At 39.7% G+C, this 72089-nt stretch overlaps 2 pseudogenes; both read right to left on the bottom strand.

Annotated features, from left to right (window-relative positions):
• Nucleotides 1–25686: 25686 nt before the first annotated feature.
• On the bottom strand, nt 25687–26742 carry LOC143680809 (protein YIPF3 pseudogene; annotated as a pseudogene).
• Nucleotides 26743–47695: 20953 nt separating this feature from the next.
• On the bottom strand, nt 47696–49248 carry LOC143684706 (HUWE1-associated protein modifying stress responses 1 pseudogene; annotated as a pseudogene).
• Nucleotides 49249–72089: the final 22841 nt, after the last annotated feature.

The following is a 72089-nucleotide window of genomic DNA, read 5'->3' as shown; positions in this document are numbered from 1 at the left end:
AGGCATCGAAATTATATGACTCATAGAGATTTGTGGCATTGGCTAGTAAATCATGGGGTACTTAGAAATACAATAGATGGGCAGTCTACTAAATTCTTGTTTGAGCTGTATAAACAAAAGAGTTCTAGGTCAAGTGAACAGAAGTCTAACCTAAATTACAAAAACACAGAGTCACGGCCCCTTCATCAATTTCCAGAATTGAAACAGTTTACAGACCCAGAGCCCCTTTAATGAAGGGGAGGCCAGGTCCCTTTGGGGGAGAAACCTGTTACACTGTCGCAAATTTATACTGTTAATCTTTCTCCAAGCTTTCCCCAAGGAGACCGACAGCCTTTTACCAGGGTAACCATGCATTGGGGAAAAGGAAATGATCAGATAATTCGGGGATTATTAGACACTGGTTCAGAAGTGACATCAATTCCAAGGGACCCAACACATCACTCTGGACCATCTGTCAGAGTGGGGGCTTATGGAGGCCAGATGATCAATGGAGTTTTAGCTCAGGTCCATCTCACAGTGGGTCCAGTGGGCCCCAGAACCCATCCTGTAGTTATTTCCCCAGTTCCGGAATGTATAATTCGCATAGACATACTGAGCAACTGGCAGAATTCCCACATTGGCTCTCTAACTCATGCAGTGAGGGCTATTATGGTGGGAAAGGCCAAGTGGAAGCCACTAGAACTGCCCCTACCAAGCAAAATAGTAAATCAGAAGCAATACTGTATTCCTAGAGGGATTGCAGAGATTACTGCCACTCTTAACGACTTGAAAGATTCAGGGGTGGTGATTCCCACCACATCCCCATTCAACTCTCCTATTTGTCCTGTGCAGAAAACAGATGGGTCTTGGAGAATGACAGTGGATTATTGTAAGCTCAACCAGGTGTTAACTCCAATTGCAGTTGCTGTTCCAGATGTAGTATCATTGCTTGAGCAAATCAATACATCCCCTGGTACCTGGTATGCAGCTATTGATCTGGCAAATGCTTTTTTCTCAATAGCTATTAGTAAGGACCACCAGAAACAGTGTGCTTTCAGCTAGCAAGGTCAGCAATATACTTTCAGTGTCCTACCTCAGGGGTATATCAACTCTCCAGCCCTGTGTCATAATCTTGTTCGCAGAGACCTTGATCATTTCTGCCTCCCACAAGACACCACACTGGTCCATTATATTGATGATATCATGTTGACTGGACATAGTGAGCAAGAAATAGCAACTACTCTAGATTTACTGGTAAGTCATTTGCATGCCAGAGGATGGGAGATAAATCCAACAAAAATACAGGGGCCTTCCACCTCAGTAAAATTTCTAGGTGTCCAGTGGTGTGGGGCATGTTGACATATCCCTTCTAAGGTGAAGGATAAGTTGCTGCATCTGGCCACTCCCACAACCAAAAAAGAGGTACAATGCCTAGTTGGTTTTTTTGGATTTTGGCGACAACATATTTCTCATTTGGGTGTGCTACTCTGGCCCATTTATCGAGTGACCAGAAAAACTGCTAATTTTGAGTGGGGACCTGAACAAGAGGAGGCTCTGCGACAGGTCCAGGCTGCTGTACAAGCTGCTCTGCCACTTGGGCCATATGATCCAGCAGATCCAATGGTGCTCGAAGTGTCAGTGGCAAATAGAGATGCGGTCTGGAGCCTTTGGCAGGCCCCTATAAGAGAATCAGAATGCAGACCATTAGGATTTTGGAGCAAAGCCTTACCATCTGCTGCAGATAACTACTCTCCTTTTGAGAAACAGCTTTTGGCCTGCTACTGGGCCTTAGTAGAGACTGAACGCTTAACCATAGGCCACCAAGTTACCATGAGACCTGAATTGCCTATCATGAGTTGGGTGTTGTCTGACCCACCAAGACATAAAGTTGGGTGTGCACAGCAGCACTCTTGTAAAATGGAAATATTATATACAAGATAGAGCCAGAGCAGGTCCTGAAGGCACAAGTAAGTTACATGAAGTGGCACAAATTCCCATGATTTCCACTCCTGCCACATTACCTTCTCTTTCCCAGACCAGAGCTATGGCCTCTTTGGGAGTTCCTTACAGTGAATTGACTGAGGAAGGGAAAACTCAGGCCTGGTTACAGATGGTTCAGCACGATATGTTGGTACAACCCAAAAGTGGACAGCTGCAGCATTACAGCCCTTTTCTGGGGTGTCCTTGAAGGACAGTGGTGAGGAGAAATCCTCCCAGTGGGCAGAACTTCGAGCACCTGGTTGTTCATTTTGCTTTGAAAGAAAACTGGTCAGAGGTGCGTTTGTATACTGACTCCTGGGCTCTTGCTAATGGTTTGGCTGAATGGTCAGGGACTTGGAAAGACCATAATTGGAAAATTGGTGACAAAGGGGTCTGGGGAAGAAGTGTGTGGATAGACCTTTCTTAGTGGGCTAAAAACATGAAGATATTTGTGTCCCATGTCAATGCACACCAGAGGTTGACTTCAGCAGAGGAAGATTTTAATAATCAAGTGGATAAGATGACCCGTTCTATGGATCCCAGTCAGCCTCTTTCCTCAGCAACTCCTTTCATTGCCCAATGGGCTCATGAACAAAGTGGTCATGGTGGTAGGGATGGAGGTTATGCATGGGCTCAGCAACATGGACTTCCACTCACCAAGGCTGACCTGGCTACAGCCACTGCTGAGTGTCCAACCTGCCAGCAGTAGAGACCCACCCTCATCCACTGATATAGCACCATTCCCCAAGGTGACCAGCCAGCTACATGGTGGGAGGTTGATTGCATTGGACCACTCCCTTCATGGAAGAGATAGAGAATTGTTCTAACTGGAATAGACACATACTCTGGATATGGGTTTGCTTTCCCTGCATGCAATGCTTCTGCCAAAACTACCATCCGCAGGCTTACAGAATGCCTTATCCATTGTCATGGTATTCCACATAGCATTGCTTCGGATCAAGGAACACACTTCACAATAAATGAAGTGCAGGAATGGGCACATGCTCATGGAATTCTCTGGTCTTATCATGTTCCCCATCATCCAGAAACAGCTGGATTGATAGAACAGTGGAATGGCCTTTTGAAAACTCAATTATCGTGCCAACTAGGTGGCAAAAACTTGAAAGGCTGGGGTAATGTTCTCCAGGAAGCTGTGTATGCTCAGAATCAGCATTCACTGTATTGTGCTGTTTCTCCCATAGCCAGGATCCATAGGTCCAGGAACCAAGGGGCGGAAATGGGAGTGGTACTACTCACTATTACCCCTAATGATCCACGAGGAAAATTTTTGTTTCCTGTCCCTGCTACCCTGAGCTCGATTTGTCTACAGGTTTTAGTTCCAAAATGGGGTGTGCTTCCTCCATGAGAAACAACAATGATACCACTGAACTGAAAATTAAGATTGCCACCTAGTTACTTTGGGCTACTTATGCCTCTGCATCAACAGGCCAAGAAGGGGATTGCATTATTATCTGGGGTGATTGACCCTGACTATCGGGGCAAATAGGACTGCAACTACATAATGGAGGTAAAGAATAGTTTTCTTGGAGTATAGGAGATTCCCTAGGGCGTCTTTTAGTACTACTATGCCCTGTGATTAAAATCAATGGAAAACTGCAACAACCCAATCCAGGCAGGAGTACCAATGGCTCTGAAACTTCAGGAATGAAGGTTTGGGCCACCCCACCAGGCAAAGAACCACGGCCAGCTGAAGTGCTTGCTGAGGGTAAAGGGAACATGAAATGGGTAGTGGAAGAAGGTAGTGATAAATATGAACTTCGACCACGTGATCACTTACAGAAATGAGGACTGTAACGCTGTTTTGCTCATGTTATACTATTTAAGTTGTATGATATCAAGTTTAAGAATGAATGTTGCCCGAGGATTTGCACCCTATTCTGGAGAGATTTAATGTGTTTCCAGTTATATGCAGGACAGTTGAGTATTGTCAGGTAAAAGAAAAAAAATGTGTGCTTATTTGTTTTCATTTGGAAATTAAGTATGGTTTAAGGTGATATATATATATAAGTGCCAAGTTGACAAGGGGTGGACTTTCATGGTTAGGGACATGTGTCAACTTGGCCAAGTTGTGGTACCTGTTTATCTGATTGGGCAAGTGCTGGCCTGTCTGTTGCAATGAGGACATTTCATAGGTTTAGGTCATGATCACCTCAGCTGCATCCACAGCTGATTCCACTTGTAATCAGCCAAAGAGGAGTGTCTTCTACAATTAGAGATGCTAAATCTAATCACAGGAAGCCTTTTAAGGAGGACTCAGAGGAGACAGGTTCCATTCCTGCTTGGGCTGGTGAGCCTCTCCTGTGGAGTTCATCCAGACCCTCCATCGGAGTTGTCAGCTTCACAGCCTGCCCTGTGGATTTTGGACTCTGTGTTCTTGCAGTCACGTGAGATGCTTTTATAAATTTTATATTTGCAAGTGTTCCCTGTTGATTCTGTTTCTCTAGAGAACCCTAATACAGTGCTCTTCTGTCTATTTGAATTCAGTTGCTCTGTCTTCTACTTTGCTGTCCTTTTTTCTGCTTCTTCAGATCTGCTGTTGTGCCACATGAGTATCAGCACCTGTGGTAGAGCTCAGTTACTCACTGCAGTTTTTCTGAGCATGTAAATAATGGAGCTTGCAAGTGTTCCAGGTGCCTGCATGGAAAGGGTCAGTCCTGGGTGGGCCGCGGTGGCTCAGCGGGCAAGAGTGCTTGCCTGCCATGCCGGAGGACCCCGGTTCGATTCCCGGCCCCAGCCCATGTAAAAAACAAAAACAAACAAACAAAAAATAATAAAAAAAAAAAAAAAAAAAAAAAGGGTCAGTCCTGTAAAACACAGAGGGTCACCTACGCTAGTCAACATTTGGATGAGAATGGTGCCACATCCCACTTTTCCTGGCAGGAGGGCCTGCATGTCTCTCCCAGACAGCAGCATTCCACTGTGTGAGAACCAGGGAGACCCAAAGCTGTCATCCCTGTGGGTTGAGGTTTTTGCTGCCAGCCATGGTGGAACTCGGACATTCACAACTTCTATTGGTGGAAACAGTGAAGCTGTGAGTCCCCTGTGCTCCAATGTGGAGACGTTCAAGGCTGTATGACCCAGAGGGTCACCTCACTGGCCAGCATTTGGATCAGGACTTTGCTGCATCCCCTTCTTTTCCTGAGAGAAGGGACTCCCTGTCTCACCCACGCAGCAGCAGTCAGATGAGCAAGAGCCAGGTGGATCCAAAGCTGCTGGACTTTGGGGTGTGAGGTGGGTGCTGGGAGCTATGGTGGAGTTCAGTCATTCATTGCAGTTTCTCTCTTTGTGGAATTGGTGGAGCTAAGAGTTCCCAGGTTTCCACATGGAGAGTTTCAAGGCTGTGGGACCCAGAGTGTCACCTTGCTGGCTAACAATTGAATCAGATATATGCTGTCTCCCTCTTTTCCTATGCTAAGGACCTCCAAGTCTCTCCCAGACTGCAGCAGTCACCCAGGAAAGAAACAGATGGACACTAAGCTTCTGGCCTTGAGGTGGGAGCCAGGCACTCACCATGGTAATCAGTCACTTCCTGCAGTCACTTTCTAAAACTAACGGAGCTGTGGGAACTGAGAATTCTGAGTTTCTGCATGGAAAGGCTCAAGGCTGAACCCAGAGAGTTAACTTTGCCAGCCCACAGTTGGATCAGGACTGTGCTGTGTCTCACCAGCTAGATGAGAACAAGCCAACCCACAGCTGCTGGCCTCGAGGATGGAGTATTAGTGCCAGCAGCTGCAATCACTTTCACTCGCCACAATTTTTCAGTCATAGTTTCTCTTTTTTCTACAACCAGCTCTTCCTTCTATGTTGCAATGTTCCTTCCCTGGTCTCCTGAGCCTAGAACCATGGCTTTGGGGAAAAAATTGTAAAATGTTACTTTGAGTAAAAGAAGTCTGAATATAGGGAGGATTTATAAAAGTGTAAGTAACTGAGTCTGCCACATCTATTGTTTGGAGAACTGATCAGAACCTCAAAATTGAAAGACACTGAGGTAAACTGGATTCTGAGTCAGGTTCCAAGGGAAGGCAGCACTTTGCACTGCTCCCAAAGTCCTGCCATGTCCAACTTCTTCTTCTAAAGGTGAATATAACCTCTGTTTTTTTATTATCTTAACAGTGAGTAAACTTAATAAGGGCTATATTCCAGGAATCACACTTTGATTATACAGATGATAAACCTGGTTATTATTTCATTCTGTGGGACACTCATTGTTCATCTTGATTGTAGTTACCAGACAATTACAAAATTTTAACCCTCATCAAGAATGGAGAATGGGAATGATAGGATAGATAGCACATAGTACTCTCTAGAATAGGTTAATGTGTAATTAATTATCTTAAGAAAACTGGGAGCCAATTTTATATTTGTTTTTGATAGGGGAAATTACACAAAAATTATAGTACCTTACACAATGCAGAACATAATTTTTTTGACATTTTATTTATACTTGAATTCAACATTTTAGAGAACTTTGGGTTCTTTTTAAATTTGCCTATCATTTTATTTTTCTCTGAATATAGAGTCATTTTTTATGAGAAAGTATGAGAATAATGAAGTTTTATTAAATTTTATAACTACTAACATTTACAAAATGTATGTGTTTTGTAGTCCAAAGAAAATTGTATCTCTTTGAATAAAATATCATGCAATTATTGTGCTTGTGCATTTATACACATTTTTTATTGAGGTGAAATTCACATACCATAAAATTAACCATTTGAAGGAGTACAATCAATGGCATTTCATACACACAAAGTGCAGTGCATCAGATTTATCTAGTTCCAAAGCATTTTCATCACCTTAAAGGGAAAGCTCATACCCATAAAAGGAGCCACACCTATTCCCCACTCATCAACCCATATTAACCACTAATCTTCTTTCTGTCTCTATGGATCTACCTATTCTGGATTCTGCATGTAAATTCACATTCTTCTAAAAATGTGACCTGATCTCGTCTTCTTTCATTTATCATGTGTTTTGGCTTCCTAAAGCTGCCAGAAAGTAATATAACAAAAATGGGTTAGGTTTTATAAAGGAAATTTGTTGTTACAGGTTTACAATCCTCAGGCCATAAAAATGTCCAACTAAGTCATCCAGAGAAAGATACCTCGACTCAAGAAAGGCCAATGTGGAAAAGCATGTGGTGACATCAGCTATCTTTCTCTCCTGGCTTCTAATTCCAAATGGCCTCCCTGAGGGCATTTTCTTTCTGCATCTCCAAACATCTTGTGTCAACTCTGAAGCTTTTTCCAAAAGGGTTCCCTCTTAAAAGACTCCAGTAAGCCACCCACGTTTGAATAAGTGGGTACATATCTCCATGGAAACCACCTAATCAAAAGGTCTTACCCACAATTGGGTGGGTTACATCTCTATGGAAACAACTTAACCAAAAAAAATCCCACCCAACAGTATTGAATCAGCATTAAAGAACATGGCTTTTCTGGGGTGCAAAACAGTTTCAAACCAGCACATCATGCTTTTGAGAATTGTCCATGTTATAACTTGTGCCATTACTTCATTACTTTTTATGGCTAAAGAATATTCTAATTAATAGATCTAAGAAGTTTTGGTCATCCATTCATTAGGTGATAGATTTTGTGTTGTGTCAACCTGTTGGTTATTTTGAATAGTGCTGCTATGAACACATTTGTATACAATTACTTAAATATCTGTTTTCAGTTTGGGGGGCATATATCAAGGAGTGGTATTGCTGGATCGTTTGCTAATTCTGTATAACTAATTGAGGAACTGCCCAAATATTTTCCACAGTGGTCACACTAGTGAACATTTCCACCTACAATATATAGGGATTCCAATTTCTACAAATCTTCACCAACAGTTATTTTACATTTTCAAAAAAATTATAACCATCCTAGTGGATGTGAAGTGGTGTCCCAATGTAGGGATTTACTTATCCTTTATGACTAAAGATATTGAGTGTCTTTTCCTGTGCTTGTTAGTCATTTGCGTATATTCCTTGAAGAATGGTCTATTCAGAACCTTTGCATATTTAACATTATATTAATTGTCTTTTTTCTTTTAAGAGATTTATATATTGTCTGGATATTAGGCCCTTCTCAGATATATGATTTGCAAGTATTTTCTACCATTCAGTAGTTTGCTTTTTCAATTTCTTGCAAGTGTCCTTTGATGACAAAAAGTTTTCAATTTGTATGAAGTTCAATTTATATATTTTTTGTTATAATGTCATACTTTCAAATTTCCATTATCAGTAATAATGTCCACAATTTCACTCCTAACTTAAGTTATTTATGTTTTCCTCTCTTTTCTCCATTGTTAGTCAGTCTAGAATCTTGGCAATTTTATTTTTCAAACAATTTCAGAAAAAATAGGTTTTGTTGATATTCTCTATTGTTTTCTCTCTTCCCTGTTCTATTTATTTCCCTCTAATCTTTAGTATTTTCTACCTTCTTGTAATTATGAGATTAATTTACTCTAGTTTTTGTAGTTCCTCAAGATGCAAAGCTAGTTTTTAGGTCATTGATTTAAGGTTTTCTTCTTTATTAAAGTAGATGATTATACCTATAAATTTTTCCCTGAACACTCCATTCATTTCATCACATAAGCTTTGATATATTATACTGTGTTATGTTTTGTGTTCATAGTATCTTCTAATTTTCCTTGTGGTTTACTTTTTTGAGACCCTAGTTGCTTGAAAATGTCTTGTTTATTTCCAAATATTTGTGAAATTTCCTTCTGTTACTAATTTTTACTTTCATTCCATTATGGTCAGAAAAGATACTTTGTGTGATTTTAATCTTTAAAAAATGTTTTGTGACCAGACATATGGCCTACCCTGGAGAATACTCTTTGTGCACTTGAGAAAAATGTCTATTCTGCTGCTTTCCCATGGAGTACCATTTATATGTTTGCTAGGTTTAAGTGGTTTATAGTGTTCAATTCCTTTGCTTTAGGTTGCATGATTCAACATAGGAGATTCCTACTTCTAAAAATACATTAGTGTCTTACATTTTAATTGTAGGAACATACCGTGCCAGTTTGAATCTATTACATACCCCAGAAAAGCCATGTTTTAATACCAATTCAATCTTGTGGAGGCAGCCATTACTTTTAATCCTAATTCAATACTGTAGGGCAGAAAAATTTGATTAGATTATTCTCCACAAAGATGTGACATGGCCAATTTTGGGTGTGACTTCACCCATTCCAGGTGGGTCTTGATTAGTTTACTGGAAGCCTTTAAAGGAGAAAACATTTTGGAGAGAGTCAGAAATGAAAGAAGCTTCAGAGCTAACAAAGAGAGAGCCAACAGGACCTTCAGAGCCTAAAGCTGACACAGATGCTGCCACTTGGAGAACAGAGACACAGATGCTGGGGGATGCTTGGAGCCCAACAGACATTGCCATGAGATGTTAGGCAAGGCAGAACCTGGAGAGAGCCAAGGGAAGCCAGGAGATGAAAGCCAGCCCTAGAGAAGCAAAGTGAGGAAACCCCACAGGAAAAGGGGCTGAAAGCAATGGAGCCTAGGAGTGACTTTCCAGCTGACAGAGCTGTTCCAGACCAATTGGCCTTCCTTGAATAAAGGCATTTTCCCTTGATACCTTAGTTTGGACATTTTTATAGGCTTAGAACTGTAAATGTGAAACTTATTAAACTCCCCTTTTTAAAAGCTACTTCAGTTCTGGTATATCATTTCCCAGCAGCTTGCAAAGTAACACAATACATACAACATAAACCTTCCCATGTTAATCACTTCCAAGAATAACATTGAATGGGATTACTCACATTCACTATTTTGTGTGCCCTCACCATCTTCAATTAGTATAACTTTCCCCTCTCCAAAATCAGAAACCTCTACCCATTTTATGTTAAGTCTACATCCCCCCACATTTGGAAACCTATTCTAGTCTTTCTGTTTATATTCTCTGTAAAATTTAACATCCTAAATCTAGAACAATTTCACGTACTGTGTTACCAACTTGACATAATAGTATATATTAATTGTGTGACTGTGCCCCTCCATCCCCCCATATTTATGTAGTTCTCTTGGAAACTTACAGCTTCTATATTTTAAAGATGCCCAATAATATTCTATACCTGACCAAATTGTCTTATATTCCCAGATAAAATTACATATTTTTATATTATAAGGCCAAAAGCACAAATTTATCATTACATTTTTTGTTGATATAGGTATTTTTTTTTAATTTGTAGAAAATGAAAAGTTGATCTACAACCAAAAATACAATATTACTGGCATTTATATTTATCTATGTTGTTTCCCTTAATGGAGATATTTATTTATTCATATGGCTTCTATCTATTGTCTGTTGTACTTTGCTTTCAATCTGCAGAAATCTCTTTAGCATCTCATGTAGGGCTGATCTAATGGTGAAAAACTCCCTTACCTTATTTTTATCTATGAATATAAGACAGTTTGGCCAGATATAGAATATTATTTGGCATTTTTTAAATATAGAAGCTGTAAGGTTACAGAAAAATCATTCAGGAAGTATTGAGTTCCCATATACCCACTCCCTCCACTCTAGCCCATTCAGATTTCCATATTAACATTTTGATTCATGTACTTCATTTATTACAATTGATGAAATGATGTTATTATAATTATACTATTAACTGTAGTTTATAGCTTACATTAGGGCTTACTGTTTTTGTTGTACAATTCGATGGGTTTTTTTAATTTTTAATTTTTCTATTGTAGCATTGTATTTATCTTTGAATATAATGGTTTGTTTATAATATGTCATAACGTAGGTCTATTTGTTTTTATCTTCTTGGAGTTTGTAAAGCATCATATATATATGTCTTCAATTAAAATTGTGATGATTTCAGCCATTATTTATTTGAATATTCACTGAGCTGATTTCTCTCTTCTCCTTGTGGGACTTCCATGATGTATATACTGTTATACATATTTCCCCATACATTCCTCAGGCTTTGTTTGCTTTCCTTCATTCTTTTTCTCTTCTGCCCTTCAAACTGGATGATTTCAATTTACCTTTCCTTCAAGTTTACTGCCAACTCCAATCTGTTTTAGAATACCTTTATGGAATTTACTTGTTACTGGGTTCCTCAGGTCTGTTTGGTTCCATTTCATAATTTTCATCTCTTCATTGATATTTTCTTTGTGGTCATCTGTAATTTTCTGGATTTCCTTTATTTCTCATCCATGTTACCCTTTAGCTCTTTGAATATATTTAGGCCATTATTAAATGGCCTATTTGTCTATTAAGTTCCATGTCTGGTCTTTCTCATTGATGATTCCCAATGCTTTAATCTTCCACCTTGCCTGGGTTGTTGCTCCCTTTTTCTTGGTTTACTCTGAAATCTGCTGCTGAAACCTGGATATTTTGATATGTTAATCTGTTATACCTGGGATCTGAGTCTGAGACATTTATCCTTTAAGTTTATATCCAGCTAGGGTTATCACAGAACTTTTGTTAAATGTGATGAGCTAACAAAAAAGAAGGAAAGAAGAAAATACTCTTCCCAGTGTTTCCAGATTGACCTGTGTGAGTATTCTCCTTTAGAGATTAACTGTTTGAGTTTAGATAACTCAAAGACAAAATTTAGAGGGCCTCCTGGTCTTTTATACACATGCATCTTGTCTTGGGACTGTCTCTGTTTTCAAGGAATTTCCCTGTTTACATGAGTACAAATGTCCCATCTTCCCTCAGAAACCAATTCTTCACAGTTCTAGGCACTGCACTATTTTTCTACAACTGAAAATTCCTTCCCTCTGCAGCTCAGACTTGAATGCTTGAATACTATCCTATAGCATTGTGTAGGAGAGATCTGTGAGCTGCTTTCCACATGGGGGGCAAGTTCTTGGATGGCTTACCCATGATGAACATCCTGGCTCAGGCCCCAACCACCACCAGAAAGATTTGGACACACATGCATGTTCCAAGTAGTTACTAAACTGTTATACCACTCCATGTGTTACTAGGGCCAAGGCTCACCCTGAGAGCATGGGTGGGGCCAACCAGGCTGCATGAGATCCTATCATTTTTTAGATGCCCTATCCTTGTTTAGTACTCACCCTGCTACTTTAATCCTCTAACTGTTTACTGGAGCTTTGAGAAAGATGTTTCTGCCAATAACTTGCTGGTTATCCTAAGCTTCTGTAACCAACTCACCCTTGAAGTTTCTCACTCTGACACCTTGTTTGGAGTATGGCCAGGGCAAGTTTACTTTATGACCAGGAAGCCAAGTCCACTCAATGATTTTAGAGTATTCTCTTGCTATTCAGAGTCAGGCTTGTGGTTGCCCAAATGTTCCTGGACTTTGTGGACACTTTGGTCAGATGTGACAGTGTGATATATGGAAACTCTTTGTTTCTGAACAACAAAACTATGTGTTTTCAAAGATCTGTAAAAAATTTGCATATATATGATACCTTATATCTATTCAACTGTCATTTGTCTTCCTTTAAATTCAGAAACTCAGGGATGCAAAGAGATACCTTAAGTAGATTCTCTTAAATCCCAGCACCAATAATGGAATAGGAAAACATTTTTTTAACAATGGGCTAGGCACCAGTCCAGGTGCTAGAGACATAAATGGGCAGTTAAATAAGAAGTAATATTCTTACCTCTTACCTTATAACATTATACAGAAATGCAAAGACAAGCCATAGAATAAAAGAAAATTGCTTCATTATGAAGACGGTATTAAACTGAAATCTATCTGCCAATTAATACTGAAAAGGCCAAACATCTCATATAAGATTGGATAGTGTATTAAAACCTATCATTTACTGATGTTCAACATCAAATATATCCCTAGAAATTCAGAATGAATTAAAGATTTATCATGAAGTTGACATGGCACAGCAGCCTATGCTTTCAGGTCAGTACCCTAGAACTACAGTGTCACTGCCAGCATAGGGCTTACATTAACATGACTTTGATCCAGACTGCATCACAAGATATGGGGAGATCTTTAGAGCCTCATTAGTACTGGAGCTCATGCTACATGCTGCCCCATGGAGGTGGAGGAACAGAACCTCTGAATGAACTTTCCTAGGGAAGCTATGCTAATTTGCAACAGCTGGATAATGTTTCTCATTAATTTTTGTGAGCATAATCATTACATCATTTCACTGTGGTAGCAGGGACTCCGTTCTGGAAGTCTATCTAGAAAAAGCACTGGATCCCATTTTTTCAGTCGCATGGAGACACTCACATGTGTCTGCTGTTGAGCCTACCTTGTGACTTTATCTACTTCACTTCCTGGCTAGTTTGATTTTTAATTCTCCAGAGTTAGAACAAGTTCAGGACTCTGATAGAGCTTTTTTCAGTTGAGAGATATGGGCCCACAGTTTACAACATGTAATTCAGTTGTAGTCTATGAAGTTAGGAACACTTGATGGGTTACCCTTTAATGAGGTCCTTGGCCTGTCTTTCATTGCTGTCATTTCCAGTAGACCCAGTCTCCTTCCATATTATGATTAATGAGTGTCTGTCATGTGGATCAGAAAAGAAGCCCTTTACCTGTTATAGATAAAGTTTGGCATAGTGCATTAAGGATTTGTAAGCTGGGTCATGTCCTGGCGTGATAATAAGTGATCAGTGTTAATTTTATTTGCAGAGACATAAGTTTTCCAATAACTATTTCATAGGGGAAAAGTTCATATTTCCAAAAGGAAGTTTTATGAATGGCCAATGGTAAAATTTTGGGCCATGGAAGGTGAATTTCTTCAGTTAATTTAGACAGTTTTAGTTTATGTCTATAATCTCAGCTGGACATTCTATTTAATATCCAGACTCAGTTATTTTTGTGTGAATCTCTATCATAATGATGACAAACCATACATGGGAATAAAATGGCAGAAATGAGGTTACTGTCATTTTTTAAATAAATGCAATTTTATTAAGATATATTCACAAACTAAATAATCCATCCAAGGTATGCAACCAATGGCACACAGTATCATCATATAGTTGTGCATTCATCACCACAATTTTAGGACATTTTCATTACTCCAAAAAAAGAATCAAGAATCAAATAAGAAAGAACACCGAAAACATCCCATATTGTTTACCCCATAATTTTTTTTATTTCTGTCTTTATATATATATATATATATATATATATATATATTTTTTTTTTTTTTTTTTACATGGGCAGGCACCAGGAATCAAACCCGGGTCCTCGGGCATGGCAGACAAGCATTCTTACCTGCTGAGCTACCATGGCCCACCCCTGTCTTTGTATTTTACTCATCTGCCCATATACTGAGTAAAGGGAGCATCAGTCACAAGATTTTCACGATCACTTGGACACATGATAAAAGTTCTATAGTTATACAGTCGTCATCATGAATCCAATCTACTGGATTACAGTTCAACAGTTTCAGGTATTTCCTTTTAGCTATTCTAATACACTAGAAACTAAACAGGAATATATGTATATAATGCTAAGAATAACCTCCAGAATGAACTCCTAAATCTACTTGAAATCCCTCAGCCACTGAAACTTTGTTTCCTTTCATTTCTTCCCCCATTTTGGTCAAGAAGGCATTCTCAATTCCACAATGCCAGGTCCAGTCTCATCCCTGGGATGTGTGCCTTACATTGCCAAGGAGACTTACACCCTTGGGAATCATGTCCCATGTAGGAGGCAGGGTAATGGGTTTATTTGCAGAGTTAGCTGAGAGACAGAGACACATCTGAGCAAAAAAAAGAGCTTCTCTGGGGGTGACTTGGGCATAATTATAAGTAAGCTTTGTTTTCCTATAAGTGCAGGTCTCAAGAACAAGGGCTTGACTTATTAAATTGGAAGTCCCTAATTGCAAGAATGTCAGGAATTCACAAGGTGTAGATGTTTATTAATTTCCACATTTACCTCAGTCCTTCAAAAGGCCTTTTCAGATACATTTTTATTTCCTGCCCAAAACAATCTGGGATGTATCAGGGCATTATATTAACCTGTACAGAATAACAAGATCTCATTTCCTATTCTAGGTCCCATGTAATTATGACTGTTTAAATAAACTGATCATACAAATTAAATTAGATAATGTGCTACAGAAAATATAAATTTTGTAGCTGGTAATATAAATAACCAGCTTTTCCTTTAGTCTCACATAGAAATTGAAGTATTTGACTGCAGTTAATATCCTCCCTTATCCTGTATTCTGCTTTACATTATTAACCAACTCTGTTTAATTTGTATCTCTAATTGAAGTCTAATCTCTTTCTCAGTGTACTTTAACATTTGCTTTATAGAGTAATGCTGATTTTCAGAGCTGCAGAACTCTAATTCTGAGTCTCAGGTGTCACACAGGTACCCAAAATTCCAAGGAGCTACCAGGTTATACACAAAGAGCTCAGCATCTAAGAATTTAGAAACAACAGCTAACATTCAGGAACAGATGTAACTGTTAGTAAGAGCTTACAATCTAGGAACCTTTATAATAAGCCTTACTGAACATTCTGTACTCCTTAAACATCAATTTCCCAATCTCTGCCCACCTTGTCCCCTGATAACCTATGCTCTTGAATTCAATTCTCAGCACTTGCTCCTTACAGTTAGATTATACAAGTGAGATCTTAAAGTATGTTTTCTATTTTTTCTTACTTATTTCACTCAACATAATGTTCAAGGTTATTCACCTAGTTCTGTACCATGACTCACAACTTCATTTCTTCTTGTAGCCACTCAAAATTCTGTTGTTTGTATACATCAGAGTTCACCCTTCCATTCATCCATTGTATTAGTTAGGGTTCTCTAGAGAAACAGAATCAACAGGGAACACTCACAAATATGAAATTTATAACAGTGTCTCATGTGACCATGGGAACGCAGAGTCCAAAATCTGCAGGGCAGCCTGTGAAGCTGACAATTCTGATGGAGGGTCTGGATGAACTCCACAGGAGAGGCTCACCAGCTGAAGCAGGAAGAGAGCCTGTCTCTTCTGAATCCTCCTTAAAAGGCTTCCAGTGATTAGATTAAGCATCACTCATTGCAGAAGACATTCCCCTTGGATGATTACAAATGGAATCAGCTGTGGATGCAGCTGACATGATCATGATTTAATTCTATGAAATATCCTCATTGCAACAGACAGGTCAGCACTTGCCCAACCAGACAAACAGGTACCACCACTTGGCCAAGTTGACACATGAACCTGACCCTGACATCCATCAATGTACCCTTAGGCCACCTTCATACTTTTGCAAATTGTAAAAATTGCCACCATAAACACCAGTGTGAAAATGTCTATTTGCTTCCCTGCTATCAGTTCTTCTAAGTATATACCAAATAATGGGGTTGCAGATTCATAGGGCAATCCTGTACTTAGACTCCTTTGGAGCCATGATATTGCCCTCTGGAGGAACTGAACCATTCTACTTCCCTACCAACAGTGAATGGCTATATTTCTCTCTCCATATCTTCTCCAGCACTTGTATTTTTCTGTTTATTTTTATTTTTATTTTTTTGGCATGGGCAGGCACCAGGAATCGAATCTGGGTCAACGACATGGCAGGCGAGAACTCTGCCACTGCGCCACCGTTGCCCACCCTATTTCTGGATATTGAGAGGGTGTTTTATATATATAACCTGATATTTAGAGATAAGAATGAAGCTGAACAGATTGAGGATAAAGTAATTCAGAACATGGGGTGAGGAAGACAGTGTCTATGTTGTAGAACCACACATACTCTCTTTGAGACCAATAGAAGAAAAGTTTATGTGGTCTGGAACTGAAATTTTCTGTAGTGCATAATCTAATTCAACCTATCTGTATAGCTCACTTGAACAATTGAAACTCAGAACAAGAGCACAGAATAATAAGGAGGTCTTGTATGGATTATTGTAATGCCTGGATACATCCTAGAGAATATTCAGCAAATAATCAAAAAGCATTGGCAAAGTTCACTGAGAGATGGGAGAAAGAATATGGAACTATTAAACCTTAACATCATGGAATCCCCTGATACTGTGTCAAAATTTAGGGACACCCAAATCAATAGGCCATGCCCTCAATCATGAGGCTTACTCTTGTGACACTTATGTAGGGAGTGAAGAAGCTTTGACTACATAAATGTGTGCCTAAGAATTATTTCTGGACTACCTCTTTTGGTGCTCAGTGTGACCTCAGTCTCTCTAAGCCCAACTTTGCAAGTTAAATCATTGCCTTCCTCCCTACATGAGAAATGACATGCAGGGGTGAAAGTCTCCTTGGCTACATGGGAGATGACTCCCAGGGATGAATCCAGAGCTCACACCATGGGATCAACAATTACATTTTGACCAAAAGGGGGAAAAGAAGTGTAATTAATAAAGTATCAGTGGCAGAGAGTTAAAATAGAGTTGAGAGGCTACTCTGGAGGTTGCTCTTATGCAAGCTTCAGTTAGACCTTGCTACCTATCATAACCTGCCAACCGCCAACCAGGACCATTCCAACCAATCCTAAAGAACACCTAGGGCAATAAATAAGATCCAGAATCATTCCATGCACTACAGTAACTTTCCAGAAACCTACAACTTCCTAATGAGTCCCTGGTCCAGAGAAGTCCTAAAACCTAGCCTACTCTCTCCAGAACATCAGATAGTTCCATCTCTCTACCCCATATTAGTGACAGACCCTTCCAATATGAATAATTTCTCTAAAAGTTTACAATCTAAGCCCCTGTTTTTCTATAAGCATTTTGTAAAGGTAACCATACCATTCTTGTTCTTTTTTTTTGTTGTTGTTGTTGCTTATTTTGTCTCACCAAATGTCCCACGTGCTCATTCACATCGTTGCATGCCTCAGGACTTATTCCTTTTTTTAGCAGCACAACCTCATAAGTATACACCATTGTTCTCTAATCTACTTCTCTGTTAGTGCATCCTTCAGCCATCTGCATTCATTGGGCATCATGTAGAGGGCCCAAAGCCAACAGTCCATCAGTATTCTCAATTTTAGATAATTTCTTTGTTTCCAAGAGAAAGAAAACCAATAAACATACACATGCTAAATAGAAAATCTACACCTCCTCTTAACTATTGTCCCTCTCACTATTATTTACCTCTGCTGTTGCTGTGGTACTGAATGTTCCTTTTGAACATAGCTCATGGCATGCTATAGAAGTTTTACCCCTGTACCCAGGTTTAAACACTCTTTATAAAAGAATCATATCTTTAAAGTAATTCTTGCAAGAACTAATTCATGTTTCTAGTGTTAATCAGTGGCACACATAGGTCTATACAACCCCTTTCAATTTTGTTCATCTTCAATATGGTAATATTACTTATAGACCAGAGAATCACCTTCATTCCTATTTATTCCCTTCCATTGGAGTTCAACCACATTAGCTAATGGTTCACCCATCTCTAGCTTCTATGTATTTCTAAGTCCCTGATATTCTGTATTATAAGCCTCTGAGTACACCTTTATGCTGGTCATAAAAGTGGAATCATATAATATCTATCCTTTTGTGTCTGCCTGACTTCACTCAGCATTATGTCCTCAAGGCTCATCCATCTTGTCATGTGCTTCAGGATATCATTTTGTCTTGCTGCTGCATAGTATTCCATCATATGTATAAACCACATTTTGTTGATCCATTTGTCTGTTGATGGGTATTTGGTTTGTTTCCATCTTTTGGGGATTGTGAATAATGCTGCTATGAACATCAGTGTGCAAATGTCTGTCATTGCTTTACTGGGTATATTCCAATTAATGTTACGGCTGAGTCATAGGGCAACTCGATTTTTAGTTTTCTAAGGAACCAGCAAACAGTCTTCCATAGAGCTACAACATTATACATTCCCATCAGCCATGCATAAGTGTCCCATTTCTCCACATCCTCTCCAACATTTACAATTTCCTGTTAGTTTAATAGCAGCCATTCTTATGGGTGTGAGGTGGTATCTCACTGTAGTCTTGATCTTCATTTCCCTTACAGCCAATGAAAATGAATATCTCTTCATGTGCTTTTGGGCCATCTGTACTTGCTCTCCAGAAAAATACTTATTCATATCTTTAGGCCATTTTATAATTGGGTTGTTTGTACTTTTGTTGTTGAGTTGTATGATTTCTTTCTATATAAAGGAAATCAGACCTTTGTCTGATTATGATTTCCAAATATTTCCTCCCATTGAGTTGGCTGCCTCTTCACCTATTTGACAAAATCTTTTGAAGTGCAAAAGTATTTGATTTTGAAGAATTCACATTTATCTATTTTTTATTTTGTTGCTTGAGCTTTGGGTGTAAAGTTTAGGAAGCTACCTCCTATTACTAGATCTTGAGATGCTTCCCTACATTTTTTTCTAGAAGGTTTATGATACTAGTTCTTATGTTTAGGTGTTTGATCCACTTTGAGTTAATTTTTGTGTAGGGTATAATTAGGGATCTCCTTTCATTCTCTTGGCTATTGATATCCAGTTTTTCCATGCCCAATTATTGAAAAGACTATTTTGTCCCAGTTCACAGGATTTGGGGACCTAGTCAAAAATCAGTTGACTATAGATTTGGTGGTCTATTTCTATGCTATCAATTTGATTCCATTGGTTGATGCTTCTATCTTTGTGCCAGCATCATGCTGTTTTGACCACCATGACTTTATAATAGGTTTTAACATTAGGGAGTGTTAATCCTCCAACGTTGTTCTTTTTTTTGGATGCTTTTAGGTAGTTGGGGTCTCTTTCCCTTCCAGGTGAATTTGGAAGTTAGCTTTTCCAAATCTCCAAAGTAGGTTGTTGGAATTTTGATTGGTACTGTGTTGCATCTGTAGATCAATTTGGGGAGAATTGACATCTTAACTATATTTAGCCTTCCTATCCATGAGCAGGGAATGTCTTTCAACCTATTTAGATTCCGTTTGATTTCTTTTAGTAGTATAATGTGGTTTTCTATGTATAAGTCCTTTATATCCCTAGTTAAGTTCATTTCTAAGTACTTAATTCTTTTGGTTGTTATTTGAATGGAATTTTTCCATTAACTGACTCCTCAGCTAGGTCATTGCTTGTGTATAGAAATGTTAGTGATTTTTGCACATTAATTTTATATCCCGCCACCTTGCTGAATTTGTTTATTAGCTCAAGTAACTTTGCTGTAGATTTCTCAGGATCTTCCAAGTATAATATCATATCATCTGCAAATAATGAGTGTTTTGTTTCTTCCTTTCCAATTTGGATGCTTTTTATTTCTTTGTCCTGCCTCATTGCTCTAAGTATAATTTCTAGTACAATGTTGAATAATAGTGGTGACAAGTGGGTATCCTTGTCTTGTAGCTGATCTTAAGGGGGAAAGCTTTCAGTCTTTCTCCATTGAGTACAATGCTGGCTATCACTTTTTTCACATATTTCCCTTATATATTGAGGTAGTTACCTTTTATTTCTATCTTTTGGAGTGTTTTTATCAGAAAAGGATGCTGCATTCTGTTGAATGATTTTTCAGTATCAATGAGATGATCAAGTGGTTTTTCTCTTTCAATTTGTTTATGTGCTCTATTACATTGATTGATTTTCTTGCATTGAACCATCCTTGCATTCCTGGAATAAACAGCACTTGGTCATGGTGTATAATTCTTTTAATGTACTGTTGGAATTGATTTGCTAATATTTTATTGAGAATTTTTGCATCTATGTTCATTAGGTAGATTGTTCTGTAGCTTTCCTTTCTTATAGCATCTTTACCCAGTTTTGGTAAAGTGACATTAACTCCATAAAATAAGTTAGGTAGAATTCCTTTTCCCTCAAATTTCTGGGGTAGTTTCAGCAGAATTGGTGTTAGCTCTTCATGGAATGTTTGATAAAATTCCCCTGTGAAGTCATCTGGCCATGGGCTTTTCTTTGTAAGATTTTTTTTCAATTTATTTTATTTATTAAATGTGTCAACATACAAACACAAACATTCTTACCATATGATCATTCCATTCCACATATATAATCAGTAATTCACAATATCATCACATAATTGTATATTCATCATCATGATCTTTTCTTAGAACATTTACATCAATTCAGAAAAAGAAATAAAAAGAAAACAAAAAAATCATACATGCCATACCCCTTACCCCTCCTTTTCATTGATCACTAGCATGTCAATCTACTAAATTTATTTTAACCTTTGTTCCTTCTATTATTTATTTATTTTTAATCCCTATGTTTTACTCATCTGTCCATAAGGTAGATAAGAGAAGCATCAGACACAAGGTTTTCACAATAACATAGTCACATTGCAAAAACTGTATCATTATACAATCATCTTCAAATAACATGGCTACTGGACACAGCTCTATATTTTCAGGCAGTTCCCTCCAGCCTCTCTGTTACACCTTAACTAAAAACGTGATATCTATGTAATGCATAAGAATAACTTCCAGGATAACCTCTCAACTCTGTTTGGAATCTCTCAGTCATCGACACTTTATTTTGTCTCATTTCTCTCTTCACCCTGCTTTTTGCCCCAACATATGATCTATCCTGGAGAATGTTCCATGAGCACTAGAGAAGAATGTATTTCCTTGTGCTTTGAGGTGCAATGACCTATATTTATCTGTTAGGTCTAATTCTTTTATCGAGTTATTTAACTGCTCTTTTCCCCTGCTGATCTTCTGTATGGTTGTTCTATATATAGAGGAGAGTGGTGTATTGAAGACTTCTACTATTATTGTTGAAACATCTATCACTCCCTTCAGTTTTGCCAATGTCTGTCTCATGTTCTTTCGAGCTTCTTGATTGGGAGCATAAATTCACCTCCTGGTGAATTGACCCTTTAATTAGTATATAATGTCCTTTTTTGTCTCTTATGACGTCTTTACATTTAAAGTCTATTTTGACTGATATTAGTTTAGCTACTCCTGCTTTCTTTTGGTTACAACTAGCATGGAAGATCTTTTACCATCCTTTCACTTTTAATATATTTATCTCTGTGTCTAAGATGAGTCTCTTGTAAGCAGCATATAGCAGGATTATGTTTCTTAATCCATTCTGCCAATCTGTACCTTAATTGGTAAGTTTAGTCCGTTAATATTCAAAGTTATTACTGAAAACCTGTTTCTTGATTCCACCATCTTATCTTTTTTATTGTATTTGTCAGATCTACATATTCTTTTCCCTCTTTCTCTTTGTATTCTTTAAATTACCATTAATGGTACTCTTCAATTCTGTGCCCTCCTCCAGACTTCCCTCTTGTGTCCTTTTTTTCCGCCAGCAGAACTCTTTTTAGTATTTCTTGTAGGGCCAGTCTCTTGTTGACAAATTCTTTCAGGACTTCCTTGTCTGTGAAAACTTTAGTCTTCTTCCAGTTATGGAGGGCAATTTGGGTGGGTACAGAATTCTTGGCTGGAAGTCTTTTTCTTTCAATATCTTGAATATATCGTACCACTGCTTTCTCTCCTCCAGGGTGCTAGTTGAGTAGTCTGAACTCAGTTTAGGTGGTTTCTCTTGTATGCAGTAGATTTTTTTTCTCTTGCTGCTTTCAGGATTTTCTGCTCCTCTTCAACGTTTGACAGACTGATTAGTATGTGTCTTGGGGAAGGCCCATTTGCATTTACTCTGCTTGGAGTTTGTTGGGATTCTTTGATTTATATATTTATGTCCTTTTTGAGGGCTGGGAAGTTTTCCCCCATTATATCCTCAACTACTCTGCCTGGCCCTTTACTCCTCTCTTCTCCTTCTGGGACACCAATGATCCTTCTATTTGTGCACTTTGCTTTTTCTGTCCTTTCCTAAGATCCAATTCAAATTTTTCCATCTTTTTTGTCATTTTCTGTTTTGAGTCTTCAAAGTCAGTTATCCTGTCCTCTCTATCACTTATTCTTTCTTCTGTCTCTTCAAATCTGGTGTTGTGTGCCTCTAGTGTGTTTTTTATTTGGCCAACAGAGTCTTTAATCTCTGTGATTTTCACTATTTTTCTATTTATTCTTGCAAATTCCTCTTTGTGCTCTACTACTGTGTTTTTGATGTCCTTTATGTCATTGTAATCCCACTTATTTTATTATGTAGAGTTGTATGAACATCTTTGACTAGTTGTTCTAACATCTGTGTGTCCTCTGGTGTTTTAATTTGTTCATTAGGCAGGGCTATATCTGCGTATATTGTGATATGCTTAGTGATCTGCTGTCTTCATGGCATGTAAATATCTTTATTGATTTACTTTGGGAGTTGATTTATTTCAGTAGTCTAATGCCTTGTGTTTGCAGGATGACTGTACAGGAGAGAGCAGGGCACAAGGTGGGGCACTCAGTGCAGTGATTTGTTTCAGGGCAGGTATAGGTGCAGGTTGGGGATGTTACACTGATGCTTGTAAACATGGGCACGTAACAGGCAGGGAGGATATAATTGTGCAGTTGTACCAGTCAGGGAGGTGTAACCCTGGTTTGAACTTCTCTAAGACACAGAGCCCCTTGTGTGCATGCATAGAGCTGTGGCAGCAAGTCAGCATTATGCCTTTGTGAATTGGGGGCAGATGTGACCTGGCTGTGCAGGTTGAAACTTTCTCAGAGCTTGGAAGTGTGGCTCAGGTCATGCACATGTGTGGTTCTAGGACTGCTGTAAAGTGAGTTCCCAGAGCTTAATGATATGATTGGGGGCCATGTGCATGTGTGGGCCTGGGAGTGCCATAAACGAATGCTCAGAGCTCGGGGGATGGAGTGAGGCTGTTTGACACTGTAGGCGGGGGGCAGGGATAGCCTAGATATTGAGGTTAGCACCTGCAGCCTTCATGCACTGACAACAGCCCACAGGGTACAGGGTGGGGCAGGTAGTGCTTGGGAGGGGTGCAGGAGAGATAGGTTGGGCTGCACTTGGTGTGGAGGTGGAGAGAATATTTGCGCACTGGGTGCTGGTGGGGTGGGGTCCCTGGAGTGGAGAAAAGGGGAGTGGGTGACATGGTTTGGGTGCATGATGTGTAGGGTGAGTTGCCAGTCACAGCTACACTGGTGATGGTTATGCGTCCAAAGAATGCAGCCTGTCTTACTTCCTAGTCCCATGTTCCCATCCTTGCACACCCGCGGGCTCCATGGTTCCATGCCTCCGCACGAGGCTCCAGCTTTCTGCCTCTCAGTTCCTTGGCCTCTGCAACCAGGGCTGTCCCATGTGGTGCAGAAGGCTCTCCCAGGTCAGCTGCACTCTTGAATCACCACCTCAGTTGCCCTCCCTTCCCTTCTCCAACTTTTCCATGGAGCAGTGCTAATCCCAAGCTACTCTATTTGGCCATCTTCCTGGAAGTCCACAATATTGATTTTTGAAACATCACATAGAGTCTGTTTTCATACAGCATACCACCTAGTAGTGTAAAGAGCTATTAATCCAAATGTTATACAACTAGTGAGTAATAGCCAGCGGTGGTACATGCTGTAGTCACTTAGTGCAGAAGTTGTACAGCTAACTATGTCAGTTTTAGCCAATCCAATATATTCATGAGAAAGAAATGGTTCCTTTGATATGAAAGTTGGTGCAGACCAGTTTTCCGGCTGTCAACACAAAGAACACAAACCTGGAAATCACACAAGTTACACCCTTCACATTATCATAAAATTGACCAAAGGTTCAGAGGCGTAGCTGCCAAAAACTGAGATTAGAGGGAAAAACTGATTGTTGATCTACCAGAAGAAGGAGGGGGAGATGAGGAATAGGAAGAAAAGGAAGAAGAAAAAAAGGAGAGAGAATGAAAGGATAGATGGACAGGAGGAAGTAGGAAGTAATGAAGGAAAGGAGGGAGGAAGGCAGGGAAGGAAAAATAAGAATAAAAAAAAGTGTGATATACAAGTTGAACAATCTATTCCCATTCATATTCCACAATCACCCTGGCACAGAACAAAAATTTTAAAGACCTTAGAAGGGCCAAAAAGACCTAAATGAGCTGCTCTTACCACTTCCCCCAGTTCCACTTCCTCCACTCCCAGTGCCAACTCATACATACTTCTCCCTAGGCTTACTCCCTCCACCCCAAGTATTCCTTGAACACGCCAGGAACTCACTTCCGCATCATGTCTTTTCATGGAATGCTCTTCCCTTTCAATATCTATATGCCTCACCTGTACTTCCTTCAAATATTTGCTAGTCTTCTGGGTGGTGCCCTGCAAGAAAACCTTTAAAAATTCCTTCCCCTCTTTTAGCACTCTCCTCTCGTGCCATCTTACGCTCACTCCATTTCCATAGCACCCACACATGCTCATGTTTTAAATAAGCTACTTATTATGTATATCTCACCCTGACCTAGAATATAAGGTCCTTGAGGGCCAGGATTATTTTATATTTTTCATTGCTCTATTGACAGCAACAGGAAACATGCCTAACACAAAACAGACCATCTGCAAATATTTATTGACTAAATTAATGAACGAACATTTTTGTAACATCCTTGCCATGACTCCACTAGGAAAGCTGTGTTATATAATGTTAGCCCAGTCAGAGCAAAGTGTGCAGTTAAAAATTATGTAAAAACATCTTTTTTCAGACCTTAATCAATATTTTAATAATCAATATTTTAATTGCCAAACCTTTATCTGAAAGACAAAGTGGGAGAGATAAAGAAGGGGGAAGTATAGGTGGTAAAGGGGCCTCATAGGGGCTCACCCATTTTCTGCACTGGCTGCAGAGCTCTTGTCTTGTGCCTATCAGAAATCCCAATAGGTGGTGAGTAGATGCTTAAGTAGCTACAGCTTGTGGCAGCTGCAGACCTGAAGAGGCATATATCACCAGCACTGTCCTTTGATCATCCTCTGCTCTACAGCATGGGAGAGAGGGGACCAACTAGGATTTCAGGCCAGGCCAGTGTGACTGTGTTGTCTCTGTAACTGGCTTGCCATGACATTGAGCAAGGTTGAAGGCAACCTAGCAACAAGGAGCCTGGTGGAGGTATCTCTGGGGACTCTTTGCATAGGCAGGATGTTGGAGCCCTCCAATGTGTTCAGGATCCCTTCTACCACCTTATAACAGGTAAAATGCAGATAGAGCAGGAAGAGCATGTGTAAGTTAGTCAGTGTGCTGCAGAGAAGCAGTCACCACATGGGTCCCACAATCTAGGACACCAATACCACCACCATGCACAGGGTGGACAACCCACCCAAGTGCAGCCAAAAGAGGTAAAAGAGGGCATGGGGGTGGATGTTATAGGTGATGAACAGGACAATGCAGTGCCCAAAGAGGCTATATCCCAGCAATGCCAGCATCTAGAGCATGGTAATCTGGGCATTGCACAGGTAGGTGAAGAAGTAAATGAATGATGAGATGCTCAGCAAATAGCTGAAGCATGTGCCAGTTGCCATATCTGTCAGTACACTCCCTGAACTGTCAGATGTCTTCATCCCATGGGGGATGGCAACCATTGTGAAGTCCAGTATAAGGGGTCTATAGGGTTCACTTGTGATTTTCTGAGGAAAATTGACCACCTTGATAGGGATCATGGACTCCAGAAGCCTGCTTTGTACTGTGCAGCCTCCACATCAAAGTAGGTTCTCAGGATGTTGATGTTGGCGGATAAGCTGAAGGCCCTGAAGGCTTGTCTCTTCTGTGATGATCAGCCCCCTTTTGACTCAGTTGTTTCTTAAACCCCTTCATGCCCAGGAATTCCCCATCCTCTTCTTCAGCAGTAGCTGCATTAGCATCTACTTCCCTCTCCTTTTCTGTCACTCTCCTCCCATGCTATCTTATTTGCATGCAGGCACTGATGCAGCTTACTCATATCCTCAAAGCTGGACCCTGAGGTATCATCCATGTTCTCCATGTCAATCACAACTAAGCCTCCACTCAGGATGTTTTCTTTGAACCCTCCCCATCTGGGCAAGTCCTATTTCAGGTGCTGCTATAGTTGCCATGTCTCTTAAGGGCTCCAATAGCAGAGTGAGGAAATGTGAGCCTCAGGGAAGGTGGTGTCAAGAGGTGAGGAAAAAATTGTTTCCAAAAATGTACTGAAAAAAAAAATGTACTGAGCACTATATTAGACTATTTGGCAGTGCAAGCAAATACCAGTTTAACAAAGGGAATTTAATGGCTCATGATTTTGTGATTAGGAAAAATTACAAATCAAAGCATCATAAAAGCAATGCTTTCTCCTTAAACACTGTGGCATTCTGGGGCTACTGCTGTCTGTCTTTGCTCCTGGGTTTCTCTGTCACATGGCAATGCACATGGCCCCTCTATTCTGGGTTTCTTTGATAATTATCTTTTAGCTATTCCCTCTGAGGCTTTCTGTCTCACAGTCTGAATTTTATTCTGCTTATATGGGACTAAAGTAATAGGATCAAGACCCATCCTGGTGGATGTGGGACACACCTTAACTGAAGTAATCTCATCAAATGTCTTACTTACAATTAGTTAATACCCAAAGGAATGGATTAACTTTAGAAACATGTTTTTCTGTAATGCATACAGTTCCAAACCACCAGAAGCACTATGGACTAGGAACTGTGCTAAGAATGTTCTATGGATTATTCATTTAATGGTTTCACAACCCTGTCAGAAGTTAACTTACCTTATTTTACAGATGGGAAAGCTGAGCTTTAGAGAGGTCAAAGAAGTTCCAGTGGTGAACAAGGTCTACAAAAAGCCATGATGGGAGCAGGATTCAAATCAGGAATATCTTGCTCCAAAGGCCAACTTCTCAATCACCGTGGGTTTTCAAAGGACCACAGTAATGTAGTGCATGTGGGCAGTAATCAAATTATCTGTCTGGTCTAAGAAGGATTTTTTAGAGGTTCCAGCAGAACTAGAGAACAGATGGACTGCATCACCCTTCTCATACAATAACAAGAACCACAACAATACAAATAGCAAAGAGGAAGAAAAAGATGATGATGATGGTGAGAGGGAAAGTCTACTATTTACTGGAGGATTGCCATGTATTATGCTAACCTGCCTTGCTTCAGACAAACTTGTTTATATATTATTTCTTAATTTTGATAAATATCTTTCTTTTGCAAATATCATTAAATCCTTGTCAAAGTAAGTATAGTTTCAAGGAATGAATATAACCAACCTTAACTGGAATTTCAAAATAATTTTTCAAAATACAATAAGAAACATGTTTGTGCCCCACCTCCACAGAAGTGGTAATTTTTTTTTCATTGTAATTTTCTTGTAGTCATCATTGTAGTGTAGATTAGAGCAACTAACTTAGAGAAGGGAAATGCTGCATTCATTATAGATTCATAGGATATTCATTGACCCCAATCTGATATAATTTTATTTAGTGGCATTTGTGAGTTTTAGTCTGCTTAATTTCTGTAATCCCATGTATGTTTTTGATTTTCCAACTTTATTAGCCATAGTGGGAGGCACCAAATCAGGAATGAAGGTATAGACACTTGCCTTCTTAGACTCCCTTGTAGGTGAGACATGATCAAGTAACGCACATTCCACTCATCAGATTCAGCATTGGAAGCAGACAGAGCATCTGGTCTGTTCCACAGGGCAGGGAGAGTGCAGGAAGGGTGTGTCCAAAGTGGAGGAGGGCTGAAACGCAGATGTTGGCTGGGTCTCCTTCAAATTCCTAAGGGCTTGACCTTCCTCAGAATCTGGGTTGGGACCAGGGGAGATAGATAGTGAAGAATAAACATGTAATATGTTTTTTTTAAAAAAACTATTAAGTAAAAAATAACCCTCACAAATAAAGATGCAGCCCAGGTGAGGGTGAAAGCACCTCTTTCATGGCTCACTTCCCAAATATCTCAAACACAAAACAGATGAAAAATAACTAAGGATACAGTGGCTTCCACTAGCTAAGTTCCTACGACAACTGCTTCCACAAAGTTTTTAAGGGGAGTAGACTTGAACTACTTTGTTCTGCCTGTACCCTGGCTTGTGGAGCAACGACTCTGGCAAGAAGAGAAGGCAAGGAAGCACAAAGAGGGAACAGTGGGGGTCAGGATATATGATGGTTAGGTACTGGTGTCAACTTGGCCAAGTGACTATGCCCAGTTGTTTGGTCAGGCAAGCACTGGCCTGACCATTGCTGCAAAGATATTTCATGGCTGGTTGAAAGACTGGAAGGCTGGTGTATTAAATCATCAGTCAGTTGATTGCATCTCTGGTTGATTACATCTGTGATTAAGTGTGGCATGTTTCCCACCAATCAGTTGAAGGTTTTAAAGAAGAAGAGAGACTTTTTCATTCTTTTTCAGCCAGAGAGACTCTCGTGTGGAGTTTTTCCAGACCCTTCATCAGAGCTGCCAGTTTCACAGCCTCCCCTATGCATTTTGGCCCTTCCATTCCCATGGTGGCATGAGACGCCTTTATAAATCTCATATTTACAGATATCTCCTGCTGGTTCTCTCTCTCTAGAGAACCCTCACTAATACAGCTTGGAACTGGGAGTGGTTCTTGAGAAACAGAATCTTAAAAATGTGTTTTCACAATTGGTTTTCCACTCTGATTACACTCAGAGGCACTAATGACTCTTACCAATAATCAAGATTGTGCTGATAGTCCATGTGTTGATTTGGCAAGAGATATACTGAAAATTGCACCATTAGATTCTGCTAATTGTATGCTTATACAAGGCAAGCATGTTTTGGACACTGTATTAGTTAGGGTTCTAGGGAGAAACATAATCAACAGGGAATACTCACAAACATAAAATTTATAGTGTCTCATGTGACCTTGGGAATGCAGAGTCCAAAATCCACAGGGCAAGCTGTGAAGCCAATGATTCCGATGGAGGGTCTGGACGAACTCCACAGGAGAGGCTCACCAGATGAAACAGGAAGAGCCTGTCTCTTCTGAATCCTCATTAAAAGGCTTCCAGTGATCAGATTAAGCATTCCTGATAGCAGAAGACACTCCCCTTTGGCTGATTACAAATGGAATCAACTGTGGATGTAGCTGACATGATCATGATTTAATTCTATGAAATGTCCTCATCGCAACAGGCACTTGCCCAACCAGACAAACAGGTTCCACCACTTGGCCAAGTTGACACATGAACCTGACCATGACAGTCCACCCCCTGTCAACTTGGCAGCTATACATACCACCTTAAATTATACCTAATTTCTAAATAAAAAACACATTTTTTTCTTTCACCTAATAATACTCAACTGTCCTGCATATAACTGGAAACACATTAAGTCTCTCCAGAATAGGGTGCAAATCCTTGGGTAATATTCATTCTTAAACTTAATATCTTACAACTTAAATAGTATAACATGAACAAAACAGCGTTACAGTCCTCGTTTCTGTAACTGATTACGTGGCTGAAGTTCATATTTATCACTGCCTTCTTCCACTACCCATTCCATGTTCCCTTTACCCTCAGCAAGCACTTCAGCTGGCCGTGGTTCTTTGCCTGGTGGGGTGGCCCAAACCTTCATTCCTGAAGTTTCAGAGCCATTGGTACTCCTGCCTGGATTGGGTTGTTGCAGTTTTCCATTGATTTTAATCACAGGGCATAGTAGTACTAAAAGACGCCCTAGGGAATCTCCTATATTCCAAGAAAACTCTTCTTTACCTCCATTATGTAGTTGCAGTTCTACTTGCCCCTGATAGTCAGGGTCAATCATCCCAGACAATAATGTAATCCTCTTCTTGGTATGTTGATCCAGTGGCAGAAGTAGCCCAAAGTGACCAGGTGGCAGTCTTAGATTTCAGTTCAATGGAATCATTGTTGTTTCTCCTGCTGGAAGCACTCCCCCTTTCAGAATTAAAACCTGTAGACCAATCGAGCTCAGGGTTGCAGGGACAGGAAGCAAAAATTTTCTTAGTGGATCACTACAGGTAATAGTGAGTAGTACCACTCCCATTTCCACCGCTTGGTTCCTGGACCCACGGATCCTGGCTATGGGAGAAACAGCACCATAAAGTGGATGCTGATTCAGAGCATATACAGCTTCCTGGAGAATATTACCCCAGCCTTTCAAGGTTTTTCCACCTAGTTGGCACCATAATTGAGTTTTCAAAAGGCCATTCCACCGTTCTATCGATCCAGCTGCTTCTGAATGATGGTGAACATGGTAAGACCAGAGAATTCCATGAGCATGTGCCCATTCCTGCACTTCATTTGCTGTGAAGTGTGTTCCTTGATCCAAAGCAATGCTATGTGGAATACTATGACGATGGATAAGGCATTCTGTAAGCCCATGGATGGTAGTTTTGGCAGAAGCATTTGTACAGGGAAAGTAAACCCAGATCCAGAGTATGTGTCTATTCCAGTTAGAAGAAATCTCTATCTGCTCCATGAAGGGAGTGCTCCAATGCAATCAACCTCCCACCATGTAGCTTTCTGGTCACCTCGGGGAATGGCGTCATATCAGGGGCTGAGTATAGTTCTCTACTGCTGGCAGATTGGGCACTCAGCAGTGGCTGTAGCGAAGTTAGTCTTGGTAAGTGGAAGTCTGTGTTGCTGAGCCCATGCATAACCTCTATCCCTACCACCATGACCACTTTGTTCATGAGCCCATTGGGCAATGAAGGGAGTTGCTGAGGAAAGAGGCTGACTGGGATCCATAGAACGGGTCATCTTATCCACTTGATTATTAAAATCTTCCTCTGCTGAAGTCAACCTCTGGTGTGCACTGACATGGGACACAAATATCTTCATGTTTTTAGCCCACTAAGAAAGGTCTATCCACATACTTCTTCCCCAGAACTCTTTGTCACCAATTTTCCAGTTATGGTCTTTCCAAGTCCCTGGCCATCTAGCCAAACCATTAGCAAGAGCCCAGGAGTCAGTATACAAACGCACCTCTGACCAGTGTTCCTTCCAAGCAAAATGAACAACCAGGTGCACTGCTCGAAGTTCTGCCCACTGGGAGGATTTCTCCTCACCACTGTCCTTCAAGGACACCCCAGAAAGGGGCTGTAATGCTGCAGCTGTCCACTTTAGGGTGGTACCTGCATATCGTGCTGAACCATGTGTAAATCAGGCCCAAGTTTTCTCTTCCTCAGTCAATTCACTGTAAGGAACTCCCCAAGAGGCTATAGCTCTGGTCTGGGAAAGAGAAGGTAATGTGGCAGGAGTGAAAACCATGGGCATTTGGGCCTCTTCTTCATGCAACTTACTTGTGTCTTCAGGACCTGCTCTGGCCCTATGTCGTATATACCATTTCCATTTTACAATAGAGTGCTGCTGCGCATGCCCAACTTTATAGCTTAGTGGGTTCAGATAACACCAGCTCATGATAGGCAACTCAGGTTTCATGGTAGCTTGGTGGTCCATGGTTAAGCATTCAGTCTCTACTGAGGCCCAGTAGCAGGCCAAAAGCTGTTCCTCAAATGGAGAGTAGTTATCTGCAGTAGATGGTAAGGCTTTGCTCCAAAATCCTAAGGGTCTGCATCCTGATTCTCCTATAGGGGCCTGCCAAAAGCTCCAGAGAGCATCTCTCTTTGCCACTGACACTTCCAGCACCATTGGATCTGCCGGATCATATGGCCCACGTGATAGAGCAATTTGTACAGCAGACTGGACCTGTCGCAGAGCCTCCTCTTGTTCAGGTCCCCACTCAAAATTGGCATCTTTTATGGTCACTTGAAAAATGGGTCGGAGTAGCACACCCAAATGAGGAATATGTTGTTGCCAAAATCCAAAAAGACCAACTAGGCATTGTGCCTCTTTTTAGGTCATAGGAGGGGCCAGATGCAACAACTTCTCCTTCACCTTAGAAAGGATATCTTGACATGCCCCACACCACTGGATACCCAGAAATTTCACTGATGTGGAAGGTGCCTGTATTTTTGTTGGATTTAGCTCCCATCCTCTGCCTTGCAAATGCCTTACCAGTAAGTCTAGAATATTTGCTACTTCTTGATCACTAAGTCCAATCAACATATCATCAATATAATGGACCAGTGTGATGTCTTGTGGGAGGCAGAAATGATCAAGGTCTCTGTGAACAAGATTATGACACAGGGCTGGAGGGTTGATATACCCCTGAGGTAGGACAGTGAAAGTATACTGCTGGCCTTGCCAGCTGAAAGTAAACTGTTTCTGATGGTCCTTATTAATAGCTATTGAGAAAAAAGCATTTGCCAGATCAATAGCTGCATACCAGGTACCAGGGGATGTATTGATTTGCTCAAGCAATGATACTACATCTGGAACAGCAGTTGCAATTGGAGTTACCACCTGGTTGAGTTTACAATAATCCACTGTCATCCACCAAGACCCACCTGTTTTCTGCACAGGCCAAATGGGAGAGGTGAAGGGGGATGTGGTGGGAATCATCACCCCTGCATCCTTCAAGTCCGTAAGAGTGGCAGTAATCTCTGCAATCCCTCCAGGAATACAGTATTGCTTCTGATTTACTCTTTTTCTTGGTAGGGGCAGTTCTAGTGGCTTCCACTTGGCCTTTCCCACTGTAATAGCCCTCACTGCACGAGTTAGAAAGCCAATGTGGGGATTCTGCCTGTTGCTCAGTATGTCTATACCAATTATACGTTCTGGAACTGGGGAAATAACTACAGAATGGGTCCATGGGCCCACTGGACCCACTGTGAGATGGACCTGAGCTAAAACTCCATTGATCATCTGGCCTCCATAAGCCCCCACTCTGACTGGTGGACCAGAGTGACATTTTGGGTCCCCTGGAATTTATGTCACTTCTGAACCAGTGTCTAATAGTCCCCGAAATATCTGATCATTTCCTTTTCCCCAGTGCACAGTTACCCTGGTAAAAGGCTGTCGGTCTCCTTGGAGAAGACTTGGAGAAAAATTAACAGTATAAATTTGTGACAATGTAACAGGTTTCTCCCCCAAAGGGACCTGACCTCCATTCATTCAAGAGGTTCTGGGTCTGTAAACTGTTTCAATTCTGGAAATTGATGAAGGGGCCGTGACTCTGTGTTTTTGTAATTCAGGTTAGACTTCTATTCACTTGACCTAGAACTCTTTTGTTTATACAGCTCAAACAAGAATTAGTAGACTGCCCATCTATTGTATTTCTAGGTACCCCATGATTTACTAGCCAATGCCACAAATCTCTATGATTCATATAATTTTGATGCCTGCTTTGAGCTTGCTGTCTATTATGATAGCCATGTCTACCCTGTCTTTGGTGATTAAGTGCTGCCACCTGTCTTCTGCCAACTCGGAATCCCATCATCCCCATTGTGTTTAAGGATTCCAGCTCTGTGACAGCAGTTCCTACAGTAATATCTGACCTACAGAGATGTGCCACCACAGAGCTCTTCAGGGATGATGGTGCTAGTCTCACAAATTTATTTCTCACTGTTATGGTAAAAGGTGCATCCTCTGGACATTCCTGGGGTGTAAGAGCAGGCTTTGCATGATAAATCCACTCTAACATTCCAATCTCTCTAAGCCTCTGGATCCCCTCATCTACATTATAGAATGCCAGGGCAGTTCTGGCATTTCAACCTCAGGTAATGTTGGCCACCTTTTGATCTATGTTTCAACCAACCATCCAAACAAACTGTTAATACCTTTTCTAACCACTCGAGCTATAATATTGAATGCAGAATCTCTGCTTAGTGGGCCCATATCAATAAATTCAGCCTTATCCAGCCTTATATTCCTCCTACCAGTATCCCACACTCTTAAAATCCATTGCCACAAATATTCCCCTGATTTCTGTCTATATAAATTGGAAAACTCACACAGTTCTTTTGGAGTATAACGTACCTCCTCATATGTGATACTTTGTATCTCACCTTTAGGGGCCTACTGGGATTTTAGTCTAGTTATAGGTCTGGAAGAAATGAGGGGTGGTGGGGGTGGGTCATGAAAAGAATTAGGAATATCTTCAAGCCATTTGCTTCAGTCCCTCATTTGCAGGTTCATCTGCTGAAGCAGGATTAATTACTTTATGGCTAATCCCTTCAGGAGGAGGTTGGGTGGCCAACTCCTCAAGGCAGGCTGGAGGTGGGGCAGTTATGTCCTCAGGGCCAACTATTACAGGGGTATCTAGAGAAGACTCAGCATGATCAACCTCACCCCTGATGTCATTATCAATCCATATGTCACCATCCCATTTTTCAGGATCCCACTCCTTTTCAATCAATGCCCTCACTTTAATGGCAGGCACCATGCAACATTGAGACTTCAGTTTATGTTGTAAAGTTGCTACACTAACAATAAGATTCTGAGTCTGATTTTTAGAGACCTCAGGTCTATGGCTACAGGAAATGAGATTTTCCTTCAGGATACTCAGAAACATCTACATCTGTTAGATGGCACTTAAGCTTCTCATTTGAAGGCTTAAGCCCATCCCTTTCACTCCTTAATGTAGCCAGTGTATCTAACAACAACCAACCAGCATCTGTATACATCTTGTTTCTACAAAACTCTGTAAAGGTGTCAGAAACATTATTTCCCAGAGCCTGGCTTCATACAAGCGAAGCATTAGGAGAATCAAATGGTGATATTTTGACTATTTCTTTTGCCAACTCACTCCATTGATTGGGAGTGTCATTCTGATTATGGAATCAGAGTTAGTGTCTTTAAGTCCAGTCAGAGTGGAAAATCATTAATAAAAAACCCATTTTTAACATTCTGTTTCTTAAGAACCATTCCTCGTACTAAGATGTATTAGTAGGGTTCTTTGGAGAAACATAATCAACAGGGAACACTCGCAAATATAAAATTTATAAAGTGTCTTACATGACCATGGGAACCCAGAGTCCAAAATCCGCAGGGCAGGCTGTGAAGCCGATGATTCTGATGGAGGGTCTGGACGAACTCCACAGAAGAGTCTCACCAGCAAAAGCAGGAAGAGCCTGTCTCTTCTGAATTCTCATTAAAAGTCTTCCAGTGATCAGATTAAACATTACTCATTGCAGAAGACACTCCCCTTTGGCTGATTGGAATCAGCTGTGGATATAGCTGACATGATCATGATTAAGTTCTATGAAATGTTCTCATCGCATCAGACAGTTCAGCACTTGCTCAACCAGACAAACAGGTCCCAACACTTGGCCAAGTTGACACATGAACCTGACCATGACAGGCACCTTGATGGAGTTTTGTAGAATCAAGAGGTATAATGATGTTGGCTGGTTGTTGTTAGATATGCTGGAGACAGTGATGGTGGCAAGGGATGAGCTAAGGCTTCAAATGTACAACTTGAATGCTGTATGAATAATATAAGAGTTTCCGTGTTTGCACAGAAAGAAAAAAGACCTTCTATTAAAGGTCTTTGATTGAAAAAGAATGGGATCCTGAAATGTGGGATGGGGATGTATGTCTTGATAATGATGGTGATGGGGAGATAGAATCCCTGAACTCTGCTGAACCTTTACTAGACATACCAGTAATGGACTGCCCTGAAGAAATAGCTTCCAATCCTCTAGTCTGCCCAGAGGAGTCTGCCATCCAACCTCCATATAACTAGATTAACCGTTCAGTGACTGCTAATCCTATAACTATCTCCCATGGGGAAATAGCCCTCACTCCACTGTCTGGAGTGACTAATCCTGTTTCACCAGATGAAGCTGCAATGGAATGTGCTGAGGTAATTGGCTTGAAAGGCATTTCTAATTACTTTCCTGACCCACTCCCACCACCCCTCCTTCCTCCAAGACCTATAACTAAAGTCCCAACAGGCCACAAAGGGTGAGGTACAAAAAGTGCTCTGGAGTATAGTTATACTCAAAGAATTTAGTAGAATATACTAAAAAGAATTATACTCCAAAAGAACTATGAATATAAAGTTGGATCAAGCTGAATTTATTGATGTGGGTCCACTAAGTAGAGATTCTGCATTCAGTGTTTTAGCTTTAGGGGTTAAAAAATGGCATAAACAGTTTGAATGGTTGGCTGAAACATGGATCAAAAGGTGGCCACCATTACCTGAGGAAATTGCCAGAATTTCCCTGGTATAATGTAGATGAGGGGATCCATAGGCTTAGAGAGATTGTAATGCTAGGGTGTATTTATCATGGAAGACCTGGTCACACACCCCAGGATTATCCAGAGGATACATCTATCATGAGAACTTAAGAAATAAATTTGTGAGACCATCTCCATTATCCCTGAAGAGCTCTGTAGTTGCCTTTCCCTGGAGGGGAGATATTACTGTAGGAACTGCTGTCACTGGGTTGAAATTCTTAAACACAATGGTGTGAGCAGATCCTGAGTTGGCAGAAACCATGTAGCAACAATTAATCACCATAGACAAGGTGGGTGTGGCCACCATAAAAGACAGCAGACCCAAAGCAGAAATAAAAAAAAAAAACATCTGACTTGCAGAGACTTGTGGTCTTGGCTAGTAGATCATGGGGTACCTAGAAGTGAAATAGATGGGCAATCTACTAAATTCTTCTTTGAACTGTATAAGCAGAATTCTAGGTCAAATGAACATAAATCTAACTTTAACTACAAAAACAGAGTCACATCCCCTTAATCAATTCCCAGTCTTGAGACATTTCACAGACCCAGCACCTCTTGAATGAAGGGAGGATCAACAGGTTGGGGAAGGAACCTTTTACACTGCCCAAAATGTACACTGTTAACCTTCCTCCCAGCCTTCCCTGAGGAGACCTGCAGCCTTTTACCAGAGTGACTATACGCTGGGGAAAAGGAAATGATCAGATATTTGGGGGATTATTAGACACTGGCTCAGAACTGACACTAATTCCAGGAGACCAAAAACATCACTCTGGTACAACATTGAGAAAAATGCCTTATGGAGGTCAGGTGATCTATGGAGCTTTAGCACATCTTCATTTCACAGTGGGTCCAGTGGATCACCAGAATGCATAATTGGAATCAACTTACTCAGAAATTGACAGAATCCCAACTTTCGTTCTCTGTCTCATGGAGTGAGGGCTATAATGGTGGGAAAGGCCAAGTGGAAGCCACTAGAACTGTCCCTACTTAGCAAAATAGTGAATCAGAAGCAATACGATATTAATGGAAGAACTGCAGAGATTAGTACCACCACTCTTAAAGACTGGAAGAATCCAAGGGTGGTAATTCCCACCACATTGCAATTCAACTCTCCTATTTGGCTTGTTAAGAAAACGATAGGATGACAGTGGATTATTGTAAACTTAACCAGTGGTAACTCCAATTGCAGCTGCTGTTCCAGATGTTGTATCATTGCTTGAGCAAATAAACACATTGCAAATCAATGCATTGATACCTGGTACCTGGTATGTGGCTATTGATCTGGCAAATGCTTTCTTCTCAATAGCTGTTAGTAAGGACCACCAGAAACAGTTTGCTTTCAGCTGGCAAATTCAGCAATATATTTTCACTGTCCTACTTCAGGGGTTTGTCAACTCTCTAGCTCTATGTCATAATCTTGTCTGCAGGGACATTGATTGTTTCTCCTTTCCAAAGGACATCACACTGGTCCATTAAATTTATGATACCATGTTGATTCGACCTAGTGAGCAAGAAGTAGCAACTACCCTAGACTTATTGGTAAGGCATTTGCATGGCAGAGGATGGGAGATAAATCCAATAAAAATACAGGGGCCTTCCACCTCAGTGAAATTTCTAGGTGTCCAATGGTGTGGAACATGTCAAGATATCCTTTCTAAGGTGAAGGATAATTTGCTGCATCTAACCCCTTCTATGACCAAAAAAGAAGCACAATGCCTAGTTTGTCTATTTGGATTTTGGCAACAACATATTCTTCATTTTGGTGTGCTACTCTGACCCATTTATCAAATGACCAGAAAAGCAGTCAATTTTCATTGGAAACCTGAACAAAAGGAGGCTCTTTGGTAGGTCCAGCCTGAAATACAGGCTGCTCTTCCACTTGGACAATATTATCCAGCAGATCCAATGGTGCTGGAAGTGTCAGTGGCAAGTAGAGATGCTCTCTGGAGACTTTGGCAGGCCCCTATTGGAGAATCACAACACAGACCCTTTGGATTTCGGAGCAAAGTCTTACCATCTGCTGCAGATAACTACTCTCCTTTTGAGAAACAGCTTTTGGCCTGCTACTGGGCCTTAGTAGAGACTGAATGCTTAACCACAGGCCATCAAGTTACCATGAGACCTGAGTTGCCTATCATGAACTGGGTGTTGTCTGACCCATTCTGTGGATACCAGTCAGCCTCTTTCCCATGCAACTCCTGTAATTGTTCAATGGGCTCATGAAGAAAGTGGTCATGGTAGGGATGGAGGCTATGTATGGGCTCAGCAACATGGACCTCTACTCTCCAAGGCTGATCTGGCTACAGCCACTGCTGAGTGTCCAATTTCCCAGCAGCAGAGACTCACACTCAGCCCTGATATGACACCATTCCCGGTGGTGACCAGATGGCTACATGGTGGCAGGTTGATTACATTTGTTCACTCCCATCATGGAAGGGGCAGCAATTTGTTCTAACTGAAATAGACACATACTCTGGATATGGGTTTTCTTTCCCTGCATGCAATACTTCTGCCAAAACTACCATCCATGGACTAATGGAATGCCTTAACTATCATCATGGTATTGCACACAACACTGCTTCTGATCAAGGAACCCACTTCAGGACAAACAAAGTGCGGGAATGGACACATGCTCATGGAATTCTCTGGTCTTACCATGCTCTCCATCATCCAGAGGCAGATGGATTGATAGAACAGTGGAATGGCCTTTTGAAAACTCAATTACGGTGCCAACTAGATGGCAATACCTTGCAGGGCTGGGGTGATGTTCTCCAGGAGGCTGCGTATGCTCTGAATCAGCATCCACTGTATGGTGCTGTTTCTCCCATAGCCAGGATCCATGGGTCCAGGAACCAAGGGGTAGAAATGGGAGTGGCACCAGTCACTATTATCCCTAGCAATCCACTAAGAAAATTTTTGCTTCCTGTCCCTGCAACCTTGAACTCTGCTGGTCTACAGGTTTTAGTTCCAGAAGCTTCCATCAGGAGAAACAACAATGATTTCATTCAACTGGAATCTAAGACTGCCACCTGGTCACTTTTGGCTACTCATGCCCCTGATCAACAAGCCAAGAAAGGGATTACTTTACTGGCTTGGGTGTTCTCCCTGACTATCAGGGGAAAATAGGGCTGTAACTACACAATAGAGGTAAAGAAATGTTTTCCTAGAATATTGAAAATCCCCTAGGGTATCTTTTAGTACTACCATGCCCTGTGATTAAAATCAATGGAAAACTGTAACAACCCAATCCAGGCAGGACTACAAAATGGCTCTGAAACTTCAGGAATGAAAGTTTGGCCACCCCTCCAAGCAAAGAAACATGGCTAGCTGAAGTGCTTGCTGAGGGTAAAGGGAACATGGAATGGGTAGTGGAAGAAGACAGTGATAAATATGAACTATGACCACGTGATCAGTTACAGAAAAAAGGACTGTAATGCTGTTTTGTTCATGTTATAGTATTTAAGTTGTAAGATATCAAGTTTAAAAGTGAATATTACCCAAGGACTTGCATCCTATTCTGGGGGAGATTTTGTGTGTTTCTGATTGTATGTGGGACAGTTGAGTATTGTTAAGTGAGGTAAAAATGTGTCTGATATTGTTTTCTATTTAGAGATTAAGTATGCTTTAAGGTGATGTGTATAGCTGACAAGGGGTGGACTGTCATGATCAGATTCGTGTATCAACTTGGCCAGGTGGTGGTTCCCAGTCATCTGATCAGGTAAATGCTGGCCTGTCTGTTGCTATGAGGACATTGCATGGACTTAAATCATGATTACATCAGCTGCATCCACAGCTGATTGCATTTGTAATAAGCTAAGGGGAGTATTTTCTGTAATGAGTGGCATTTAATCTAATCACCAGAAGACTTTTTAGGAGGGTTCAAAAGAGACAGTCACTCTTCCTGCTTCAGTGGTCAAACCTCTTTTGTGGAGTTCATCCAGACCCTTCATCAGAGTCACCAGCTTCACAGCTTGCCCTATGGATTTTGGCTTCTTCTATTCCCATGGTTGTCCAGCCAGCCTCTCATGAGAATTCATTGAGGAACTTCATCAGAGTTACCAGCTCGCAGCCTGCCCTACAAACCTCGGACTCTACATTCCCATGGCTATGTGGGACACCTTTATAAATTTTATATCTACAGATATCTCCTGGTGATTCTGCTTCTATAGAGAATCTTTACTAATACAGCATGGGAAAAGGAATTTCTGGGCAGAGTAAAACTGAGAGACCCCCAAATCCCTGTAAGCATCAAGCCCTCCAGTTCTCTGCTTTTCCAAACAAGGACCTACCATGTGAAGCCAAATAAGCTCCCTAGATAATCATACATGATGCCTTATAGTTAGCCCTAGTTCAGCTTCAGTGCAAACAGTCTTCCATGTGAGCACACCTGAACCTTCTTGCAATTCACTATGAAGCTTTACCTCAGTTCTATTCAGAGTATTCACTCTGAGGTCTCTGCCAAATGCAAAAGATGGTTGCTGACCGTCTTGTAATCACCAGCCTTAGATAAATGATTCTGCCATCATTTGAATTCTATTTATTTCTGGAGAACCAACTCCACCATCCAAGAAACAGAGGAGAAGATAGGTAAAAGTAGTATAAGTGAACAAGGTCCCAGGGGAAACATACCAGTCCAATCTCTGCAGTTGCCTAGCTGGGGGCAAATGGCCACCTGGCACCTAGATTGTGTGGTCTCTGCCTCTAGCCTCTGAGGTGGTTCCTTGCAGCCTTTGAACACTGAAGCTGCTTGGAAATTTTGGAGGCAGTGCCTTGGAAGGCCATGGAGGATATCCTCTACAGGTGAATGCTGCTGAGACCCCACCACAGCATTTATGCACCTCCACCCTCCTCTGTCTGAAGTTCTCCAGCACAGTAGGCTGCACATGTCTAGCAGACTGAATTTGTTATTCTGGTTCAATTTAAAGCTATTTGCAGCTAAAACTTGCCCATCTCCCACAGCATCTTTTTTGGGTTCCATGGATCTTATAACTTCATTCTCCATGGAAAGTCTGGTGGAAACAGCTTGTCCTCTTGACACGTATTTCTTTCTGGTGGCTGCCTCAACTGCCCATTGTATCTTTTTTTTTATTATTAATTAAAAGAATTAACTAACACAACATTTAGAAATCATTCCATTCTACATATGCAATCAGTAATTCTTAATATCATCACATAGATGTATGATCATCATTTCTTAGTACATATGCATCGATTTAGAAAAAGAAATAGCAAGACAACAGAAAAAGAAATAAAATGATAATATAGAGAAAAAATAAAAATAAAAATAAAAAGTACAAAAATATATAAGAAAAAAAAACTATAGCTCAGATGCAGCTTCATTCAGTGTTTTAACATAATTACATTACAATTAGGTAGTATTGTGCTGTCCATTTTTTTTTTTTTTAGAAATCATACCATTCTACATATGCAATCAGTAATTCTTAACATTATCACATAGATGCATGATCATCGCCCATTGTATCTTGTGTGAGTATCTCCACATGCTCAATTGGAGATGACAATTGAGGTGGCCTAGGTTGTGCTAGCATAGCAGGGATGCTAAGCTTTACCTTTTTTGTCTGGGAAAGGACTAGTTTAATTGATCAGATAATTGAAGGCTGGGAATGCTGCATAATTTGGAGAAGGCCTCCTTTTATACTACAGGAACAGATAGGTGGACATCATCTCTTATTGTACTGGTCCATTAGGGAGTTTGGTATCTCTTCCATATGTAACCCAAGGAAACCATCCAATCATTGCTGGGGACCCTTCTCCTTAGGGGATTAGGTTTACATAAGGCTTTAGTTTGTCACCTTCATGACCCACCTTCATTAATGGAACATTCAAGATTTGCTCCAAAGTTCCTCTCTTGTGAGGACTGAGAATAGGTATTCCTTGAGCAGGTTTTGACACTGCATGACATGGAAAAGGGAATATGATCTTCTCTGCTTAGAACATGCTCCCGTAGCTCCTGATGTCCGGATGTTCTTTATGTCAAGATAAGGGTCTGCTGATCACTGTATAGATGATGACACCCAGGCTCCACACATCTCCATGGAGGCATTAGTTTCATTTCTAGAAGTATTAAGAGGGACTCTCACACAAGTCATCCATCTTGCATCAGAAGTGAATTCGTGGTTTTAGCACAAGTACGCAGTTTTGATGTTCACATCACCTTTCAATTGCAGATGTTCTGTATTTATGACTGTATTAACATGTTTTAATTTGTAAGCTGCTGGAATGCAATATGCCAGAAATGGAATGGCTTTTAAAAAGGGAATTTATTAAATTGCAAGCTTACAATACAACAAGTATAATAATGTCCAAATTAAGTTATCTTCATTCAAGAAAATTTATTGCTGTCTGCAATAGCTCCATCAGCTGAGAAGTCATGTGGTTGGCATCTGCTGATGTTTGGATCTGGAAACCTGTCTCAGTTGGGAAGAAACACAGTGACTTTTGCTAGCTTTCTCTCCTCATTTCAGAAGCCTTCTCCAGGGGCATTTTATTTACGCATCTCCAAAGGTCTGTGGTTGTGTGGGCCCTGTTAGCTCTAAAGCTTTTTCCAAAATGGTTCCCTCTTAAAAGGCTCCAGTAAACAACCCCACCTTGAATAAGTGGAGACACATCTCCATGAAAACCATCTAATCAAAAGGTCCCAACCGCAATTGGTTGGGTCACATCTCCACAGAAACAAGAAAAAGATCTCACCTGGCAAAACTGAATGAGGATTAAAGGACATGGCTTTTATGGGGTGCATAATAGCTTCAAATTGGCAAGAACACTACATTTCTAGTAAGTGTACTGCATAGCAGACACTATTGGGAGGAATTTTTCTCAGACCTCCTATTTTTTCATACTGCCCTGAGCCATGAGGTAATCAAATACCTTCCATGTACTTCCACACTCCATGAAAAGATTGTATGTCTTCTTAACAGCAATGTATGAGGGTTCCCCCACTTGTTCCACATACTTACCCACACTTGTTATTTCCTTTTTCTTTTTCAGTACACCAATTCTTGTATTTTTGAAGTGATATGTTACTGTGGTTTTAATTTGCATTTCCCTAATGACTAATATATCAAACATCTTTTCAAGTGCCTTTTGAAATACAAATGTTTTAATTTTGATCAAGTCCCATTTATCAACATTTTCTTTTGTTGCTTGTGTTATTGATATGACATCCATTGCTAAATACAAGTTCACTGAGATTTATTCCTAATTTTTCCTCTAAGAATTTTATGGATGGAGGTTTTATACTTAATCAATGGTCTATGCTTTCATTTTCACTTATGGCCATAAAGAAATTATCTGTGTTTATTCTTTTGCAAGTGGAAATGCAGTTGTCCCATAACATATTCTAAGGAGACTGTTCATTTCCCATTGAATGGACTTGGAACCCTTTTCAAATATTAGTTATTCACAAGTATATGGGTTCATAGCTAGACTATCAATGCTATTCCTGGGCTCTATATGCCTGTCCTTACAGCAGTATGATATTCTTTCTTTCTTTTTTTTTTTTTTGAAATTTATTTATTAATTAAAAAATAAAGAAACAAAATAAAACAACATACATAATCAGTAATTTACGATATCATCACTTAGTTGCATATTCATCATTTCTTAGAACATTTGCATTAATTCAGAAAAAGAAATAAAAAGACAATAGAAAAAGAAATAAAATGAACACAGGAAAGAAAAAAAAAGATTATACCTACCATACCCCTTACCCCTCACTTTCATTGATCACTAGCATTTCAAACTAAATTTATTTTAGCATTTGTTCCCCCTATTATTTATTTTTATTCCATATGTTCTACTTCTTTGTTGACAAGGTAGATAAAAGGAGCATCGGACACAAGGTTTTCACAATCACACAGTCACATTGTGACAGATGTATCATTATTCAATCATCCTCAAGAAGCATGGCTACTGGAACACAGCTCTACATTTTCAGTCAGTTCCCTCCAACCTCTCCATTACATCTTGAATAACAAGATGATATCTACTTGATGCATAAGAATAACCTCCAGGATAACCTCTTGACTCTGTTTGGAATCTCTCAGCCATTGACACTTTGTCTCATTTCCTTCTTCCCCCTTTTGGTTGAGAAGGTTTTCTCAATCCCTTGATGCTAAGTCTTAGCTCATTCTAGCGTTTTTCTCAATCCCTTGATGCTGAGTCTCTGTTCATTCCAAGATCTCTGTCCCATGTTGCCAGGAAGGTTCACACCCCTGGGAGTCATGTCCCACATAGAGAGGGGTAGGGTGGTGAGACTGCTCATTGTGTTGGCTGGAGAGAGAGGCCACATCTGAGCAACAAAAGAGGCTCTCTTGTGGGTGACTCTTAGGCCTAAATTTTAAGTAGACTTGACCTATCCTTTTTGTTTCATATGAACAAACCCCAGGACAGGGGGCTCAGCCTATAGCTTTGGTTGTCCACACTGCTTGTGTTATTCTTTCAATTGTTGTCCTTTGTAATGAGTTTTCAAACACAGAAGTGTGAGTCTTCCCAGTTGGTTCTTTTGAAAAACTGTCTTGGCTATGCAGATCTCCTTGCAATTTCATATGATTTGAAGATCTGCTTTTGCAATTCTAAAAGGTAAAGACTTTTGGAATTTTTATAGAGATATTGTTGAATAATTATATTATTTCGGTAATACGAACAAAGTTTGTCCTTCAGTTTAGGTCATCTTTAATATTAAACAGCAATGTTTTATAATATTCAACATAAAAATCTTAACCTCACTGGTAAAATATATTCCCCAGGATTTGTACTATCAGATGATATTGTATATGGAAATGCTTTTTTAAATGTTTTTTTTTACTTTAAAAAATAACTTATACACAAAGAAAAGAAAATAAAGCAATAATTTTCAAAGTACACTTCAATAAGTAGATACAGAACAGATTTCAGAGTTTTTTATGAGTCACCATTCCACTATTTCAGATTTTTCTTACTGGCTGCTCCAAAATACTGAAGGCTAGAAGAAACTTTTTTTTCTTTTTTGTGAAAAGTAACATATATACTAAAAAGCAATAAATTTCAAAGTACATTGCAACAATTAGTTGTGGAACAGATTTTAGAGTTTGGTATGGTTCACAATTCCACAATTCTAGGTTTTTACTTCTAGCTTCTCTAAGATACCAGAGACAAAAAAGAAATATCGATGTAATAATTCAGCAATCATATTCATTTGTTGAACTCTACCTTCTCTGTAGTACTCCACATCATCTTTGATCTTTCTCCCACTCTTTAGGGGTATTTGGGCTATGTCCATTCTAACTTTTTCATATTGGAAGGGGCTGTCAATAATACTGGATGGGGGGTGGAACTAGCTGATGTTCTGGGAGGCTGGCCCCTCTGCATTTCAGGACTTATTTGGTCCAGGTACCCATCTTGAGGTTGAAGATTTCTGTAAAATTACTCTAGTGCATGGAACCTCTGTAGAGTCTTATATAATGCCCTGGGTATTCTTTATTTTTTTTAAAGTTTTTAAAAAGTTTAATGGAGCCAATAAGGCATATAAATTGCGTTCTGGCAGACATTTAGACCTGCTTTCTCTCACCAAAGAAAATGGCACATGTTTTATATCAAATTTTGACAATTGAGAGTAAAGGGTACTGAGATTAAGCTTCAGAGCACCAACTCAAACAAAAAGAAAAAATGTTATTCAACCTGGAAAGAGGAACTAGAACCAAGGTATAAAGGGGGGAGATTAAATACGTGTTCTTCGATCTCAAAATCCTTTAGGAATAGGAGCTCTGGCCATTCGCAAACAACACATCACATCACCAGACCCCAATTCCAAAATCTAAATTTACAACGATAGAAAAACAAAGAGTTGAATTCCAAATGCATTTCTTCCTATATTCCAAAGGGAAGTTTGAAAGTATTCATAATACATAGGCTTGTTCATTTCAGGTAAAATATGATGGATTGCTATAATTCTTCCTATTATATTCAAACAAAAAATGATTCACTTTTACAAAAATTTAGAAATACCTCACTTAACATTCCTAGTTTTAGTATGGAATTCACTTTTTTAAATAAGGGCTATATCTATAATGAATACAGAACTTCAATTCACACACTTCTAATATTCCATTCACATCCCACCCAGTCAATGAATATTATGGTTAACTTAGCAAAGTTTCTTCACAGAAAGATATTATTAAACGGTTGAAGAAATTGCAAACTTTAACAAAGTGCTGTGAGTAATTACTGGAAACCCCCTTACACTGATTTGCAATGGTCTTTTAAGGATAAAAATAGGAAGTAACTGATACTGGACAAGTTTGCAAGGAAACATTTTTCACTGTCCTACTTGATATATAATAATATGATAGAATAAATTACAGTACCTGGCAGGCTGACATCAGTTCTTCATCTAAAGAAGACTACTATTCAGTTCAAGATTATTAAAAACGAAGATGAAACATGCTCTAAAACATTGTAGCTACAAGAGGTCTTACATTTACTCAAAAGAAGAATCTATTGAGAACTTTTATTTAGGTTGACCTAACATCTAGAGAACCTCCATGTGATTCTATCTTTTCCAGAATGAGATTCCAAACTGCACTTTTTAGGGAGAGGGACTGGAGGGAAGAAGAGAGTTGGATTTGTTATTTTAAGCTATGATCACATTATCAGAAGTTATAACAGGCCTTTATCTTCCATCCATTCCAGTGGAAACTGCACAAAGTAGGGCACTCATGAAAACTGTGAAGCGGGCTACAAAGGCTACCCTACCCTACCTCCCCACCATCCATCTCCCTCTCACTAATACTGAAGGAAAAAGGAAGCCCATTCTCAAAGTTCATGACCTCTCAACTTCAGGTCACCTTGAATGCAGTCTACATGTTTACATTTACCATAAGGATAAGTACCCCACATGGAAAGTAGTACTCGTCTTAAAACTGAATCTCTTAAAAGCCTACAGGGTTAATCTGGGACAGTTTAATAATATTGCTACTTTTAGAGCACTAATACACACAAAGTGAATCCAGTAAAGTTCTGTGTATTGATTCAATATTAAGTATTAATTGCATGACCTTCATAGCACCTCTTCACATCACACAATCACCAGAATTAGAAACTGTTTTGAAAACTAAAAACAGGGCACAGTCCCATAATTAGAAGTTGCACACTGTCAACAGATAAAAGCCAGGTGCATGGTACAGTGACTGCTGCTGTGAAAATGGAAGCCTGCAGATTTGACAAGGAAACCAAATCATGTCTTAGACAATTTTAGGAAACTGGCAATACTGTTGAAGCAAAATATCCAACAAAGCAGGAAATGAAGGACTCCCCCCCCCCCTCCAAAAAAGGCATTCTATAATCAAATAAACATCTGATTTTTTCCTTTCCCTTTTGAGAATAAATATAGTTAAGGTCACTTTTAGCCTTGGAACGGATATATGTTTGCCTATGATGATCTTGCTAACGACTACACAATATCTGATGTCCTCTGCTAAGATTATAGTTTTGAGAAAGCCATAGTTACAAGAGGCATCTACTGAAAATACCTAGAACTTCCTTTTATGGCAACCACTATAGAATTCACTTGTCTCAAACAGTGAACAAGGGAAGATGGCCTCATGTTTCCTTTGCAATAATAGTATATGTTGAGGATCAAGTGGCTTTCAAGCAGCATGGTGGGTGTGAAAATGTTTGCAGTTTAGATAATTCTGTTGCGTTTATGGGTTGGTGAGTCTGTAATGACATCGCCACACTGGGCTGAGGTACGCTTTCTAGTTCCACCATTGTCCAAGTGGAGTGCCATTTCTTCTGATATGAAAGTGTTCAAATCGACATCATGGAGTCCATTTCTCCTTCGACTAGCATTCGATCCACTGCTTACATGTGTAGGAGAGCCTGGGGTACTCAAACGCACGCTTATACTAGCCATTGCACCACTAAGACCATGCAGAGCTATGGCTTCCCGGAAGGGTTGCAAATCAGTCTCTACAGATGAGCTAGTTTGTGTTGAAGTAGCTCGGTTAGGGGACACTACAGTCAGTCTTGGGGGAGCTCTAGAGTTTCGAGGTGGAGGAACTTTTCCACACAGGAAGCTGATCAAATCTTCTCTACGTATAGTTCTTCTGCGTTTTTTAACCCAAGCCAACACATCCTTATTGCGTCGCTGATAGCCAATCTGAATTCCAATATCAAAACTTCGCTGATGAGTATCCACGTTTTCTTTGTAGAGATTGGTGACGGCGGTGGCTGCATTTTGGAAGGGGACCCAGAGAGAAAGTCCTGGCTGCTGACATACTCGGTCTTTGTAGAGCTGGGCCACGGCGGTGGCCGAGTTCTGGAAGAGGTGCCACAGCTTCTGCTGCTTGTGCTCGGGCTGCGCGGCGGCCGCCGCCTCCTCCTGCAGCTCGGGGAGGCAGCTGCTCGTCCTGCTCGGCCTCGGCGAGACACTGTCGCTCCCACTTGGAGAACCAGTGCTCCGGCCCGTGCTCCTGGATCTCGGCCTCGCCCTCCTCCTTCCGCTCCTCCATCCTCCGCGGCCTCCCGCGGCCTCGCCGCCGCCGCCGCCGCGTCCTCCTCAGGCGGGGCTCCCGCGGAAGCGTTGTCGTCGAGCGGCCCAGCGGCGGGGCCCAGCGGTCGGCGGCGGCTTCTCGCGGCGGCCCGGGCCTCCTGCACTCCAAGCCCCGCCCCAAGGCCCCGCGCTGCCCAGGACGACCCCCGCCCGGGGCCTCCCCACCCCTGGGCCCCGCCGGACGGCGCCGCGACCCGGTGACCGCCGCCGCTCGCCTCGCCCGCCGGAGTCCTCCTACCGCCCCCCCATGGCGCCACGGCCTTCCTAGGGCCGCCGCCGCTAACCGCCCAGGCCTCCGCGCAGCCCGGCCTGCGCCGCCGAGCCCACCCCGAAGACTGAGGAACGTCGTCATCGCCGCCGTCGTCGACGCCTCTGCGGCTGATGGTCCCCGCCCTCCCCCGCCCACATGCCCTGGGTATTCTATAGGATTAGCAGGGTTGGTTTTGGTTGGGGTTTGGCAAGTTAAGATAGGTAGCAATGTCTAACTGAAGCTTGCATAAGAGTGACCTCCAGAGTAGCCTCTTGATGCTGTTTGAACTCTCTCAGCCACTGATAACTTATCTGGAGTTCACTCTAGGAGGTGGGTGACTGGATTCAGGAATGTTAGGTATAGTAGGAGTCGCAGATCATGAGGTGGAGGTGATGTGCATGAAGGTAGTGCTTTCAAGGAACATGGCTCCCTGTCCATACACTCTTGAGGGCTCCAGAATTCTGTTTCAAAAGGTCCATGTATTAAGCTGTTTGTACTAGCTGGATGGTCTCCAGTTCTCCATTTCAATGCTTCAGCTTTTATAACCAGGGTTTCCCTATACAGTGTAGAAGAACCCTCACACCAGGTCACTTACAACCTGGAATCACTGTCCCAGTCACCTTCCCATCCCTTCACTGCTGTTCCTTGGAGCAGCAATGAATTTTACCTATCTTATTCTGCCATCTTCTTGGAATTCCTTTCTGTATATGGAAATCCTTTCTTAATTTCCATTTTGGACTGTTCATTGCAGGTTTATAGAAACACGACTTATTTCTGTTTTCACTGTCATTCTCTAGACACACTCAATCCAGGAATCCAAGACCACACAACAAGAGTGAATAAGGTCTCTGGATAGCCCCACAGTAAGAGGTAATAATCCAGCAAAGCCTGAAGCATAGCCCCAAGGCCTCCCCTCCATCCACAACATCAGCAGCAGAGATGGAGCTCCAAAGAGGACTACTCTTTGCATTGATTTAAAGGAAGCTCTGTCCACATTAGGAATCTCCTACAGGTAGGTGGGAAGATGAATTTCCCTGCAGTGGGAACCCATATTCCTGTTCTACCATAAGCTGGGGCCATCAGGGCGCTGATGGGAGCTTCTTAAAAGTTATATATAGTTATGCATGCCAGGTTTTCTGAAAGGAACCTCAGTGAACCTCAAAGGAAATACCTAGAGGAGAAACTCAATACTCAGGAAGCTATATTATACTTTCTAGACATTCCAGGGAGGATGGAGATCATAAACTCCAAGGTTTATTAATGCTGCCAGAAGGCAATATACCAGAAACGGAAAGAGTTTTTTAAACTTTTTTATTGTATAGTATAACACACAGACAAAGTAAAGAAATAAAAATGCAATAGTTTTTCACACAACTCTTCAACGAGTAGTTACAGGACAGATCCCAGAGTTTATTATGGGCTACCAAATGATCCTCTCCCATTTTTCCTTCTAGCTGCTCCAGAATATAGGAGGCTAGAAGGCATAGATTTTTTTATCATCACAATAGACTTTTTCCTTCTTATTTGAGAAAGATAACATGTAAAGAAAAAAGGAATAAATTTCAAAGCACAGCACCACAATTAGTTGTCAAACATATTTCAGAGTTTGCATGGGTTACAATTCCACAATTTTAGGTTTTTACTCCTATCTGCTCTAAGATACTGGAAACCAAAAGAGATATCAATTTAATGATTCAGCATTCATATTCATTTGTTAAATCCTATCTTTACTGTATAACTCCACTATCACCTTTGATCTTTCCATCACCTTCTTCAGGGGTGTTTGTGCTATGGCCATTCTAAATTTTTCATATTGGAAGGGTCTGCCCTAATATGGGGTACAGAGATGGAACTATCTGATGTTCTGGAGAGACTGGGCCCTCGAGGTTTCAGGACTTTTCTGCTCCAGGGACACATCTGGGGGTTGTAGGCTTCTGGAAAGTTACTCTAATGCATGGAACCCTTCTGGAATCTTACATATTGCCATAGGTATTCTTTAGGATTGGCTGGAATGGTCCTGGTTGGGGTTTGGCAGGTTATGATAGGTAGCAACATCTAGTTGGAGTTATGTAACAGCAACCTCAGCTCTATTTGAAATCTCTCTGCCACTGATACTTTATTAGTTACATTTCTTTCCCCCCTTTTGATAGGGATGGAATTGGTGAGCTTATGGTGCCAGGGCTGGATTCATCCCTGGGAGTCACCTCCCACATGGCCAGGGAGACATTCACCCCTGGATGTCATGTCCCACATAGTGGGGAGGGCAAGGATTTCACTTGCAGAGTTGGGCTTAGAAAGGGTGAGGCCACATCTAAGCAACAAAAGAAGTCCTCTAGAAGAAACTCTTAAGCATGCCTAAAGGTAGTCTAAGCTTCTCCATTAACTACATAAGCTTCACAAGAGTAAGCCTCATGATCGATTTGGGTATCTCTAAAGTTTGACACAGTATAAGAGATTCCCTGATGGTAAGATTTAATAGTTTCATATTCTTTCTCCTATCCCTCAAGGGACTTTGCCAATACTTTTTGATTATCTACTTAATATACTCTAGGATGTATCCAGGCATTACATTAATCTATATAGGATTAAAGGACCTCTTCCTTATTCTGGGCTCCCTGTGTTTCAATTGATCAAATGAGCTATGCAGATAGGTTGAATTAGATTATGCACTACAGAAAATTTTGTTTCCAGACCAAATAAATCTTTATTCTTTTGGTCTCAAAGAGTATGTGTGGTTCTAAAATATAGACATTGTCTTTCTTACCCCTGTGTTCTGAATTACTTTAACCCCAAATTGAAAGGCTTCATTCTTATCTCTTAATATCAGGTTTTATATATATATATATATATATATATATATATATCAGACTCTTAAAATCCAGAAATAATCACTACTCCAGACTTAATGTGTCTTAGAGTCTACTCTAAAAGCTTACAATCTAGACTCCTGTTTTCTTATAAGCATTTTCTAAAGGGGACCAAACCATTGTTGTTCTTTCATTTCTAGCTTATTTTGCCTCACCAAATATCCCACATGTTCATTCACATCGTTGCATGCCTCACAACTTTGTTCCTTTGTGTAGCAGCACAACCTTCATTCATAATTATACACCATCGTTCTCCAATATACTACTTTCTCAGTGCATTCTTCAGCCACCTCTATTCATCAGGCATCATGCAGAGAGCCCAAAGTCCACAGTCCATCAACATTCTCAATTTTAGATAATTTCATCGTTACCAAGAGAAAGAAAACCAATAAACACACCCTCGCGAAAGAGGAAATTTAACCCTCCTCTTAACTCTTGTCCCTTCCCCCATTATTTACCTCTCCTGTTGCTGTGGTAGTGCTGATGTTTTCCTATTGAACACAGCCCATAGCATGCAATAGTAGTTTTTCCCCTGAACTTAAACACTCTTTGTATCTGAATCATATCTTTAAAGTAATTCTTGTGAGAATTCATGTTTCTTGTGTTAATAAGTGGGACACATAGGTCTATACAACCCCTTTCAATCTTGTTCATCTTCAATATGGTAGTATTATTTATAGACCCACTAGAGAAGCACCTTCACTCCTATCTATTCCCTTACATTGGAGTTCAATCACATTAGCTAACAGTTCACCCATTTCTAGTTTCTATGTATCTTTAAATCCACTATATTCTGTATTATAAGCCTCTGATTATACTTTTATGCTGGGTCATGAAAGTAGAATCATACAGTATCTATATTTTTGTGTCTGGCTTAGTTCACTCAGTATTATGTCTTCAAGGCTCATCCATCTTGTCATGTGCTTCAGGACATCATTTCATCTTACTGTTGCATAATATTCCATCATATGTATAAACCACATTTTGTTGATCCATTTGTCTGTTGATGGGCATTTGGTTTGTTTCCATCTTTTGGGTATTGTGAATAATGCTGCTATGAATATTGGTGTGCAAATGTCTGATTTTTTTCATTGCTTTCAACTCTACAGGGTATACACCAAGTAGTGCTATTGCTGGACCATAGGGCAACTTGATACTTAGTTTCCTGAGAAACCACAAAACAGTCTTCCATAGTGGATGCACAATTATACACTTGGGTTCTCTATCCCTTCTAGATGAATTTGGTAATTAGCTTTTCCAAGTCTTCAAAGTAGGTTGTTGGAATTTTGATTGGTACTGTGTTGAATCTGTAGATCAATTTGGGGAGAATTGACATCTTAACTATATTTAGCCTTCCTATCCATGAGCAGGGAATGTCTTTCCCCCTATTTAGATCTCATTTGATTTCTCTTAGCAATATCATATAATTTTCTGTGTACAAGTCCTGTACATCCCTAGTTAAGTTCATTCCTAAGTACTTGATTCTTTTAGTTGCTATTTGAATGGATTTTTTCCCTTAACTGACTCTTCAGCTAGGTCAATGCTTGTGTATAGAAACTTTATGATTTTTGCACATTAATTTTATATCCCACCACCTTGCTGAATTTGCTTGTTAACAAGCTGTGGGATGTTATGTGGGGCATATGGAGGTGGGGAGATACATTGGGAGGGTCTCAGCAGGATTCCACTCAGGAAGATTCCACCACCTCCAAGTCCTTCAAAACCATTACCACCAGTATCACAAAGGAGCTTATACTTTACCAAGTTTCCAGGAGATGTGAGAGTCACCGTCACCACCAGGCTGGGAGAAGGACAGGAATGGAGAGCAGTACCCCAGGGGAAATACACCAGTTGAGTCTCTGGGGTTCTGCCCATGTGAGTGCACAGTGGCCACCTGGCACCAAGGTCTTGCAGGTCCCTCCTATGGTCTCCCAGTCAATTCCTGGGAGCCATTTAAAGTAAAGCTCAAGGATTGGAGGTGGGGCAAGATGATGATGCAGTGAAGTGTGAAATTTAGTTCATCTTCTAGGGCAGTTAGTAAATATCCAGGAATTATGTGAAACAACTATTTGAATGATTTCATTGACCAAACATACAGTGTCTGTCAGTCTGGAATAGGTGAGATAGCCAAGATCCCACACAAAACTGTAAGTCTTCCAAACTGTGGAGGCTAGTGCTCCAACCCCATGGGCATGGCAGTCTGGTTCCTCAAGAGCAAAATCAGACTCTATTAGGACCAAGGCAGGAAGCTCAAACAACCTCCAATTGTGGAATTAATTAACAAATTCAGACTGCTGAAAATAAGCTTTGAGCACAGTCAAACCTGAAGTAAGCACCAAAGGAAATTGGGGCTGATGGAAAAAAATGAACAGCAGAGGCTTTTTGAGTTGCATGAGCAGAAAGTGCTGCAAAAGGGCCCAAGAAAAGAGGGTACATAGGGACACATACCAATTCTGTCTCTAGATTGGCAAAGTTGGGTGGTTGGGATCCATCCCTGAGAAGGTTTTTTTTCCTTTATTATTATTATTATTTACTTCTTAACTTCCCATTAGGTAGAACTGCAAGCATTTTCAGGCTTGAGCACTGCCCCAAGGAAGGGCAAAAGGCATGTATGAGAGAAAATATTGACACAAAGAGAATAATTCCCTAAAGTGTGTATCTTTAAATATTCTCTTTGGGAGCAAGGGATGGTAGCTCAGCCAAGCTCCAACTGTGGTTTTAGTCTCAGCAGGCAGGAGGCAGGGCTGATAGGGAAAAAAAAGTGAAATAGAAAAAAGATAGAGGATTTTGGAATCATTCAAGCTAAGAGTACTGGACCTTGGGCCTGAGTTGGGGACTGACTCTGAAAAGGGTTTCTTTTATTACTTTATTTTATATTATTTTAAACTACTCCAAGTAGCACATTAGAGAAGTCCCAGGCATTTTCAACTGTGAGCAGGACCCAAGGCAAAGGCTAAGACAGGTCTGAGAGACAAATTAATGAGTCAAGTGGGGGAGTTAATTCCCTAAATGGTGTGTCTTCCCCAAGAATAGGGGGCAGCGCTCAGCTCAGGTGGTAGCTGTCCTTCTGGGAATTCAGGGCCCAGGGTCTATAGAACAGAAGCAGCCTAAGCCCACATTCTAACTCAGCTTCCGTCTCAGCCACACCTCTGACTAGGAGGGACTGCTAGGAAATAAAGGCACCATACAACTTTACACTGGTGGGAAGATGTGGGCTGACAGGTGCCACTTGCTGGGCAGGATAGAGAGAGCACAGATTCTAAAGGCTTCAGAGGAAAGTCTGACAACCTGCTGGGTCTCACCCTCGGTGAAATTTGATACTGATTACTCCTTCTCCTGAGATGTGGACCTGTCTGACTGGGGTTGATCATATCTGAGGAGAACTTCCTCAGAAAAATGTTCCATATAGGCAGAGAAAAACCAGAATAATAAGACCTGAAAAAATCTGATCAGTTTAATAGAAGCTTTACTAGATGTCTAGAATAAGTTGAAATAAATGCCAAAGAACAGGTAGAGGACAAAGTCGGTCAACAAGAAAACCCTAGGTAAAAGAGTGAAAATGATGAGCAGAATAAATATATCAAGGAATTCAGATGCCTAGTCACTAGCAAAAAAATAGTCACACTAGGAAAATGAAGTTATGGCCAAGTCAAAGGAACAAACCAACATTTCAAATGAAATAAAGGAGCTGAAATAACTAATTAAGGATGTTTGAACATGCAAAATCACATAAAAATCAAATCAACCAGTTAGGAGGAAGATATGGCAAAAGAGATGAAGAATATAAAGAAGACATTGGGTGAACATAAAGAAGAACTCAAGTTTGAAAAAATACATGGCAGAACTTATTGGAATGAATGGCACAATAGAAGAGATGAGAAAACAGTGGAGACATAGAACATAGAAGATGCAGAAGGATTAGTAAACTAGAGGATGGCATATCTGAAATCCTACACACAAAAGAACAGATAGGGAAAAGAATGGAAAATATGAGCAGGGTTTCAGGTAATTGAGTATCAGCATGAAACACACAGATATACATGTGATGGGTATTCCTAAAAGAGAAGAGAAAAGAAAGGAAAAGGGGCAGAAAGGCTAATGAAGGAAATAATCACTGAAATTTTTTTTATCTTTTATGAAAGACATAAAATTACATGTCCAAGAAGTACAACATACCCCATACAGAATAGATCCAAATAGACCTAATCCAAGACACTTACTAATCAGATTGTCAAGTGTCAGAGACAAAGAGAGAATTCTGAAAGCAGAAAGAGAAAAGCAATCCATCACATACAAGTGAAGCTCAATAAGACTGTGTGGATTTCTCAGCAGAAACCATGAAGGCAAGAAGGCAGTAGTATATTTAAGATTCTGAAAGAGAAAACTGTCAACCAAGAATTCTATACCTGGAAAAACTGCCCTTTAGAAACAAGGAAGAATCTAAAATATTTTCAGACAAACAGTCATTGAGAGGGTTTGTGACTAAGAGACTGGCTCTACAAGTAATATTAAAGGGAGCACTACAGGCAAAGAGGAAAAGACAGAAGAGAGGTTTTGAGAAGAGTATGGAAATGAAAACTATCAGTAACTAAAAAGAGAAAAAATAAGACATACAAAATCCAAAAGACAAAATGGTAGAAGAAACTACTGCCTTTGTAGTAATAACATTAAAAATTAATGGATAATTAGAGCTTTATCTGAAATTCTAGAAAGTTTCTATACACTGTGATTACTTTCCAGAAACCTATAGACTCCAGATGGGTTCCTAGGCCAGATAAGTCCTGAAATCCAGAGGGACAAGCCTTTCCAAAATATCAACTAGTTCCACCCCATTCCATATTACTGACACCCCTTCCTACATGAAGAAGTTAGAATGGGCATAGCCAAATGCCCCAAAGATTGAAAGAAAGTTCAAAGAAGAAGGAGGAGTTAGAGAAGATAGAATTTAACAAATGAGCATGATTGCTGAATGATTATATTGATATTTCTTTTCTTCTCTGGTGTCTTGTAGCAGCTAGAAGTAAAAACCCAATATTGTGGAAATGAAACCCATACCAAATTCTGAAATCTATTCTACAACTAATTATTGCAGTGTGCTTTGAAATTTATTGCTCTTTTGTATACATGTTATTTTTCACTATTAAAAAAGGTAATGGATTAAACTCCCAAATGAAATGACACAGACTGGCAGAATAGATTAAAAAACAGGACCCATCTATATGCTATCTACAAGAGACTCACTTTAGATCCTAGTACAAAACAGATAGAAAGTAAAATGCTGGAGAAAGACATTTCATGCAAACAAAATCCAGAAAAAAGCAGGAAAGCTAAACTATATCAAACTAATTAGACATCAAATGTAAATCAACTAAAAGAGGCAAAGAAGGACACTATGTATTAATAAAAGGAACAATTATCAGGAAGACATAACAATCATAAATATTTATGTACTGATCCAGAGTGTTTCTACATGAAGCAAACACTAACACTGAATGGAGAAGCAGACACCACTATACTAATAGTTGGAGACTTCAATGCACTGCTTTCATCAATGGATAGAACATCTAGAAAGAGGATCAACAAGGAAACAGAGATTTTATATAATGTGATAAATGAACTAGACCTAACAGACATTTACAGACTATTACACCCCACAACAGTAGACCACACATTTTTCTTAAATGTTTACGGATCTTTCTCCAGGACAGACAATATATTGGGTCACAAAAGAACTCTCAATAAATTTAAAAAGATTAAAATTATACAAAAGATTTTCTCAGGTCATAGTTAAGTGAAGATGGAAATCAATAATAGGTGGAGGACTGAAAAAATCCCAAATATATGGAAGCTCAACAACACACTCTTAAATAACCAGTGGATCAAGGAAGAAATTACAAGAGGAATCAGCAAATATTTCAAGGCAAATGCAAATGAAAACACAACATATCAATACTTATGGGATGCAGCAAAGGTGGTGATGAGAGGGAAATTTATTGCCCTAAATGACTTATTAAAAAAGAAGAAAGAGCAAAAATCAAGGAACTGTTCACCTAGGAGAACTATAGAAAGAACAGTAACCTAACCCCAAAGCAAACAGAAGGAAAGAAACAATGAAGATTGAAGCAGAGAAAAATGAAATTGAGAATATGAAAACAACAGAGAAAATAAGCAAAACTAGAAGGTTGTACTTTGAGAAAATCAATAAAATCAATGGACCCTTAACTGGGCTGGAAAAAAAAGGAGAGGATGCAGATAAAAAATTCAGAAATGGGAGATGGGTCATAACTATTGACCCCATAGCAGTAAATGAGATAATGAGAAAATACTACAAGCAAACATATATTAATAAGCTAGACAATGTAGATGAAATGGATAACTTCATAGCAAAACATGAACAACCAGCACTGACTCAAGAAGAAGTAGAGGATCTCAACGAAGCAACCACAAGTTAAGAGATTGAATAAGTCATCAGGAAGCTCCCAAAAAGAAAAGCCCAGGACCAGATGTCTTCACATGTGAATTAAACCTAACATTCAGGAAAGAATGAATACCAAGCCTTCTCAAACTCTTCAAAAAAATTGAAGAGGAGGGAAAGCTAACTCATTCTATGAAGCCAGCATCACCCTAGTACCAAAGCCAAAGATACCACAAGAAACCTACAGACCAATCTCTTTGATGAATATAGATCCAAAAATCCTCAACAAAATACTTGCAAATCGAATCCAGTAGCAAACTAAAAGAATTATACACCATGACCAAGTGGGTTTTATTCCAGGTATGTAAGGCTGGTTCAACACAAGAAAATCAATACAATACATCACATCAATAAATCAAAGTGGATAAACCACATGATCTTCTCAATGGATGGAGAAAAGCCTTTTGACAAAATTTAACATCCTTTCTTGATAATACTTCAAAGGTTAGGAATAGAAAGGAACTTCTTCAACATGATGAAGGGAATATATGAAAACCCACAGCTAACATCATACTTAATGGGGAAAAACTGGACGCTTTCCCTCTAAGATCAGGAACAAGACAGTCACCTGCTGTCACCATTGTTATTCAACACTGTACTGGAATTTGTAGCCAGATCAATTAGGCAAGAAAAAGAAATTAAAGGCATGCAAATTGGAAAGGAAGAAGTAAAACTCTCACTGTTTGCAGATGATGTGATATTTTATGTCCAAAATCCTGAGAAATCTACAGCATAACTTTTAGAGTTAATAAATGAGTACAACAAAGTGTCAGAGTACAAGATCAGTAGAGTTTCTATGCACTAGTAATGAGCAATTTGAGGAGGAAATCAAGAACAATTTCCATTTACAATAGCAACCAAAAGAATAAAGCATTTAGGAATAAATTTAAATAAGGACACAGATGACCTATACACAGAAAACTACAATAAATAGCTAAAATAAATCACTGAAGTCCTAAATAAATGGAAGGACAGACCATGTTCATGGATTGGAAGGCTAAATATAATTAAGATGTCAACTCTATCCAAATTGATTTATAGATTCAATGCAGTACCAATTAAAATCCCAACACCTTACTTTGCAGAAATAGAAAAAACAACAAGCAAATTTATTTGGAAGAGCAGGGTGACTTAAATAGCTAAAAATATCTTAAGAAAGAAAAGCAAAGTGGAAGGTTTCACAATACCTAACTTTAAAGCATATTACGAAGTTACAATGGTCCACACAGTATAATATTAGCATAATGATAGATATACTGAACAATGGGATAAAATTGAGTGTTCAGAAATAGACTGCGACATCTATGGACAATTGATCTTTGATAAGGTGGTCAAGCCAGCCAAACTGGGACAGAGCAGCCTCTTCAATAAATGGTCTTTGGAGAGCTGAATATCCATATGCAAAAGAATGAAAAAGGACCCATATCTCATACCCTATACAAAAATGTACTCAAATTGGATTGAAGACCTAAACTTTAGAGCTAAGACCTTTAAACTTTTAGAAGAAAATGTAGGGAATAGCTTATGAAGATTGTGATAGGAGGTGGCTTACAAAACCTTACACACAAAGCACAAGCAATGAAAAAAGATAAATGCTATCTCCTCAAAATTAAACACTTCTATACATCAAAGAATTTTGTTAGGAAAGTAGAAAGGCAGCCTATGCAATGGAAGACGGTATTTGGAAACTACATATCAGATAAGCATTTAACATCCAGAATATATGGAGATTCCATAACTCAACAACAAACAGCCCATTTTAAAAGTGGGCAAGAGACAAGGACAGACACTTTTCAGAAGAGGAAATACAATTGGCTAAAATGCATGTGAAAAGATGCTGAACTTCATTGACTATTAGGAAAATGCAAGTCAAAACCAAAGATATCATCTCACACCCACTAGAATGCCCATTATTAAAAAAAAAACAAAACAGAGAACAACAAGTGCTGGAGAGTATGTGGAGGAAGAGGCACATTCATTCAATGTTGGTGGGAATGTACAATGGTACAGCCATTCTGTAAGAATGCCATTCTGCAAGAACCACAGGCAGTTTGGTGGTTCTTTAGGAAGGTAAGTATAGAATTGCCATATGACCCAGCACTCCCATTACTAGGTATATATTCAGAGGAAATGAAGGCAAGGACACAAATGGACATTTAGCCATATGATCTTGTAACACTGATGCTAGGTATATAATTGAAAGAACTGAGATTGGGGACACAAATGGACATTTTCACACTGATGATTATGGCGCAGTGTTTACTATTTGTAATGGATGTACATGGCCTAAGAATACATCAACTGAAGAATGGAAGAGGGAACTGCAGTGTATACAGACAGTGGACTACTGAGGGCTGAAGGAAGGAATGAAGTTGTGAGGCATGCAACTATGTGAATGAACATTGAGGACAGTGTGTTGAATGAAATGTCAGAAACAAGACGAATATCCCGCACTCATATGTACTAACTATAATAAACAATCTTGGAGAATTGAAATTGAAAGCATAGGTTATCATGTGAAGGCCTATTGCAAAGGTTCCTAGATTGTAAGCTCTAAAGCAGTCACATCTATTCCAGAGTTGTAACAGTTATGTCTAAACTCTGAGATACTGAGCTATTGTTTATGTCCTGGTTATTCCCTGAAACTTTGGGCATTTGTGTGACACCTGAGACTCAAAGTTAGAGCTCTGAAGTTATGAAAGTCAGCATTACCTCACAGAGCAACTGTTTAGAAAATTGAAAAATGATCAGACTTCAATTAGAGATATGAATGAAGCTGATCTGGATAGGACTAAGGTAAATCTGACCACAAAGTAAAGGATGATATTGTCTGTATTTCAAAACTTTAACTTCTGTGTGAGACCAAAGTAAGAGATGTTTATTTGGTACAAAATTTACATCTTTTGTAGCACACTATCTAATTTAACTTGTTTTTTCAGTTTACTTGAACACCATAATTATGCAGAATCTTGAATAGGGAGTGAGATCTTGTTGATTTGTACAGCTTAGTGTGATGGCCAGATTCATCCCAGAGCAATTTGGGCAGAGAATAAAAAGTATTTGCAAATTCCCCTTGAGGGAATGGGGAGAAAGAAGGAAATATTAAATGTCCCTATCTGAGGAATTTCTGATATCCTTGTAAGCATTGGGCACAACCAATTTAATAGGCAAAGTCCTCGATCTTTGAGTTTGCCCATGTGAAACTTATTCCTACAAAGGAGAAGCTCAGCCTACCTATAATTATGCCTAAGAGTCACCCTCAGAGAACTCTTTTATTGCTCAGATGTGGCCTCTTTCTCTAAGCCAACTCAGCTGCTGAACTCACTGCCCTCCCTGCTATTGGACATGACTCCCAGGGGTATAAATCTCCCCAGCAATGTGGGACATGACTCCCAGTGATGAGCCAGGCCCCAATATCAAGGGATTGAGAAAGCATTCTTGATCAAAAGGGGAATGAGAAATGAGACAAAATAAAGTTTCAATGACTGAGAGATTTCAAATACAGTTGAGAGGTTATTCTGGAGGTTATTCTTATGTTGTATGTTGATATCCCTTTTTGGTTTTTAGTGTATTAGAATAGCTAGAAGGAGATACCTGAAACTGTTAAACTATAATCCAGGCGGCTAGATTCTTGATGATAACTGTATAGCTATAGAGCTTTCATCATGCGTCTGCATAATTGTAACAACCTTGTGGCTGATGCTTCCTTTATCCAGGGTATATATGGGTAAAAAAAATATGGGCAAAGAAATAAATAATGGGGGGAGGGTTAAAAAAGTGGATAGATTGCAATACTAGTGGTCGATGAGAAGGAAGGCCAAGGGGTTTGGGATGTATGGGGGTTTTGCATTGTTATTTTTATTTCTTTTTCTGGAGTGACACAAATGTTTTTAAAATGATCATGGTGATGAATACACAACTATGTGATGATATTGTGAGACAGTGTTTGCATACTTTGGATGGACTGTATGGTACATGAAGATATTTCAATAAAAATATATAATTTAAAATGAACAGAAAAAAAAAGTAAAGCTGCTTTTCTAGATTGGTAGCAATTGTTTTGAAGGCTCTGTATTTCCCAGATATCCTTTTGACTTGCACCCTATGAAGACCCTGCCACATCAGTCTGCACACCACCATTCTCCACTGAAGAAAGTCCTCCTGGCCCAGTGTCCCATACATGCACAGAAGCCTGTAGCACTTGGTCTGGTCCCATGCATGATGTGCATCAAGCATTGCAGATCTCCTGGGCCATCTCTTGGGACTCCAGGTATATAATGCTCTTCATTCTTCATTTAAAGTTCTGAGAGCATGGCTGGGTCTCCTGATGACTGAACATCTTCCCATGGCATTTCCTTTCCCCCTTTCTCATGCTTCCTGCTGGCATACCCCAAGCATCTATTGCTGCAGATAAACCTCATGAACCACCTCATGGCCCTTTGCTGGCCCTGGCTATTGCCAAAAGGGGAAGCAGGCCCCAACTCAGAGGGCAAATTCTGCTGCTCACCCATCAGTTGGTCTTGCCTGACATGCATATATTTTCCCTTGGAACCAGCTAGGGGAGAATTGGTTCCTTCATGGTCTTCATCCCCACTGCACATGTTGTAGGCACAGGGTGGAGCCAAAGTGCTTTGTTATTATTTGACAAATAATTTGATTATATTTGGATGTTTCAAGGTCTTAAATATGCTCACCTCTTGGAAGAGCATGAGGAGGCTGGTAGAATCATCTTCATTTTTCTGGATGATTTTTTACAGCTACCTCTTCACCAGTGAGGATGAGTTGTGTCAATCTCATATTGCAAAAGCCATCTTTTCCAATGGTTCTTAGGAACCAATAGTTCCCAGCATGGGTCTCCTCCTCAGCAAACATGGCTGAGACCACCTGTGGCATGGTGGATTTCTGCTGGGCTGGAGACCTGGTGACCCTAGGTTGACTTTTGGATGGGAAGAGGTGGTGGCAAGTTGGTCAAAATCACCAAAAATACAAACTCTTCCAAAGTTTACCAGATGAATTTATCTAATAAACAATGAAATCCATTGGAAGAGAAAAAATGAACAACATAAAAATAAAATTAAATTAAACAGGATTGAAAAAGAAAAAGGTAGTTTTTTTAAAAATAAGAATCAGAAAAGGTAAAAAGGAAGAAATGTAAAATAATTTAAAAAATAACAAAAAACATAAAGCAAAGAAAATCTGAGGAAAAAATGACTAATTAAAAAATTACAAAAAGAAAATGAGTAAAATGAGTAAGGAAAAAATAATAACAAAGAATCCACAAGAACAAGATATAAACAAGCTGTTAGTTCAACCTGAGTTAGTGGACCAAGAGCCTAAGATCCAAGAACTTGAAGTTCCATAACAATGGCTCCTTGTGAGGTCATTGCAAGAAATGGACTAATTACATATATACATATGCTGTGGATCATCCACAGGGGTTTTCCTTAGTTTTTGGTCTCAAAATATCCTTTACACTTTTACCAAAAATATTGAGATCTTAAAGACCTTTGTGTTCATGTGGGTTATAGCTGTCTACATTTATCTTAGAAATTAAACCCTGGAATGCTTCAGTGGCTTTGTCCTTTCTAGTTTGAAAACCTGTAATAATATATGGCATTGAAAGAGCTCATGATGTCTACAATGAAAATATCCCATTATTTTTTCTATAAATTCTGCATGATTGCTCTCAAATTGATGCCAAAAATTCAAGTGACATTCTGGTTATATAATATTCCCAGTGTTTCACCAGCCCAGCACAGAGCTGGCCCATGCTCCCAGTAGAGTCCCTGGCACTGGTACTGGAGGGAGCAGAGTAATCCTTCTACACACAGTGGAGCATGTTTGTCTGGCCTGATTTACCTGGTAGTGACTTAATAGACTGAACTAGGATGGTTGTCCTGAACTTGCCCAACATGTAGAAGCTTTCTGAGCACTCTTGCAGAATGCTCTAGGAGACTGGTCATATTGTGGCTGCCTTAAACAGGGGATTGCTAGCTGTAGGATACATTGTCCAGTGCCCTGAAGCATGAGGAAACTCTTAGAGAAGAAAGGACATTCATGTCCCTGTATATGAGGGAATTCCTATGGTCACATGTGCATGCCCAACATAATACTGCTCTGCCTTCCAAGTAATAGCAAGCCATGAGCAACACTTTTAGCACATGGTTTGATTTCCTTCCAGCCTCCCACATTTTTTGCTCATTGCCCACCACTAGACTGCTACCCCAATAGTTAACATTTTAGTTCTAGCAGCATTGTACTATTGGTACCAATTTTTGTATTAGTCAACATAGGTGTTTCGACATTGCAGTGGCAAGTTACCCTCAGAATCACAGTGACCTTAATACAATAAATGTTATTCATGTTCACAACAATTTGATGTATCAGATGAGTCTCCCATGTGTGTGGCTTCCACAAAGTGTTATCCATCTTTGGATCTGACTTTCAACTCCTGTCTCAGAGATTGGCTGATACAAGGGAAGAGATTACATAGAAAATTCACATGTGCTTGTTGAAGGTTTTGACCAAAAAGTTAAGAAATATCATTTCTGATTAAATTCCATTGTCCAAAATCTTACAATGCATTTAACTGCAAAGGGACTGAAAACTCAAGTGAGCAAATAGGTAATGGATGAGCAGTGAATGTCTCTTCCACAGTCCATGGAGGTCTTGCATTGAGATTGCAAGGCTTAAAGATCAAAGTCACCTGCACAGTGGAGTCAGTGCAGGAAGGACACCTGTGCTGGAGAGTTGCTGACCTGCACTGGAATATGCCTGTATGAAAAGCAACATTTTATTGAACTAACCTACAACTTTGAAGCTGCCAATTGTGTGCATGTGTGATTCGGCATTCGTTCCATTACTACAATCCCTTAACTGCTTTTTGGAGATTTGAGAACATGTTTCCGCCAGTTATTACTGGTTGTTCAAAATTTCTTTTGGGGGATGGTACCTTGAAGTTTCTTACTCTGCCATCTTGATTGGCATTGGGCTCTGCCTTTTGAATTTTGACCTATCTGTGGATGTGTAGCATTGTGGTTTTAATATACATTTCTCCCACTTCTAGTGACATAGCACTTTTTTATATGCATATTGGCTATTCCCAGTCTCGTAAAAAGCATGTTTACATCTTTGTTCCATTTTCCTTTTAGGTTTTCTGTCTTTTCATTGATTTCTCAGAATTATTTATATATTTCAGATATGATTACATTGCTGGATGTGGCCCTGCATGAATTTGTGCTCCTCCTTGACTATCCCTGTTAACCCTGCATTTCTCATTTCTTTCTACCCACTGGAGTCTATGTTTACTGAAAATAGTATAAATATTTCCACCTTGGGGATCTTTACTGCTACTTCTAATTACAATGTTCTTCCCACAGAGATTCATATGCCTCCCTCCTCAACTTTGTTCATGTATTCATGCCATAGTCACCTTCTTTGTGAGCCTTCCCTGATTCCTCTACTTGGTCTTGTAATGTCTCTCATACATCCTATCTGTAAATGCCACCACCATCCCCACTATACTGTTTTCTTTAAAAAAAAAAAAAAAAGCTTTGTATTAGGAAAAATTTTGAATATATGCAAAATTGGAAAACAGTATAATGATGTTTTTCCATAGATATGTCAACCATCATCAATAATTATCAAATTTGTTCCAAATTTATTTTATTTTACCAATAAATACTTCACCCTGTACCTTTAAATGAAGAAACTTTTTTAATATCACAGTCACCATGTTATCATGAAGTCAAACAAAATTAAAATATATAATGCTAGTTGATATTCAATTTTGTCAATTATCTCAAAGATGTTATCTTTAAATTAAGATCCAAAGAAGGTACACATATTGCTTGACCATTTAAGTAGTACATATATATTTTTTATCTATTTGCATGTTGTCTATTTGTATCTCCAATTAGAATAGCAATGCTATTTAAGGGGGGGGTGGATTTTGTCAGGGTATTTTGTTCTTTGCTATACCTCCAGCACATAGCACTCTTCCTGCCAGATAGTAGGAATTCAATAAATGTTTGGGGAATGAAGTTAGCAACAGAGATGAAACAGCACAAGGGATATGCTGTGTCAACAGGGTTAATGTGTTGCTTTCCATCTCTAACACCCTTGGGAACTTTTCTGTATTTCAATTTTCTCATCTGCAAATGTGACAACTATCACCACTTTGCACAGTGGTTGTGAGAATTAGAAACAATATTGTTATGGTACCTGGCACCTCATTCACTCTCCATTTAGCATTTCTATTATTCATATGAACTCTATTTGCTAGGCATACCTTTCAGGGATAAGCAGATGAAAGGTATGTAATAAAGAAAGTGGTCTTGCCCAAAAAGAACTCTGGCCTTTGTCCTATGCTCCTTGGAGGTAACCTCTAAACTCTTGGACATTCCCAAATGGAAGTAGTGTCATTGTTATTCATGGTGGACACCTTGGATCACACCTGAGAATTTAAACTAAATTCTAACTAAAGCCAGGTTATAGGTCAACCTCCAGAATGGAGGGAGCTGAAGACTAAGTTAAATAACGTGGTTAATCATTCACCCAATTCATGGTGCCTATGAATGATGCCTCAGTACAAATTCTAGGCACCAAAGTTTGGGCAAGCTTCCAGGGTTGGCAATATTCTGATCTATTCTCATCCCTTGATAACTGGGAGAGTATTGCCACCTGAGGACAGTAGATTCTTTGCAGGTGGAACCCTCCAAGACTTTGCCCTGTGTGTCCCTTCCTTTAGCTAATTTTAATCAATATTCTTTCCATAAAATGTTCTGTAGCCATGTAATACTTTGGCTTTCAACTAGTTCTATCAATCTAGCAAATTATTAAACCTAGGAGTGGTTTGTGAAAGCCACTAGCTTGCAGTTGGTGTCAGCAATGAGTACATCTTGGGGACTGTATTCTATGTACTTGAACCTTAACCCCTTACAGTTGGTGTTTTGGCAAGTCTTGGGCATGTATTCTGTCTGTGGTCAAACCTCACAGTTTGGCTAACTCTGAGTATTTGGTGTCAGAAGTGGGATTTATTGGAATGACATGACTCACTGAGATGCATGGTTTGGGACAAGAAAGGATGAGAAGGTGAGGGTTGGTAAAAGGTTGATTCCAAGATAGCCACAGGGTCATGGTATAGAATCACAATTGTGCTGCAATCCATTGCTGGAAGAAGAGTTCAAAATGCCATTCAAACATGATGAGTCCCACTCAAGGGAAATGGCTCACTGGATGCATATGGAAATACAAACTAACAAGAAAAAAAGCAATATATGTGATACTTCAGTTATTGTTGTCTGTAATAAATGACATGAAAATGTAAGTGTGTCAGGAAAGATCCTGATACTGGGCCAAGCTTGGATCCCACATCATTAAAACTATAGCCATGAGCCTCAAAGCAAGATATAAAGGGAAAAGTAATGTGGAAGCAGCAGATAGGGAAGAAAATCTACACACTGAAATAGAAAAGGGAAAGTCAAGTCTCTTACACTAACAGAATGGAAATCTAATGAATGGAATGAACAAAGCAGAAATTGACTGGGTGGAAACAGAGGTCTTAATGCAGCCCTCTAAGAAGTTGGATACATCCATGGCAGACCCTGCTGCTCCCCCAACATTGAAGGACTCTAAACAAATCACTTTTATTCACCCTACTGTGGAGAATGTTTTTCTTTTTTGATTTTTAACTTTTTTCATTGTATAGTATAACATACATACAAAGCAAAGAAATAAAAAAGCAATACTTTTCAAAGCTTTTTTTGAAAAGTAGTTACAGGAAATATCTCAGAGTTTGTTATGGGCTACCATATGATCCTCTCAGCTTTTTCCTTCTAGCTGCTCCAGAATATAGGAGGCAGAGGGCTTAAATATTTTTTTATCATCACAATCGATTTTTTTCCTTCTTTTTTTTTGTGTGAAAACTAATGTATATACAAAAAAGCCTTGAATTTCAAAGGACAGCACCACAATTAGTTGTAGAACATATTTCAGAGTTTGACATGGATTACAATTCTAAAATTTTAGGTTTTTACTTCTAGCTGCTCTAAAATACTGGAGACTAAAAGAGTTATAATTTCATGATTCAGCATTCATATTCCTTTGTTAAATCCTATCTTTGTGTATAACTCCACCATCACATTTGAACTTTCCATCCCTCTCTTTAGGGGTGTTTGGACTATGGCAATTCTGAATTTTTCATATTGGAAGGGCCTGTTACTAATATGGGGTAGGAAGATTGAATTATCTGATGTTCTGGAGAGACTGGGTTTCAGGACTTATCTGGACCAGGGGCCCATCTGGAGGTTGTAGGTTTCTGGAAAGTTACTCTAGTGCATGGAATGATTCTGGATCTTATATATTGCCCTAAGTGTTCTTTAGGATTGGCTGGAATGGTCCTGGTTGGGGGTTGGTAGGTTATGATAGGTAGCAAGGTCTAACTGAAGCTTGCATAAGAGCAACCTCCAGAGTAGCCTCTCAACTCTATTTTAACTCTCTGCCACTGATACTTTATTAATTACACTTCTTTCCCCCCTTTTGGTCAGGATAGAATTGTTGATCCCACAGTGCCAAGTCTGGATTCATCCCTGGGAGTCAGCTCCCATGTCACCAGGGAGACATTCACCTCGAGATGTCATGTCCCATGTAGGGCAGAGGGCAATGATTTCACTGCAGTTTTGGGCTTAGAGAGACTGAGGCCATACTGAGCAACAAAAGAGATCCTCCAGAAGTAACTCTTAGGCATGCTTCTAGTAGTCTAAGCTTCTCTACTATATATATAAGCTTCACAGGAGTAAGCTTCATGATCGATGGCATAGCCTATTGATTTGGGTGTCCCTAAAGTTTGACACAGTATCAGAGGATTCCCTGATAGTAAGGTTTAACAATTCCATATTCTTTCTCCCACATTCCCAACATCAGTACATAAGTGTCCCAGTTTCTCCACATACTCGCCAACATTTATAGTTTCCTGTTTGTTTAATAGCAGCCATTCTTATAGGTGTGAGGTGATATCTCGTTGTAGCCTTGATATGCATTTCCCTTACAGCCAATGAGAATGAGCATCTCTTCATGTGCTTTTGAGCCATCTGTATCTGCTCTTCAGAAAATGCCTATTCGTATCTTTAGCCCATTTTATAATTGAGTTGTTTGTTCTTTTGTTGTTGAGCTGTAGGATTTCCTTGTATATAAAGGAAATCAAACCTTTGTCCAACATGTGAGTTCCAATTTTTTTCTCCCACTGAGTTGGCTGCCTCTTCATCTTTTTGACAAGGTCTTTTGAAGTGCAGAAGCATTTGAGTTTGAGGAGTTCTCATTTATCTATTTTTTCTTTTACTGATTATGTTTTGGGTATAAAGTTTAGAAAGCTACCTCCTATTACTAAGTCTTAAAGAGGTTTCCCTATATTTTCTTCTACAAACTTTATGGTGCTAGTTCTTATTTTTAGGTGTTTGATCCATTTTGAGTTAATTTTTGTGTACATAATAATTAGGGGTCCTCTTTCATTCTCTTGGCTATTGATATCCAGTTGTTCCATGCCCAATTATTGAAAAGACTATCATCCAAGTTCAGAGAATTTGGGGCCTTGTCAAAAATCAGTTGATTTCTGCAGTATTGATTCAATTCCATTGGTCAATGCTTCTATCTTCGTTCCAGTACCATGCTGTTTTGACCACCGTGGCCTTATAATAGGTTTTAACAGCAGGGAGTGTTAATACTCCCATGTCATTCTTCTTTTTTAGGATGCTTTTAGGTATTTGGTGTCTCTTCCCCTTCCAGATGTATTTGGGAGTTAGCATTTCCAAATTTTCAAAGTAGGTTGTTGGAATTTTGATTGGTACTGTGTTGCATCTGGAGATCAATTTGGGGAGAATTGACATCTTAACTATATGTAGCCTTCCTACCCATGAACAGGGAATGTCTGTTCACCTATTTAGATCTCCTTTGATTTCTTTTAGAAATGTTATGTAGTTTTCTGTGTACAAGTCCTGTACATTGCTAGTTAAGTTCATTCCTAAGTACTTGATTTTTTTGGTTGCTATTTGAATGGAATTTTTTCCTTAACTGATTCCTCAGCTAGGTCATTGCTTATTTATAGAAATGTTACAGATTTTTGTTACAGATTTATATAGTATCATATCATCTGCAAATAATGAGAGTTTTACTTCTTCCTTTCCAATTTGGATGCCTTTTATTTCTTTTCCCTGCCTCCTTGCTCTAGGAATAATTTCTAGCACAATGTTGAATAATAGTGGTGACATTGGGCATCCTTCCCTTGTACCAGATATTAGGGGGAAGCTTTCAGTCTTTCTCCATTGAGTATGATGCTGGCTATCATGTTTTCATATATTCCCTTTATCATACTGAGGTAGTTACTTTTGATTCCTATCTTTTGGAGTGTTTTTATCAGGAAAAGATGCTGAATTTTGTTGAATGCTTTTTCAGCATCAATTCAGATGATCATGTATTTTTCCCTTTCAGTTTGTTAATATGCTGTAGTACATTATAAGAAATAATTCCATGTATTTGTGAATGTTCTCATTCTTTGGTGGTTATTGAGATTCACCTTCATCCCATTGTAATCAGACAATGTGATTTAAATAATTTCAATGTTTTCAAATTTATAAAGACCTGTTTTGTGCCCCAGCATATGATCTGTCCTGGAGAATGTTCCATGAGCACTAGAGAAGAATGTATATCCTTGCGCTTTGGGGTGCATGACCTATATATGCCTGTTAAGCTTAATTCACTTATCAAGTTGTTTAACTTTTCTGTTTCCTTGTTGCTCTTTTGTCTGTTCTATCTATAGAGGAGCATGGTTTTTTTTAAGTCTTCTACTATTATTGTTGAAACATCAATCACTCCCTTCAGTTTTGCCAATATCTGTCTCATTTACTCATTTACTCATTTGGAGCTCCTTGATTGGGGGCATAAACATTTATGATTGTTATATCCTCTTGGTGAATTGACCATTTAATTAGCATATAGTGTCCTTCTTTTTTTTTTTTTTTTAACATGGGCAGGCACTGGGAATCAAACCCAGGTCCTCTGGCATGGCAGGCAAGCATCCTTGCCTGCTGAGCCACCATGGTCCACCCTATAGTGTCCTTCTTTGTCTCTTATGGTGTCTTTACATTTAAAATCTCTTTCGTTCAATGTTAGTATAGCTACTCCTACTTTCTTTTGATTACAGCTTGCATGGAAAAACTTGTTCCATCCTTTTACTTTCAATCTATCTGTA

Source organism: Tamandua tetradactyla, chromosome 1 (assembly GCF_023851605.1).
Source record: "Tamandua tetradactyla isolate mTamTet1 chromosome 1, mTamTet1.pri, whole genome shotgun sequence".
Taxonomy (NCBI): domain Eukaryota; kingdom Metazoa; phylum Chordata; class Mammalia; order Pilosa; family Myrmecophagidae; genus Tamandua; species Tamandua tetradactyla.
The sequence above is the reverse complement of the archived record's forward strand: the minus strand, read 5'-3'. Positions and strand labels throughout refer to the sequence as shown.